Below are 57,231 nucleotides of genomic sequence, written 5' to 3' on the forward strand. Positions count from 1 at the left end.
AACAACTAATAAAGTCGGGCAGAGTGACATAATTGGTAAATATATAACCATATGATGTCACCTCCCCTATTTACAACCCTGCCATGCCTCTCTCAAGCATTTGGCATGGAGGGATGGCTCTAGGAAAGAACATTGAATTGATTCAATTTTTAGCATTCCCTGCAGATTAATGCTGATTCACACAAAGGGAACTAGGAGTAGGCAGCGGATTCAATAAGAAGTAGTTGGATGCTCATAGGGTGCCATCATAAAGATAAATGTGAAAGTTACAAGGTGTCAATGTTTATCCCAGAAAACAAATAAAAATATAATACTAAAAATGTACTGCTTTAGCATGAATTTCTTGACTATCTAGAATACATTAGATTTAAATCTGTCCATTCAGGAACCAAAGACCTTTGGCCTCATGCAGCTGATATCTGCCTAGAAAACAAATACCTATAAGTTTGAAGAAAGGATATTACTTATTAGTGCACTGCAAAGTGAAGAGCACGATAAATATATAAAAAAAAAAAAAGAAAGTCAAAGGCTAAGAAAGGTGAAATTGTTTGCCCACAGTTCACAGACAGACTATCTTAGCCATGCATGAATAAACAAGCCAGCAGAGGGGGGGAAAAAGAAAGAAAGAAAAAGGAATCACAGAGCAAGAGCCAGGCAGAGACATGGGAAAAGAGAATTGGAGAGAGCAAAGGTGCATTTTTCCCTAAGGTAATCAGGTTTAGATGGCATTCCTACTACTTTCACTAAAGTGATATATAAGCAAGTCAAAAGCACAGTTAACTGAGTCCAAAAGTGCTTTCTAGAAAGGAAGGAAGGAGAAGGCAAAGTCCCTAAGCCAGAAGGGTATCTGGAGTGTTGGAGGGAGAGGTGGAGCTGCTACAATGCAGTGGGCGACAGAACTGCAGGGGAGCAGGCGGGGAGCACGGAGGGGAGAAGCCACTTCTGGAAGATTCTCTTTGCCCCCCTGGAGCCTTTTGTTCCTCCAGAGAAAAAGCAGCCAGTGTTGGGGCACAGAGGAGGCAGGACCCCTTTGAAGACTGCCAGGTCAGTGACCCGATTTCCTGCAGGATGTGAAAAGTAGGGGAGCCTCGGATGACTCTAAGGAATTTGGACCTGAGCTAGAAAAGAGAGGAGGCCCCAGCCACCCAGCCGGAGCGAGCGGCATGCATGGGCCAGGGGTTTAGGAGGAAATAAATTCTAGGTTTTGGACATGCTGTGAGGATTTATTTTTAGGCCTGAGACACTGCTGATAGCACTGAAGATGGACTAAAAGTCACACTTGGTAGCCACTGGTTTTTAAAATATTCAAATACAGGTGGTGCACACCTGTAATCCTGGCAAAGATCCAGGGCTACATAGTGAGTCTCTGCATCATTACTCACCTTCCACCAATTAGAAGTATCTCAAGGGCTGGGAAGGTGGCTCAGTGGTAGTGTTTGCCTAGCATGCATGAAGCCCTGGGTTCGATTCCTTAGTACCACATATACAGAAAAAGCCAGAGGTGGTGCTATGACTCAAGTGGTAGAATGCTAGCCTTGAACAAAAGCTAAGGAACAGTGCCCAGACCCCGAAGTCAAGCCTCAGAACCAGCCAACACACACACACACACACACACACACACACACACACACACACACACACACACACACACACACACACACACACACACACACACCAAACAAAGCCATGAGCCTGAACTAGATACTCAGGAAAGACGGTGGCTATGTGCTAGACCCTGCCCTCCACGCCCCACCCCCCAGGCCCACTTTACATGAAGCCAAATTTCATAAAATGAAGCAGAACTTCAGGGGTAAATGAGAGTGGTACCAGCACACAGCCAAAAGCAGCCCAAGGAGGTAAGAAGAGCCAGTGAAGCTATCATGGACCTGGAAGCCAAAGAAAGCAAATGCAAAGTTGCTGGCAGGTCCTGAGTGGTCACTGGGGCTTGTCCACAGGACTGAACAACCTAGGCAGCCTCAGTGACCTTCCGAGAGCTAATCAAAGTCTAGGGCCATGCTAGGCTGGGAAACATTGGTTACACAGTAATAGATACCTAATTCCTATCGGATTGTAAGTGTCTTCTGAGTCTTTGTCTGGTCCTTTGGTTTTGAGGACACTGTGTTATTGAAGATAATTTTGAGAGAGATAGACAGCCACCCAGATAGACAGATAAGATACTGTACCAGGGGTTCTTAACTGTCACATTTCCATATATGCAAACAATACACCTTGATCCAACTCACCTTCTCCATCTCTCTCCTTCCTCTTCCTCACCCTATTTTTAAGACAGTTTCGACAGATTTCATGCACATGTATAAAGTACTTACCACTCTCTCCATTCACCATCCTGTCTCCCAAATGAGACCTTAATCAAGCCTCAGTTATATGCTGATTAATTACACTTGCACAGCAATCTATTTTTAGCAAGAAAAGCCTTTGTTTCCTATAGTAATCATTTGTTTGTTTAATCTCAATACATAGCCTAGGCTGGCCTTGAACTCACAGCCTTCCTGCCTCTACCGCCTGAGTGCTAGATTAAAGACAGTGCCACCAGGTCTGGATTTTAGTATCTTCAGGAATAAATGTTTATGAGGAAATCAGTAGGTAGTTGGAATAGGCTTGTAAACTGAGGCTTATCGGAGAGCCAAGATTACCCTGGGCTACCTTTAGTCCCTTCAAATGGCCACTTCTTATCCAACTCGGTATCTGATGAGCACGTTCATATTTAGATAGAAATCTTAGGCTGCATCTTAAGCTTGATACACTGGCTTTGCAACAACCCCAAACCTGGGAATATGATCAAGCATCCTCTCCATCTGGATTCCTCCCACCTGATGGCCCACCTGTGTGGTTCACTAAGCCTGGGCTGGAGACTTCCTTTCTGTGAGTAGACAAGTCTATGTGACCTTCCATGGCAAAGCACGTCACTCAGGGTCATGGAACCCCAACCCCAGGGACATGGTCACTCTTACATGCCTTAGAAGAAACCATTTTCTTATTTCCATAAAACAGAACTGGAGCTTTTATGTCAATGAAAAGATGATAACAACAACAAAAAAAAAAAGAGCAACAATGGTAAGGGGCAGGTTGGAGAGCAGAGCACAGCAGAAGCGTTTTGGTTTCCTTAATGAGGAAACCAACAACAACAAGAGATCGTAGGCAAGATAGGAAAATGATTGAGTAGAGGAAGAAAAGTTTTGCTGAACAAGGGTGAGAGGGAATCAAGGATCCGACCGGAAGGTTCCATTTTAATGCACCCAGGGTTTACAACCAAGTATGTGGGAACTATAGGCAGAAATCATTAAGTTCAAAGTAAGGATGGGGAAGAAGCATGAGGGAGCTGGTAGAACTTTCGGGGCACAACCCTGAGGTAGCATCTGGGTGTCCAGGAAAGTATGGGGGTGACTCTCCAGCCCTCTCCCCAGCCACCAGCCCAGAGGGAGGAGTAGAGAAAGCCTCATTAGCAGATAGCTATTTTTTTTAATCTTCTCTAGAAATTCCTCTAATTCCACCCATTCTCCCCCCACACCCCCGCCCAAAGCGCTCAACAGCTTCTCAGGGCCTAAAAAGCAAAGTCCAACCTCAAAGGTCATCGGCCACCCACCCAACTAAACCAAACCCCCGGTGTACTCACCTTGGCCATCTCAAGTAGCTTCTAATAGAAACCTGCAGGAATCAGTAGCCAGGAGAAACGTCCCCTTTCCTGAACACAATACAAGGAGGTTTTCCCCCCCTACATACTATTACTTGACCAATAACAAGAGTCAACAGACAAATTCAATTATGCTCTCAGTGTATCTCCACATTATTATGTAATTGTATATAATCCCTACAGACTCTGGACAGAATCAATATGGTTTAATCCAAAACACAGTCTTCTACAGGTGTGTTGTTCCTTATACTCAACTTATTGAAAAAAAAAAAACTTAAATTCAGTGATATGTCTACTGCTCCATTAAAACAACTCTCTCCCAAAGAACCCAAAAAACTGATGATAATTTCCCATAAACCCTATGGGCTCAGTCATCGTTAATATAACACATAATGATTAACATTTCACATGACATGGAGAAAGTGCAGCAGCAATGTGCTTTTCCCTTTGATGTAACTTAGCAGCGCGTACTTACCAGGAGCTGGCTTCTAGCTTCTGGTGAAGATTCTTCCTTTCTTCACCTCTTCCAGTAACTGCTTCTTCCAACTGGTATTTCTAGATAAAGACAACTTTCCCTATAATCCCATTTACTTATCTCCTGGTCACACCTCCTACAGCAGAACTCTGGGAAGTATGTTTGAAAAATCCAGTCTCTCCAGTTAGCCCATCTTTTTGCTAAGATTTATCTACTTAAGATTATAGGCCATGGGCTGGGAAGTTGGCTCAGTGGTAGAGCGCTTGCCTTGCATGCCTGAGGCCCTGGGTTCGATTCCTCAGCACCACATACGCAAAAAAGAAAAAAGCCAGAAGTGGCGCTGTGGCTCAAGTGGTAGAGCGCTAGCCTTGAGCTGAAGAGCTGAGGGACAGTGCCCAGGCCCAGAGTTCAGGCCCCACAACTGGAAATAAAAAAAAAAAAAAAAAGATTATAGGCCATTGGCTGAGAAGGTGGTAGAGTGCTTGACTTGCATGCATGAGGCCCTGGGTTCGATTCCTCAGCATCACATAAGCAGGAAAAAAAAAAAAAAGCTGGAAGTGGTGCTGTGGCTCAAGTGGTAGAGCGCTAGCCTTGAGCTGAAGAGCTGAGGGACAGCGCCCAGGCCCAGAGTTCAGGCCCCACGACCGGACCCCTCCCCGCCCAAAAAAAGATTATAAGCCAATATTAGTAAGCTAAACAAGTATTTGTTTTCTGATGGGCTATTCTAAACTATCTTCATTTTGGGTCAGGCTCTAGGGCCTGGAAAACCATACAGACTTTAGAGCTAGAGGGCGCTCTTGTCAACTGCTTGGGACAACCCCCTCAATGTACAAATGAATACAAGTGCAGTCCAAAAAGTCACTGGGGGCAAAGAAGGAAGGGAAACCCAGGCTTTGCTCTCCGTAGTCCTCCTCCCACCATTGAAGGGACATTTGTTATGATTGTTATTTTTTTTTAAACACAGGCCCTCACTATGTAGCCCAGGCTGGCCTTGAACTCTCAATCTTCGTGTCAAAGCCTCCTGAATGCTAGCATTAAGCGTATGCCCCCAGCCGGGCACTGATGGCTCACACAGCTACTCAGGAGGCTGAGATCTGAGGATAACAGTTGGAAGCCAGCCAGGGCAGAAAAGTCCCTGTGAGACTCTTATTCCAATTAACCACTCAAAAGCCAGAAGTGGCCCTGTGGTTCAAAGTAGTAGAGCAGTAGCCTTGAGCGAAAGAGTTCAGGGACAGCACCCAGGCTAAAGTGTAAGTCTCACGACCTAACCCCCCCCCAAAAAAAAAAAAGGAAAACAAAAAGAGCGTGTTCCACTACACCCAGCCAACATTTAACTTTAATGAATTTTTATTGAAGAACAATTTTTATTGAATAGCTCAATATTCTAAGCAAAGAAAGCTAACTTACAGTCTCTGCCCTAAGAAGTTTAGCAAAGTATGTGTTCTATTTAATGCTTTCAAAGGAGTCTTCTCTTCAGAAGGTATAAACTTCTGCCTTTTAATCCTTCACAACCAAGTGAAGAATTATCCCAAAAAGGAAGTTATAATGTGCCATTAGTGTGTTTAAAAGCAAGAAGAAGTGGGGGATACAGAAAGGGGGGTAGAAGGGAAGGGGGGGGAGAGAGAGAGAGAGAGAGAGAGAGAGAGAGAGAGAGAGAGACTTACTAATGTGGAGCTGTGCTGTCTGATAAAGCAGCCCCCAACATCATGTAACTATCTAGTCAATGTTGAAGCATGTTGTGAATGCAAAATATGCACTGAATCCTATGACTTTCCTTGAGCAAATAGAATATAAACTCTCTAATGATTTTCGTATCTATTGCATGTTGAAATAACAATATTTTAGATAAATTGCATAAACTAAAACATATTCTTGAACAAGTCACCTGTTTCTTTTAAACGCCTCTTCTAAGAAACTCCATAGACCCTATGTGACTCCCACTTCATTCATAGTAGCCAATGCTGTTCTCTCTGGAAAAAGAATGTCATGTCTAAGTAGAAGTGGTTAGGCCTGAATTTATAAGAGATGCATCACAAAGGTGATAGATACCTTTGTCATGGCAGGCAGCAATATATAGGACTTAGAACCCTGAAACTAGCATGGTTGACTCATACTTCTTCCTGGACAGTCAAAACCCCAGCCCTCTCAGCCTTCAAAACCACTTACCGAATGGGCCGCTATCCACATCCTGCTGAGACAGAAAAATGACAGAAAACCTTAGAAAAGACTCTCTTGGCCGGGCGCTGGTGGCTCACGCCTATAATCCTAGCTACTCAGGAGGCTGAGATCTGAGGATCACGGTTCAAAGCCAGCCCGGGCAAGAGAGACCGTGAGACTCCTATCTCCAATAAACCACCAGAAAACCGGAAGTGGCGCTGTAGCTCAAGTGGTAGAGCGCTCGCCTTGAGCTGAAGAGCTGAGGGACAGCGCCCAGGCCCAGAGTTCAAGCCCCACGACCGACAAAAAAAAAAAAAAAAAAAAGACTCTCTTGGGCATCTCTGGATGTCAGAAGGGTCCAGATTTTCTGGGGCAAAATTATATATATATATATTTTTGGGGGGGGAGGGGTCCAGTCATGGGGCCTGAACTCTGGGCCTGGGCGCTGTCCCTAAGCTCTTCAGCTCAAGGCTAGCGCTCTACCACTTGAGCCATAGTGCCACTTCCGGCTTTTTTCTTTTTGCTTATGTGGTGCTGAGGAATCGAACCCAGGGCCTCATGCATGCAAGGCAAGCACTCTACCACTGAGCCACCTTCCCAGCCCATGTATATATTTTTTTCATGGATAGATTGCCTTAGGATGTAGGACTGAGGAGCATTTGAACTTCTAAAAGAATTTGGGGATGGTGGAAATACTTTATATCTTGGTGGTATTTACATGGATATATATTTATTTATATACATGGATGTGTATATTTGTCAAATTATATGCTTACTTGGTACATCTTATGATATTTTTCTTTGAAAAAAGGAAAAGCAATTTTTGTTCATATCAATTGACTTGGTGTTATCTGAATTAATTGAGTGCTTAGGCTGCTTATAATGTCTGCCCTGGGAATTCCAAACCTATTAAGTGATGGGCAGATAAAACCCAGACTTCACTGGGTCTATATAAAATGATCAGGAGCCTTCTTTTTCCAGAACATTTGTGGGATCTCCTACTGGTAGCTCTACAAGAAAATCCTACAGCACTTTTAAGGGAAGTCTTACCACACTGGTTTAATTCTTTAAATTACCACTAGTCATCTTCTGGTCCCTTTGTAGTAACGCGCCCCTCCCCAACATACACACACACACACACACACACATTCACTTTTTTCCTTCTCCTTCCCCTTCCTTCTCTTCCTCCTTTATCATCTTCTTCAACTCCTTTTTCTTTTTTTCTGTATCATCTTCTTCCTCCAACTACACATTGTGGTTAGTGCTGCTCTGTAAATCCAAGGTGTCAGTCCTGACTTAATGCCACCTGCTGCTGGCCTTCACATGTTAACCCATCTAAGTCTACGGAGGAGGGCAGACAAGAAACATTGTCATCATGCTTAAATTTGTTTTTTATTACAAAAGGAAAATAGAAAACATACTCGGAACTACAGTGGAAGTGCATAAGAAAATGTGAAAGCCTTTTCTACCTTTTATCTTCATGCTGTAACCATATTAATTTTGGCTTTTTTTCCTGAGCTGGTTTTTGTTCAAGACTAGCACTCTAACTCTTTTGAGCCCTAGTTCCACTTCCAATTTTTTGGTGTTTAACTGGAGATAAGAGTCTCTAGGTAGCCGGGAGTCAGTGACTCACGCCTGTAATCCTAGCTACTGAGGACGATGAGATCTGAGGATCGCAGTTCAAAGCCAGCCTGAGCATGAAAGTCCGTGAGACTCTTATCTCCAATAGACCACTCAGAAAACCGTAAGTGGTGCTATGGCTCAGGTGGTAGAGTGTTAGCCTTGAGCTGAAAAGCTGAGGGACAGCTCCCAGGCCCAGAGTTCAAGCTCCACAACAGACCAAAAAAAAAAAGTCTCTTGGATTTTCCTGCTCTAGATGGCTTTGAACCATGATCCTCAGGTCCCTCAGCCTCCTGAGTAGCTAGGATTCAGGCATGAGCCACTTAGGGCTCAACATCCACATTTTTAAGACAAAAAAAATCAATTGTATATACTCCTAGGACTGTTTTCTACTTTTAGCTACAGAATTCTCCTGACGGTTTACACCCATGAAACAGGTATTTTGTCTAATTCACTCACTGCCTTGTTTCTTGAGATGAGAATAGTGTTTGGCACCAAGTGGTTGTGAATAGATATCCAATGAATGAATGGACATAAATTTTCCTGTAAAGTCTACTAAGCATTCCATGGGGCCAAGGATGTGTCTCTTTGGTCCTCTTCTGTGGTTTGCAGCCTCAAATAAAGCTTATTTGGTGAATAAGCAAAAAGAGAGGAGAGGGGAAAATAATGAAGGAGAAGGGAGAAAAGGAGGGAGAAAAAAGGGAGGGCTGGGAATGTAGCTTAATGATACAGTGTTTGCTTAGCATGCATGAAGCCCTGGCTTCAATTCCTCAGTGCTACATCAACAGAAAAGCCAAGAAGTGATACTGTGGCTCAAGTGGTAGAGTGCTAGCTTTGAGCAAAAGAAACTCAGGGGCAGTCCCAGACTCTGAGTTCAAGCCCCATGACCAACAACGAGAGGGGAGGTGGGGGAAGAGGAGGAAAGAAAACAAAAAATGAAACTTCCTAGGTTTTTAATCATCCCATATTGATATAGTCTCTTATAATCTTTCAGTATTCCTCTTTATACACACAGCCTTGTAGAAAGGGTTTTATAGGACAAGAATCTCTGAGAGGAAACCACGGGTCAGGTCCAAAATTCTACTAAAATTTCATGGTCATACACGTGATTCAGCCTGCCCTGAGAGCTACCACCTATAATTAATTTTGCAAAATGGTTTTTCTTTATCTATCTACTGGAAAACCAGTGTCCTCCCAACCTATAGAGATGTAGCTCAAACATAGTGCATTCCCCTGCCAGAGGCCCCAGTAGGCTGCCTGCAACCCCCGGCCATCGGTCAGTACTGCACAGAAACAACTCAGTCCTCGCCTGGGGAGGAGCAATCCTAATTAGAAATCCCTTCCTTATGTGCTAAAGAGGGCTGGCAGATCCCAAGGGCTTGAAATAGGAGATGACACTGGAAAAACAAAGGCAGACACGTTAAGACCACAGGCACGGCAGTTTCTGAGTATTCCTGAGTTCTCTGAGAACTGAAGTTACACTCGGGCATTTTCTGAGCACACTAATGGAAAAAGTCAACCCAGCCAACTATGTTTCTGCTTAATTTTTTCATCAGACCCAGGCCAGCTGCTGGCTCTGGGGAGGCAGCAATGAGCAAGGTAAGTGTGGTCTCCACTCTCTTAGTATTGAAGCTTAGGGACTTCCAGTCCTTCCATCAGAGATCTGTGGCAGGCAACAGAGGCTGCTGGAGGACTCTGTCTTTGCACCACCAGAATTTGTATCCCTGTCACTGGTTCTTCTCCTGAGAAATGCACAGGTCAAGCTTTCTCCATGAATGGAGAAGCTGGCGAAAGAGATTTCACTCTGAGTGTTCAAGGGTGTTCAAACACATGCTGAGTGTGTTGTTGCAACACACGGCACACATACTTCCTTTCTCACAAAGGTGTCATCTTTTGGAAATCCTGGAACCTGCTAAGCTGGTGCTCCACTGCTTGAGCCCCCCCCCCCCCGCCCCCCCCCCCCCCACAGCCCTGTTTTTTGATGGTTACTTTCAAATTAAGGTCTTGCAAACTTTTTGCCCAGGCTGGTCTCAAACCATGATGTTCCAGATCTCAGCCTCACAAGTAGCAAGGATTACAGATGTGAGCCACTAGGTACAGCACTCCGGTACAGAGTCTTTTTGGTGGTGGTGGTGGTGGTAGTGGTGGGGCTTGCTGGGCCTGGGTGCTGTCTCTCAGCTCTTCAGCTCAAGGCGAGCGCTCAACTACTTGAGCCATAGTGCCACTTCCAGTTTTCTGGTGGTTCATTGAAGGTAAGAGCCTCACAGACTTTCCTGCCCAGGCTGGCTTTGACCCACAATCCTCAGATCTCAGCCTCCTGAGTAGCTAGGATTATAGGCATGAGTCACTGGCACCCAGCACAGCAGTCTTTTTAACTATAGCTAACAGTGTATGGTGGTGCCTACTGTTGGAGAGCCAACACTCAGAGAAGCATGAACATAGAGATGCAGAGGAAACCTTCATGATCACATGGTCCTGTTCCAGTCATTTCTTAACCTTTCAAGGATCAAAGATCTTTAAAATCAGGGTCCCTTTAGACTTCCTGTACCAAAACAAAACAAAACAAAAAAAGCAAAACAAAAGACATTCACCTATCTCTGCCAACAATATTCCCTCCATTTTCAGGAGCTGCACAGACATATCATGAAATCCAGAGTCCTCACAGCAAGAAATACTAACCTCTACTAAAGCTTATTTGAAGAAGTGGTGTGGTTCAAGTAGTAGAGCAGCCCTAAGCAAGAGTAAGAGGCCTTGAGTTCAAGCCCCAGTAGTAGCACAAAAAAAAAAACCTCCAAAAGCTTACTTGAACTCTCCTGTACATAACTGACTACCTAAATGGGGTAGCCCAGTTGGTGGAATTACACCTAAGTTCAGTAAGCATCACTGTTGAAGCCCCATGAAAGCTGATGTCCTTCAGAAAACAGAAGCATCCTTTTGGATGGCTGTGGATAGAAACTCGTCAGCTGATACATCCCCTAGTTTTATTCCCACTAGACATTCGAGGTCAAAATGAAGGGGTGCAACCAGTGGCGTTAAAGGGACGCAACCCGGCGGCCATCAGGATTGCCGCCTGTTACTGACATAGCAGTAATAGGGATCCTCGACTTCATACGCATTCTCCTCGATGGTGTAGACGTTTTCCTCTGAGCGCATCCTCTCTGCGGCTGCGTTTGCCAGCCCTGACGGAGGGAGGCTGGCCAGGGTGATCAGGCTGTGAAAACACCAAGTTACAACTGACTTAAGCATTTCCCCATTAACAGAGTTCAAGGTACAGTAAAAAAAAAGTCCTAGAAAGGCAGATAAAATATTCAGTGATTAGTGCTGGAAGGACAGCACCCAAATGAAGTTTTAGAAAAAGAAAAAGGAAAAGAAATGAGTAGAACATACTCATATTCCCACCAAGATTTGAGTTTGAACTCTGTTACTTACCTGCCTTATGACTTGGGGAAATTGCTTTTTAATTTTCTTTTCTTTTCTTTTCTTTTCTTTTTTTTTTGCTGTTCATGGGGCCTGAACTCTAGGCCTGGGCACTATCCCTCAGCTCTCCAGTTCAAGGCTAGCGCTCTACCACTGGAGCCACCGCGCCACTTCAGCTTTTTCTGCTTATGTGGTGCTGAGGAATCGAACCCAGGGCCTCATGCATGCAAGGCAAGCACTCTACCACTGAGCCACCTTCCCAGCCTGCTTTTTAATTTTCATTCAAGAAATATTTACTATGGTGCACACTGCTTCGTGCAACTGGAGATGTAGCAGTAAACCAAATGCAAAAGTCATACAGGTTGTATATTAATCAACTTTGCGCTTAGTCTCTCTCTCTTTTTTTTTTTTTTTTTGTCCGTCGTGGGGCTTGAACTCTGGGCCTGGGCACTGTCCCTCAGCTCTTCAGCTCAAGGCTAGCGCTCTACCACTTGAGTCACAGTACAACTTCCAGTTTTCTGAGTGGTTTATTAGAGATAAGAGTCTCAGGCTGAGAAAGTGGCTCAGTGGTAGAGCACTTGCCTTGCATGCTTGAGGCCTTGGGTTCGATTCCTCAGCACCACATAAGCAAAAAGAAAAAAGCCGGAAGTGGCACTGTGGCTCAAGTGGTAGAGCGCTAGCCTTGAGCTAAAGAGCTGAGGGACAGCACCAGGCCCAGAGTTCAGGCCCATGACTAGACCCCCCCAAAAAAAAAAGAGAGAGAGAGATAAGAGTCTCACGTTTCGTGCCTGGGCTGGCTTTGAACCTTGATCCTCAGCTCTCAGCCTCTTGGGTAGCTAGGATTACAGGCGTGAGTCATTGGCGCCCGGCCTGGGCTTAGACTTTATAAAACAGAAATTTATAACAGCCCAACCTTACAAGGCCACAGTAAGGAGTTCTTTAGTCACAGATGCTTGATGTATCATTGATGGTCCCAGGCACTGAGCCGGGCATTCAGCTGTCCATGTGAAGGACAAGTTCCCAGTTTTTTACGGAGTTGGCCATTGAGAGTAGAGATTAATTTCTACCCATAACATTAGTCACATAATTTCGCAAATAATGATTGGTGTCTGTCCACGTGACCACTGAATATTATATTTCCAAGTGCCAGCTCTCAGGAGGAAGAGTAGCACTAATCACTGAATATTTTATCTGCCTTTATAGGCCTTTTTTTACTCCACATTGTTTATCTTTATAATATATCATGTTTTACTTAATCTAAAATGCTTAGTGGTTCACATAGTATTCAATGATGGTCCTTTGTTTTTGAAATACATTGTATTCTCTCCATGTAGTAAAATGTCACTGACAGTGCAATATCTAATCACAGGATTATACAATCTATGCTTATTGGGAATGATATGTCTGCATATACATAGTAGGAGGGCTGTGCAAAACTCTTAATTCTCAACCCTGATTATATCTTTTAATCACCTGGAGAAATTTTAGAATAATGCTTGCTGAGGCCTGATCCCCCTAATTCCATCCCTGATTCAATTGCGCTGATACTGATCTTCATCAAGTGACAAGGTGATCCTGATATGAAAAATGCCCTGCTGAGCAAGAAAAGCTTTGCGAGTGGGCTCGGGTTCTCGTGTTCCCCTTGGTCACCCCAGAGTCCAGCTCAAACCTCGGAGAAGTAGGTGCTCAGTCCAGTGCAAGTTCATTATTCATTGAGAAACGTCCATTAATAGAGAGATAAGTATTTCTTAATATTCAGAAAACAAATTCTGTATCTTAACTTTGGAACTCAACTATCAGAGAATGAAAAACGCAGCTTGTAGAATCTTCTCATCAACTAGCCCTAGAGTATAGATGAAGTTGAGGCTCAGATCTGAAAGCTCCAGGTCAGCGCTTCTCAGAGCAAAGATAAAGGGACACTTTAGCGGGACCTCCAAACCCCCCTCCTCCTCTCCTTCTATTATGCTTACCTTAAATTTTGCAAGTTCCTTTTCCTATGAGAATACCCTAGGAAGAAGGGAAGATAAGTTAATATGAGCGGTCCCTCCACCCCCCTGTGTCCTGGGGCTTGAACTCTGCGGCTTGGATGCTGTCCCTGAGCTCTTTAGCTCGAGGCCAGCGCTCTACCCCTTGAGCCACAGGGCCACTTCCCAGTTTTCTGATGGTTAATTGGAGATAAGAGGCTCAGAGACTTTCCTGCCAAGGCTGGCTTTGAACCATGATCCTTAGATCTCAGCTTCCTTAGTAGCTAGGATTACAGGCATGACAATATGTGCTTTTATAAATGAGAGAAAAGGGGCTGGGAAGGTAGCTCAGAGGTAGAGCACTTGCCTTGCATGCATGAGGCCCTGGGTTCGATTCCTCAGCACCACATAAGCAAAAAGAAAAAAGCCGGAAGTGGCGCTGTGGCCCAAGTGGTAGACTGCTAGCCTTGAGCTGAAGAGCTGAAGGACAGCGCCCAGGCCCAGAGTTCAGGCCCCACGACCAGACCCAAAAAATAAATAAAATAAATAAATAGAGAAAAGACACGCGTGCATGTGCACACACACACAAACACATACCCCAAATGAGACAAGAATTGTGTAGGTAACTCTGGTGCCACCTTAAAATGAACTAAATTGAACTTTCAGTATGTATCTTAGTACTATGCTAGAAAACATTTAAGATGTTTTGTTCTTATCTAGCAAATAGTAGACATCTTCTATATGTCTGACATATCATTAGGAACCAGACACAAGGAAATTGTGAACCCTCACTTCGCAAAGCTTGCATTCTAGAGAAAGAAACAATAAAGTAGAGATAAATGAAATAATTTTACATTGTTTTTGCCTGTCCTAGGGCTTAAGCTCAGGGCCTGGGGCACTGTCCATGAGCTTGCTTTGCTCAAGGCTACCACTCTACCACTAGAGTCACAGTGCCACTTCTGGATTTTTCTGTGTAGGTGGTACTGAGGAATTGAACTCAGAGCTTCATGCATGCTAGGCAAGCACTCTACCACAAAGCCACATTCCCAGCCTCATTTTACATTTTGATGCAAATGAAAGAAAACAATCCCACACTAACGCAGAGAAGGTCATCTGGGAAACTCTGAGACTTTTAAGCTGAGTTCTCAAAGAAAAGAATGCATCAGCTGTCCGGAGCCCGAGGAAGAGAAAGAACCCCTGGTAAAGATCTTAGTAAGTGCTAGAGTGAGAAAGACCCCAGAGTCTGAGAGCAAGCTGAGAGCTGGGTCCTCTAGGAGCTTTGCAGTCATAATCCAGAGTGTGGATTTTAGTCTAAGATCTGTAGGAAATCACTGAAGAGAAGAGATACAATCAGACTTCTGTTAGGCTAGAAACCTTGCTCAAGTTGTAGAGCACTGCCCATTAACAAGAGGAACTTGAGGCCCTGAGTTCAAGCTCTGGTACTGGTACTTGTGTGCACACGCACACGTGCACACACACACACACTAAAAGACAATCTGACTTACGTTTTAATACCACTCTGGATAGAAAGACTAGACGGAGAATTAAAGAAATTAGAGAAATAGGGACATTGGTGCCTTGAACTAAAGTAATATTCAGAGTAATATAGAACTATGCAGGGAATGTGGCTTACTCTTCTAAGCTTACTTTCCTCCATTGTTAAGTGGAGATAATACAGCCCATCTTTTCCAATGGTGATGAGAAGGTATAAGTAAAACTTCTAGCACAGTGCCTGCCTGACATAGGAAGCATTGAATAGATTAGCTATTTTTTTACTGTTAGGGTTTAGAAGAATGAATGAGTGTTTAGTCTCATCACCTTTAAGAATGATTATAAAGTTACATCTTATCTAGGCTCATTTGGTCCCTACATGAATGTTTCTTATCAGAAGGAGAGAGAGAAGGCAGTGTTCAAGGACTCACATGTGAGAAGTAAAGCAACAAACATCAGTGCAAGAACCAGCCCAGCAGAGACTCCTGCTCCAACGTAGATGCCAGTTCTGGTGGTTGCTTCAGAATCTTGGAAATTTCTGGCCAGGGTGTGTATTTGCTAGGAAAACACAAACAGAAAATCAAGCTGCAAAAGTCTGGACATGCACTGTGTACTCAGCCAGTCACAGTACTGGTAAATCAGACCAGCCTGTCAACTGCCTCCCGGGACTCCCAGGACTATAGGAACCAAGAAACCACCCTCCAACTGCCTCCTTCCAGACTAGTCACAGACCACCAAATCCAACAAACAGAACAATCTCTTCTATGCTGTAGGTACAGGAGGGGCTCTTTGTCCCCACCCTACCCTCAAGGGTTTTGGGGTGAAGCCCTAGTTGTTCAGGACCCCCTGTGTTCCTCAGGGTTTGGAGAGTGTTCTGCATTTGGTGGTCTGCAGTGAAACCCCAACTTGCACAGAAACACAGTGATTTAAGAGCCTGGATCCCAATGCAAACTTTGCTGTCCAGAGCTCAGCGACCTTGTAGAATTATGGGTAAATTAAGGAGAAAAAAAAAGAAGAAAAAATGAAATGCTTAGCACAGGGCCTGGTATGTGAAAAATGTTCAGTCCATTGTAGTGAGCATTGCTAGTTCTCCAATTTCTTTTGTTGTTGTTGTTGTTGGTTTGTTTTGTTTTTTTGGGTCCAGTCATGGGGCCTAAACTCTGGGCCTGGGCGCTGTCCCTCAGCTCTTCAGTTCAAGGCTAGCACTCTACCACTTGAGCCATAGTGCCACTTCTGGCTTTTTTCTTTTTGCTTATGTGGTGCTGAGGAATCGAACCCAGGGCCTCATGCATGCAAGGCAAGTGCTCTACCACTGAGCCACCTTCCCAGCCCCTAGTTCTCCAATTTCTAATAACTGGGAGTTGCAAACACAAATCTGTTTATAAAATTTCAGTCTACAGGGAAGAGCTGAGGGACAGTGCCCAGGCCTAGAGTTCAGACACCATGACTGGCAAAACAAAAACAAAAACAAAAAACAAAACAAAAAAAATTTCAGTCTACATTCTGCCTTTAAGAACAATATCCAAGCCGGGTGCCTATGTCTCACGCCTGTAATCCTAGCTACTCAGGACACTGAGATCTGAGGCTCATGGTTCAAAGCCAGTCTGGTCAGGAAAAATCCGTGAGACTCAATATATATTATCTCCAGTTAACCACCAGAAAACTGGAAGTGGCGCTGTGGCTCAGGTGGTAGAGGGCTAGCCTTGAGCTGAAGAGCTGAGGGACAGTGCCCAGGCCCAGAGTTCAAGCCTCATGACCGACCCAAAAAAAAAAAAGAACACCCACTTTGAGACAGAAAAGTCAAGGAAATTAAATCTTGTGTTGATTCAACACACATTACTCTCCTGGTGAGGCTGGAGTCCTATCTGCCAGGCACTACCTATGAAGAACTGTGGGATGCCAGGCACTGGTGACTCACACCTGTAATCCAAGCTACTCAGGAGTCTGAGATCTAAGGGGCATAGTTCAAAGCCAGCTGGGGCAGAAAAGTCCCATGAGACTCTAAACTCTAATAAACTACTTTAAAAAGCTGGAAATGGTACTGTACCCAGGCCTTGAGTTCAAGCCCCAGGACTAGCAAAAAAAAAAAAAAGAGCTGTGTGCATACTTAATTGCAAAGAGCTCAGGGACAAACTCAAGTGGGAGACAGAGTCAAATTAATGCAGAATCCTGGAGGTCCTCAAAGAATCTGTTTGCTTCCATCTTTCTAGTAGTTTGTCTTTGCTCTGAGAACATTAAGATTTTGATTTAAAAAGTGTATTGCTTAATAGGTAAATACATAAATTCTTGGCTTTGAATATTCTTTTTTTTTTTTCGGTCAGTCACGGGGCTTGAACTCTGGGCCTGGGCGCTGTCCCTCAGCTCTTCAGCTGGAGGCGAGCACTCTACCACTTGAGCCACAGCTCCATTTCTGATTTTCTGGTGATTCATTGGAGTTAAGAGTCTCATGGATTTTGTAGAATGGGAACTTCTTTGTACAACTACTTAAGGATAATTTTAAAAAAAGAGTCTCATGGGCTTTCTTGGTTGGGCTGGCTTTGAACCGTGATCCTCAGATCTCAGCCTCCTGAGTATCAACTGGCTGAATATTCTTTGTTTTTGTTTTTTTTTTTTTTAGGTCCGGTCATCGGGCCTGAACTCTGGGCCTGGGCGCTGTCCCTCAGCTCTTCAGCTCAAGGCTAGTGCTCTACCACTTGAGCCACAGTGCCACTTCCGGCTTTTTTCTTATGTGGTGCTGAGGAATCGAACCCAGGGCCTCAGGCATGCAAGGCAAGCGCTCTACCACTGAGCCATCTTCCCAGCCCCTGGCTGAATATTCTTAATTGATGTCTTTTTATATAAATAAATTTAAGCCATTAAGTAATGTTTGCAAACTATCACATACGGCCAGCATATTAAATAATCAGGTTAAACATATTCTACGAGGAAGAGTCTCTGAACCTTCCACTGTGGTCAGATATGAAATTTGAGAAGAGGGACACAATACTGGTATACTTTCTTTACCATGGGCCAGGCCCTTCCTTCTTCCCATAGGCCCAATTGCTCAGACTTGTTATCATCTTTGTTTCAGCTGAGGAAGCTGCAGCAAAGGGAGGGTTTTCCCCAAAGACAGGATGGCACAAAGCACTCTGAAGACACACCCATACGCGTAGAGATCATTACTTACGGTCGTATTTTCATCACGGAGAGTGGGCAGAGTCTGCGTCTCTGCTACGCATGCACAAACAAAACACACAAAAGAAAGGCAAACAGCCAAGAGTTATTGTTTCTTTCTTCAGCGGTCAAGATGTCTATAACCCTATGTAAAATTCATTCTCAGCAGAGCAGCTCCCTCACTGTGATTACTGAAAGTTAGCCCCTTGGTACAAGGGTTTAGAAGAAGAAGAAAAAAACACAAGAAAATAACTTTAGATAGAACTCATTCTCCTCCATATTTTTCACAATAATTCATGGGGAACCCGACAAAGTTTAGTAAAAGCTCCCAAATCCATTTCAGGATGACTACATTTTTTTAACCTGGATGGTAATTCCTCTGCTGATGTCTTATAACGTGGAGATTTCTGCCAGAAGACCTGTGTTGAATGTGTAGTTTGTTTCTGGCCACCTATCCTTATTGTGTTCTACCACCATCCAGCAACATTGATAATATTCAATTATTCTATCCTCATTAGCCTTCAAAAAATCATTTTCTTGACAGTGTTTCACATTTACTCATCAGGAGAGTAATTTTAATTGGTTGCCTTCAAATGAAAATAGTAACTCCAGGTACAATCTATTAGGAACCAGGCATTGTCCAAACTCTTTTTTTTAGGACTTGAGCTCAGTCCCTGCTCTTCCAACTAAGCCACGCCTCCAACGCCCAGACATTTTTAATGAAGTAAAGTCAATTAAAGTAACTATCCTAGTGGAAGAATTTGTCCTTTCAGCAGAGAAAGAAACTGAGAGTGAGGGAAATGACTTACCCTAGGCCACTCAGCTTAGTGAGTAATAGACATGGCTTTCCTGTCTAGATGCACATGGCTCTAAACAAGCTGGCCTAACCCCACTGCCTTCACGTCAGCACTGGCACCACGGAGAAGGTCACATCGCTCAGCTGCACCAGCTGTCTCCCCTTTGGCTCATTTGTTCATCCAGTCAATGAATGTGTACAACACCAGACACGGGGGACAAATGGGATTGGTACAAGTGCTGGTCTTGGGGCCACTCTATTTGCACCTCAAAAGCAAATAAAGCTACATCTGCAATCTTAGGCTGAGATGTGAGGTTCATGTTTGGAAGCCAGCTCAGGCAGAAAAGACTGCGAAATTCCATCTCCAAGCCGGGTGCTGGTGGCTCATTATCTGTAATCTGGAGGCTGAGATCTGAAGATTGTGACTCAAAGCCAACCCTAGCAAGAAAGTCTATGAGACTCCTATCTCCAGTTAACCACCAAAAAAAAAACAGAAGTGGAGCTGTGGCTCAAAGTGGTAGAGCACTAGCCTTGAGCTAAGAACAGCTCAGGGACCCAGGACCTTAGTTCAAGCTCCACAACTGACAAAAAATAACAACAAGAAGGTGGCTCAGTGGTAGAGCGCTTGCCTTGCTTGCCTGAGGCCCTGGATTCGATTCCTCAGCACCACATAAGCAAAAGGAAAAAGGCCAGAAGTGGTACTGTGGCTCAAGTGGTAGAGCGCTAACCTTTAGCTGAAGAGCTGAGGGACAGCACCCAGGCCCAGAGTTCAGGCCCCACGACCGGACCCTCCCCCCCAAAAAAGAAAAACAACAACAACAACAAAAATAAAAACACCAAAACCCTCCACCTTCAATTAAGCAGTAAAAGGCTGGGCTGGAGACGTGGCTCAAGAAGTAGAGTACCAGCCATAAACAAGCAAGCTGAGTGAGATACTGAGTTCAAGCCCAGTACTAACAAAACAAAATGATAAATAATAAAAAAAATTGACTAAGATGCATTGTGTTTATGAGCTGATGTATTGAATTGAAACACCTCTGTACAACTACTTAAACAGATTTGGAGAAACTAAGGCTGCCTATTCATTTGGCACAGTTACTTTCTGAAACCTTCAAAGTCTAAATTCTTCAAGATGCATCAGGAGCTTAATTAAGTAGTAGTTTATCTATCTAAGGATTATGATATTATAAACACATGCTCTCAGGCTAAAATTATCTTTGGAAAAACAGTACAAAAGACATTGTTCCTTTGCTCTTACTACCTGAAAGCCATTTGAAGTACAAAAACCACAATGGAGGAACTGCTAGGTAAACATGTAATACTTTCAAGTGGAAGTCTAGCTTCTGCTTCCCTGTAATTTTCTTGTTCTCAATGGTAAGATTTTGTTGTTGTTGTTGTTGTTTGCCATGTTTGAACTCAGGCCCTCATGTTTGGTCAGCTTGTTTCTTAGATATCTACCAAATCTGAGCCATGCCTCTAGTACAGCTTTTGGCTGGTTATATTGGAGATGTTGCTAAGGACTTTTATCCCCAGGCTTTGAATCATAACCCTCTAGATCTCAGCTTCCTGAGTAGCTAGGATTACAGGTGTGAATCTCTAGTGCCTAGCTAAGACTGACTCCTGGTTTGTTTTGTTCTTTTGTTGTTGCTGTTGGTTATGAGGTTTGAACTCTGGGCCTGGGCGCTGTCCTTCAGCTTTTCATCTCAAGGCTAGCACTCTATCGCTTGAGCCACAGCACCACTTCCAATTTTCTGCTGTTTTTTTTTTTAATTGGAGATAAGAGTTTCATGTACCTTCCTGCCTGGGCTGGCTTTGAACCTCCATCCTCAGATCTCAGTTTCCTTAGTAACTAGGATTACAGGCGTGAGCCACCAACATCCAGATGTTCTTTTCTTTCTTTTTTTTTTTTGGGGGGGGGGGGGTCTGGTAGTGGGGCCTAACTCTGGGCCTGGGCGCTGTCCCTCAGCTCTTTAGCTCAAGGCTACAGTGCCACTTCCAGCTTTTTTCTTTTTTTCTTATGTGGTGCTGAGGAATCGAACCCAAGGCCTCAAGCATGCAAGGCAAGTGCTCTATCACTGAGCCACCTTAATTTCAACGTGCTATGAAAACATCAGTAGCACAGAGCACTGTCCTTGTCACAGCTCACTGTCAGCCAATGTGGGTGGGGGAGGGGGAAGAAGCTAGAGAATTCAAGTTCTGCCTGGGATGTGGGGAGCAGCAGGAATGGGATAAGGAGCCACGAGGAGGCCATAAAAGTTTATGAATGTAGTTGTCACATTGTAAAGTGCACTGAAACATAGGATGGGGAAAATGGAGCTAAAGGACCCCTGGAGGCCCATTTAGGTCTATGCAAAGAACCTATCTTTAGGTTCTTTGAAATAAAACAATGGCACACAACAGGTATCTGGTAAGACCTGGTTAGCCTATAGGGTGGCTGATTGATTCCTGCCTTCCATCCCTCACTGGTCCCACAAGGGACACTGGTTGCTAAGCACTAGAGAGCACCCAAGCATTGAGCCTTTAGACAAGTGAGGTTAATAGCTGCAATCATAGTTAAACTGTTTGGAGTGATTTCTACTGGCCAGATACTAAGCTTTGGCCTTTACATACTCTATCTTGTAGAATCTTTACAACAACCTTGTGACACTGGCATAGAACTGCCCTCCCTGTAGAGATGGAAAGTGGAGATTCAGAGTTGGAGCAACTTGCTAAGATCACAGAGCTAGTAAGAAGAGCTGATCTTACAACTCAATCTACTTGTCACTCAGGTACTTCACCATAATGTCTTCCTACCTTCTGATCTTACTGACATATTCTTTATTGCAACTAACCTGAACTGAGAATACACTACAATTAGACATCCTTTATTTAAATCTCAAAAGGTGTGATTGAAGCGATTGATGATATTATGAGATAGGACTTACCTGGTTTTTCTTGGGTTTTGGGTTTTGTGGTTACTGGGTTTTGAATCTGAGTCCTCACACTAGCTAGGTAATCACTCTACCTCTTGAGCCACACCCCTACTGTTTTCGGGGGGGGGGGGGTTGTTTGTGTTTTTGTCTTTAGTGTTTTGTTTGTTTGATGGTCGTGTGGCTTGAACTCAGAGCCTGGGCACAGTCTCTGAGCTTTTACAGTCAAGTCTAGCACTCTACTACTTTGAGTGACAAGGCCACTTCCAGTTTTCTGGTGGTAGTTGGAGACAAGAGTCTCATGGACTTTCCTGCCCACGTTGGCTTTGAACTTTGAGCCTCAGATCTCAGCTTCCTGAGTAGCTAGGATTACAGTCGCAAGCCACCAGTACCCAGCTTGTCTTTAGATTTTGTTGTTATTCTTCAGTTTTTGTTGTTATTTTGTTGTACGGGGTTTTGGAAATAGGCTCATACTACTCTGCCTGAGCTGGCTTCAATTCAAGATCTTCCTAACTCTGTCACCTGATTAGATGGATTTATAGGCAAGTACCACCATCTTCAATCTGGGTTGTCCTCAAACCATGATTCTCTTGTCTACAACCCAAAATGCTACATTACAATCATACACCCATAGGTTCAATGGACTTGCCTATGTTTAATCTCACTTTACAAAAAAACAAACAAAAACACAGAGCTCCAAAGACTTGGAAAGAGACCAGGACTCTGCCAACAAATAACATGAAATTAGCCTGTTTGGCCAGTATGAGCCAAGGTCTGCGTTTGCATGTGTGTGCACGTGCTCACCAGTACCAGGTCTTGAACTCAGGGCCTCATGCTCCCTCAGCCTGCTTGCTCACAGCTGGTACTCTACCACTTCCAGGCTAGCTTTTTCCTGGTTAGTGATTAAAGATGGAGTGGCACTGGCTTTGAACTTCAGTCCTCTAGGTATAAGCCAGAAATACAGGCATGGGTACTACTCAGGAAGCTGAGATCAGAGGATCACAGCTCAAAGCCAGCTTGGGCAGGAAAGTCTATGAGACTCTTATCTCCAACTACCACCAGAAAACCGGAAGTGGCCTTGTCACTCAAAGTAGTAGAGTGCTAGACTTGACTGAAAAAGCTCAGAGGCAGTGCCCAGGCTCTGAGTTCAAGCCACACAACCATCAAACAAACAAACAAAACACTAAAGACAAAAAAACAAAAACACTAGAGGTATGGCTCAAGAGGTAGAGTGATTACCTAGCAAGTGTGAGGCCTCAGCTGAGATCTGCTTTTTGGGTCCTTTTCACGAACTACATGAAAACTTTAGCTCTTCTTCTAAGGCCTAAATCTGAGGAAGCCAATGGGAAGCCATTAGAAAGGATCCCCAAATCATCTGCTCCAACCATAGCCTCCAATTTATAGGTCATATTACCAGCTGGAAAGTGAATCAGAAAATAATGAAGACCATGTCAGAAGTGTTTCACTAGATCAAATTTACTTCATATTCAGGTAAAGTAGAAGCCTAATTTCTTATGAAAGTCTTTTACAGGTAAAATCTTAGAAAAAGATTAAAGGACTGTATCTTTAAATAAATCATGGCAACAGTAGGTACTTTTCTTTCCTTATCTGGAAAAACACACGAATCCTCAAGTTTTGAGGGAAAGGGGGAGGCTTACTCAGTCAGGAACACACTCCCTGAAGGGGAAGCTGAGATTTAGGGAAGTGAAAGGTCTGGGCTTGGGCCATGGAACTGATGTGGGACTAACCCACGGTGCCGTTTCCCTGCTCAGGTGTGTCTCTATCACCTCCCTCACCTCCCACACTCCTGCAGGTGCAGGAGGCGATTCATGCCTCTGTATTTTAAACCATGCCTTCAGCTTTTACTCTTAATCACAATCCCCTGAGCGCAGATGCCAGCTACAGGTGTCTCCGAAACCCCAGTCTTACCTGAGCTGTGTCCCCCGGTGGTAAGCATCTGTGGAAGGGCTTCAGTATGTTCAGTGGGAGCAGAGGTGACCTTGGCTAATGTCAGAAACCAGTATTAGGCATGAGGCATTTCTGAGAGCAAGACAGCTTGTTTCAGGGAATCAAAGGGGCAGCAGAGATCGTGAAAGACAACAAATGGAGAGAAACATACCCTACGCTTCCAAACCCGTGTGGGCTCTGTCATCATGTGCCGGTGTCTCACACACTGCACATGTTGGACAGAGGTAGGAGTGCTGTAACCTGGCTAATGGCAGAAGTTGCATGTGGTCCTACTAAGGGCTTTACATGAAACCTTATCTTTCCAGTGCTCTATGTGGCAGGTGTTACAGTTTATAGAAGGGATCGCAGGGTTGAAATAACTTGCCCCTGGTTAGATAGTAATAGTTTAGAGGCAGAGATGGACTGGAACTCTGTCCCACCCATCTACAAAGTATGTGTTCTATCTTTAAGTAAGAACGTGCACCCCTCCCCCAGCCCCCATACCCGCGCATGCTCCGTGGTTTATGATCCTGACTGTACCCAGGGTACACTTGTGAAACAGAGTGGCGAGCCTGCCTTCAGAGACGCCCATCTCTCTGCTTGTGGCTGGGGACTGAGCATCCATCGTGGCTAAAAATTCTTCAGGTGACCCCTGGAGTAGTCAGACTTCCTGACCACAGTTCCTGGTCCTTCTTCCCATTCTGTGCCTCCCATCCATGAGTTTCAAAACACTAGACATCATTGGGCATCACAAAGACGGCCTGTTAAGCTTTGGGTCTTTGGGGCCTAACCCTAGGTCTGTTATTAAGGAAATCAGAGACCGTAACAATCCTGTGAATCTCAGGCAAAGGGGACTCACCTGGTTGGATGACCAGCTCCAGGTTGAATTTTTCATCATTCATTGGGCCTGGGATTTGTACCCGGCAGCAGTAGATGCCACTGTCAGCTAGAGTCACATTCAGTATGGTCAGGGACACGTCTCCTCTGTGAAACGCTCCCTTTAGCTGGTATCTGCTGGATTTCCGATAGCTCACGGTCCTCTCATCAGTGTTGAGGACCCCACTGTAGCATGAAAACGCAGGGCAGGACCCCCTGCCCCAGCACACGGGCACCAGATTGCCTGGGGTGGTGGGGGTATAGTTGCAGGGTAGATGGGCATCCTGACCGACCTGGGCTGTGTATGTTCCTTCCACTGACCCTGAATCGAGAGGGAAGAAAGCCCTAAGTGATACTAGTCCATTTCAGAAAGCCAAAAATAGAGCTTTGTAGAAAAAAGAGGAAACTGCTGTTGTTGTCCTGTTTGGAGATGAGTCACTATGCCAGTGAGTCTCAAACTCCAGAGGCATCAGAATCAACAGGAAGCCTTAAAATACCAACTGGGTGCTGGGTGTTACATGCTTGTGATCTCAGCGCTCTGGGGGCTGAGGAGGGAGGACATAGAGTAACAAGCCAGCCTGTGCGATAGGACCCCGTCTTGAAAACAAAAAACTAAACTAAACTAAACAAACCACTGACCGGAGGGCTCCACAACTAGACTTCGCTCAAAGTTGAGCCTGGTAAATTGTATGTCTAACAGTGACCCTCTCTCTCAGAGGCCGCACCCTAGAGAGAGCTGCAGATGAACAGTTCTCCATTCAGGGGAGGAGAGACTAATGGAAATTGACAGTGAACATGATGGACCACCTATCTACACTAGTTATCTGTCCAATCAAGGTCAGATAGCCAATGTAAGTCTCTCTCCTTATTCTCTCTCTCTTGCCTCTTCCCTTCTCCTGCATTTGAAACCACTCACAGGTTGCTTTGAGATTCACACTTACCTCCTTGGTAATGTATACCTACGTATACAATACATATGTACCGATATATGATATATATGTAACATATATATATATGTGTAATCGATATCTAGACACATATTCTTATGTAAAGCAGTCACACAGTATCAGAGGTGTAGGTAAAGTGACTCCCTTACTCACACTTTCCCATTTCCCAGTTCCCCTTCCTACAGCAGACATCTTTAACACAATGTCCTGTTCCCCCATATCTATACACACAAACAGAACCTAGAGAAACGGGTGCTGCTGCAGCCTCTCCGCCTCCAACCACAGGCGGGTCACATTTCCTCGCTGGCTCTTCCACGGCTGGACATTTTGGTTGCTCCCAAACTTGTGCTGTTATAAAACAGCACTGCTCTAGGGCGGCGCATGCTTGCATCTCTCCTGATCTGGGGGAAATGCCCTTCTCCCACTGTGACTAATCATGCCCACACTTACTTGTAAGCAGCAGCAGCAGCAGTAGCCCACAGTCAGAGGACAGGTGTGCCAACATGGGCTCTTCAAGAGGAAGAAAGTCAGAGGGCGGCTCTGTTCCAGCGTGTTTCTAGCGCTGCGGTGGAGCTGGGACTTCCTCTGGCGCGTTCTGTGCTGCCGTCAGGAGTGGCGGCCACCCCTCTGAATGCCAGCAGTGCCCACACCAGGACGTCCTCACACTGCCAAGTCCAGAGTCACACTGAAGGAAACCCCAATTCTATCACACCCCACCACCTCACATCCTCTGAATATTCTGATATTTGCCCTGTCAGAGCAACAAAGAGGAAGTCGTATTTCAGAGGTAGAAATGTGTTAGCCAAGGAAAACAGAGAGAGAGAGAGCTCTCTAGTACCCCAGATGACGCAGGCCTGAAACCGCCTGTGTGTGAATTGGGCTGGTTAACAAGGAATTCTATGCTCTACTCAGCCCAGCAGAGCCCCTTAAGCAACATACACGGCGCAAGATACTTTGTATCTGTCTTAGGACTGGGAGCTGGAGAATAAAACAATGGATGTATGTTCCTCATCTGGACATTTCCACCTCAAGCAAGAGCCCAATTCTTATTCTCTGTGTGTGTGTGTGTGTGTGTGTGTGCATGAGTGCGCACGTGCGTGTGAGCCAATACTGGGGCTTAAACTCAGCGCCTCGTCCTCTCACTTTGGCTTTTTTGCTTAAGGCTGGTGCTCTACCACTGGAGCCACAGATCAATTTGGGCCTTTTGGTGGTTCATTGGAAATAAGAATCTCATGAATTTTGCTGCCCACGCTAGCTTCAAATCTCAGTCCTCAGATCTCAGCCTCCTGAGTGGCTAGGATTATGGAGGTGAGCCACTGATACCTGGCCTATATTAGTACCTTACGTTTAAATTTTTAGTTTGGTTGTTGATGACATATTGAAATAAAATTTATTCTTAAACATTTTTCCCTCATAAATTAGCAAATGCTTAATAAATTATCTCTAGGTTATATTACATTTTTCATGTTGACAATTATTTTTTGGAAAAAAACGATAACTTGGTTTCCTCTTTCAGGAACACTTGTATTTTTTGTACCATTCTGGTTAGGAATTCTAGCACATATTGAGTTAATAGTGAGCATCTTAATTTTACTTTTGTTTTCTATTTCTTGCATTTAAGAGCTGGGAAGGTGGCTCAGTGGTAGAGCGCTTGCCTTGCATGCATGCAGCCCTAGGGGTTCAATTCCTCAGCACCACATAAGCAAAAAGAAAAAAGCCAGAAGTGGCGCTGTGGCTCAAGTGGCAGAGGGCTAGCCTTGAGCTGAAGAGCTGAGGGACAGCGCCCAGGCCCAGAGTTCAGGCCCCAAGACCCGACTAAAAAAAAAAAAAGCTCTTTTACAAGTGCCTTCTGCACATCTGCTGAGGTAATGTTTCTTTTTCTTTGTTTGGGGATTAAACGCAGCATCAGGCTTGCTGGACACTCATTTGGGCCACACCTTCAGTTCTGACTTTTCTTCTTGTTTTGTTGCATTACACAAAATATCTACAAAAATGCTAGGTTTTATGAATTAATATTGTTTACCTTTTCTTAGGATAAATGTAGATTGGCAATAAAAAATATTACCTTTTTAAAGATTTACCTACTACTGGTATCAGTTTCTTGGTATTTGTTTCTACTGCTCTGAAAAAAGGAACTGGGAAATGTTTCCTGTTTTTCTCTTCCCTGAAAAAGTAAGTCTGTTTAAGATTAGTTTTGAGTGTGAGTGAGTGTGTGTGTGTGTGTGTGTGTGTGTGTGTGTGTGTGTGTGTGTTTTCTGGCATGGTTTGCCAATGGGGCTAAACCTGAAGTTTTCTTTATGTGATGCCTTCTGATCCGCTTTCTTTTTAATTCTTAGAGAATTATTCATGTCTTATTCTTTAAAAAAGTATTGATAGTTTGCTAAGTGTTTGCCTACTTTCTCTAAATTTTCAAATGCTTTAAGATAGCTACCCAGTAACATTTTGCTATCTTTTACAGCCTATAACATCTACAGCAACAACTCTGTTCTGTTTCTGTTAGCAATTATTTGCCTTGGTGCCCCCGGGTCATGCACACTTCAACTCGGCTGCTGTACCTCAGCTCACAGCCCTCAGATCACAGTGGCTCCAGAAGGTTCACATCATACTTGGCTCCTCCCACCCTCTCAGATCTAGTCCTGCACAGAGGATTACTGGGTCTGAGATCTGTATACGTTGCTTGGGGCAAATGAGTTTCAGAAGGAATTAGGGTGGGTCTCTCTCATTCTCAGCATTACTGGAGTTGAGTACTCCAATTACCACAGTTAGGGAGACAGTTTCCATGGCAACTAATAAGACAACCAAAGGCAGCCCAGGCTGATAAAGTGAGCTCAAACTCTGGCATTTACGGTGATATTTTCATTGTTGGTTTAGTGTTTGTTGTTTGTTTTAGAGATACCCCTACACAGAAGACTGGCCTAGATTGCCACACAGCCCAGGCTGTGCTGGGACTCCTGATCCTCCAGCCTCAGTCCCCAGAGTGCTGGGATTATAGGTAGTTCCACCACACCTAGCTGCATTCTGAGTGTTTTCCAACAGCAGCCAGCTTTGATTCAACTGGGTTTGATTATCAACTGGGTTCTGCTTTAGCACTGAAGTACCATAAGTTAGGGTGCCACTAGCAGTGTCTCTGGATGCTTCCTTTGAGGCCCTTAGTTACAGCTTCTTAAACTTGAGACAAGCATGCCACCTACTGGTAGCATCACCACGTTGTGATTTGAAAACACCTTTATTGCTAAATGTAGGTAATGTGTTGTCAGAAAAAAAATATCTCTCTGAATACTTGTATCAGAACATCATTGTACCCTATGTGTATAGTTCTCAATTAAAAATAAAACTTAAAGGTGGGTGCCGGTGGCTCATGCCTGTAATCCTAGCTACTCAGGAAGCTGAGATCTGAGGGTATACTTTGAAGCCAGCCTAGGCAGGAGAGTCTGTGAGACTCCAATTAGCCACCAAAAAGTCAGAAGTGAGCTGTGGCTCAAAAGGGTAGAGTGCTAGCTTTGAACAATAAAAGGTCAAGGACAATGTGCCGGAGCCCTGAGTTCAAGTCTCAGGACTAGTACAAAAAATAAAACTTAAAAAGAGAGTAGGGTGGACACTAGCTAATCTTTTAATAGCCTTATAAGTACTCTTCCCCAAGTTGTGATAAATGCTTTGTAGTTATTCATCTAAGAACAAGCCTAGGGCTGGGAAGGTGGCTCAGTGGTAGAGTGCTTGCCTTGCATGCATGAGGCCCTGGGGTTCAATTCCTCAGCACCACATAAGCAGAAAAAGCCAGAAGTGGTGCTGTGGCTCAAGTGGTAGAGCACTAGCCTTGAGCTGAAGAGCTGAGGGACAGCGCCCAGACCCAGATTCAGGCCCACGACCAGCAAAAAAAAAAAAAAAAATTAAGAACAAGCCTGTCACTTTTATTTGTGAGATGTATATGACTATCTTTGTGGTAACATGGGGTTTAGAAGCCATCTACCTAGATCACAACCTACCAACCAAATTGTCCTTTGTTGATTTTATGTTCCCACAGATAAGAATGATTTTTTAAATGATGAAAGAAAAGCAAAGAATGTTTCCCAAAGACTGGAAATTACTGAAATTCAAAGTTTGGTGTCCATATAGTCAGCTGTAGTGTGGCAGTGTTCATATTTATCTATTTCTGTGATTAATCCTGAGCCATAAGGGCTGAGTGGCTGCAACAGACACTACACCAATTTCAATGCCTAAAATATTTACCACTAACTGGATTTACAAAGAGCTCCAACCCACAATGGGGAAGATGGAGAATCCCATTAAAAAAAAAAAAAAAATCCCTGCTTCCTGATCTACAGTCCACCCCAAGCAAACCATGGATTTGAAGATTTCCTTGTAAGAAGGGCTTTAAATCTGGGGGCTGGTGACTCACATCTGTAATCCTAGCTATTCAGGAGGCTGAAAACAGAATTGCAGTTTGAAGCCAGCCCAGGTATGGAAGTTCCTGATACTCTTATTTCCAATTAGCCACCAGAAAACAAGAAGTGGAGCTGTGGCTCAAAGTGGTACAGTCCTAGTCTTGAGCAGAAGAGCTCAGTGACAGCACCCAGGCCCTGAGTTGAAGTCCCACAACAACAACAACAAAAGAAGAGTTTTAGGCATATTACAGCTACAAGTACAAGATCCCCCAAAGATAAGGAAGTGTAAGCCAACATAGAGAACCTGAATGACTTTAAAGGGAACCCATACTTTCCACGTGCAAATCTATTTCTCCTTTGGCCAGTAGCACATAGTGAAAACGTGGGTGTTTATGGCTAAATCGTGGAGTTTGCTGTTGGACTTCACTATTCACTTACCCGCATGACTTAGTAACAACATGAACAAGAAACCCATTCTTTGTTAAGAATGGAACTTGAGAGAGCTCAGGCTTTGAAAAGAAAGGTGTACTTTTGTTCTGATTCATCCACTGACCAGTTGCATGACCTTGGCTAAGTCACAGAACTTTCTGGCTTTCCAAATCTCAGATAAATCCTTCTATCTGCTTCTCTAGTTATGCCTCTTCCCTCGAGATTGTAGCCACACAGCCTTTCTCATCCAAATGATGTCATCTTCTTATTTCCTTAGGAGACATTTGCACTTGATGCTAACAGGGACCCCTGGGACTAGAACAATGCTTTTCTCAGCTGGTTAATTAGCCTCTTTTTTTTTTTTTTTTTAAAGTTTGTGTTTGAGAGGTAACCTCCAGCCAGTGGTAGGCACAGATATACACAGCTCACTACCTAAAATGAATGGTTCAACCTACAACCTGTCAACCTGAATGAAGATGGAAATGAAAGTGGTAAGCATTCAGTAGAAACGAATGGTACTTCCAATTTTGATCTTTTCTCAGACAGTCAAGAAGCCATGATCCATCCCCTTTCAATGCCTCACTGAAGGCTACTGTACACATTCTAAGGTAGGACAGCTAAGCTATGATGCTGGACAGGTTAGGTGAAGCAAATGCATTTTCAATTTGACCTATTTTCAACACTTAGGAACAGCAGTCATCAACTCTCTACATTGCTTAAAATTGTGAAGACAGGAAAGCTAAAAGGATCTCAGGGGTCCACTAACAAGGCACATAGTCTTTCTGGCCTCACAGTTTTGTTGACCAACTTAACTCTCCAATCCTATAACATATGCATATCCTTTTCAACAAATTCATCTTTCAGCTTCAATGAGTTCAAGTAAGGCTTTTTGTCATCTATCAAGCAGTAATTCAGTATTTGGAACTCAGGTCAGAACTCCAGTCCCCAAGATGGAATCTGAGCTCTTCAGAGTTTACCCAATGTCATTTCAAAAATGACTCTCTGGTGATTCTTCCAGATGTTTTTCTCTGGGGCATTTTGGAAAATATTCATTACAAGCAGGTGTTGGAGAGGTGTATTTTAATCCTTACAAAACTGAAAGGCCTTTGTCTTCTATTAGTGTATTTGAAGTGTACAAAATGGTAGGTTTCTTTGTGACACTTTCAAATGAAAGATCAGATGTAAGCCTTTAAACTTGTGACAACTGTCAAGACCATGAATGCTTTTTCATTCCACGGGAGGACTGCGTTCACATCAGAATGCTCTAAGAGACGTCAGCTTTCACTCACTGCAAGATCAGATCCTCCGGAATTCAAAAGGAAAGATGCCCCTGGCATTTTACCTGCAACCCATCCCCGCCACTTATCCACTTAAAATAACTGCTGTGATTCTATGATGCTCACTGACTTCATTTCTTACATGCAAAGGTTTTAAGCCCACACTGGTTTCATATCTCAGCCCAACACCTTTCCCACAAGGTTATGAGTAAAGGAGGAAATACACAATTTTCTTTGGCGAGCTGCTCAAAAACACTTGCTCAATGGCAGGAAGGGGTACTCCTCAGTTCAATTTAAGATTAAAGGACCCTGGACTGTGTCCTCTGGACTCCAAAGGTCCAAACCAAACACATTACAGAAAAAGACCTGGCCACAAGCAGCCTATCTGCTGAGAACCTGCTTGCACAAAGACTGCAACTGCAAGATTTGTGGGGGCAAAGGTTATGCTTTTCTCAAAGAACTGGCCTGTAGTCATTTTAAACTGAACTTTCTCAGCTCCTTGACCAATGAAACCTAGTAAAGCAAATCCTTTGCTAGAAACCAGGGACTGAAGGAAGAGTCTAAAGTGGACATCTAGGAAATACCATTTCCTCTATTAGTGATTCTTAATTTCGAGCTTGTAAAGACAGATTCCTGGATGATACCTCTAAAGATTCTAGTCAAAAAGTCCAGGGAAGAGCCAGAGATTTTTTTTGGGTGGGGGAGTGGGTTGGGAGGGGGGCCTTGAACTCAGGGCCTGGACACTACCTCTGAACTTTTTCACCAAAGGCTAGCACTCTACCACTTGAAACCACAGCACTACTTCCAGGTTTCTGGTGGTCAATTGGAGATAAAGAGTTTCATGGACTTTCCTGCCTGGGCTGGCACTGAACCACAATCCTCAGATCTCACCCACCCAAGCTAGGATGACAGGCATGAGCCACCAGTGCCTGGCAGAAACTTTCTAACAAGTGCTAACGCTGCAGGTCCAGGACCACATTTTGAGAACCACTGGCCTACGTTAAGAAAATGAAGGGCAGGTAGGGATCCTCCGATACAAGGCTATCTCTTTAAGACTCTGGTGTGGGGTGGAAGATATGAAAATGGAAAAACAAAATCACAGTACTCAATTTTGTTTCTTGCTCATATAAACTCAAATGCACTGGGAGAGAAACGGTTGGAAAGGAAAAGCTAATCTAAGACCCCAAATAACTGAACCTTTTCCATCTTCAAGTGGCTTTTAAGCTATCCTGGGAACATATATACATCTAAGCAGAAAAGAGAGAGAAAAATGGGACTACCATGCCAGAAATTTTAATGGAGTAGATCTAGAGTCCCTTAGCCATCTTCCAATGTCTACAACTTTAGTCACATGACCTGGCACAGATGCATGGCCCTGAGTGGGGAAATGTGGTCCCTGGCTTACCAGCCATGTCTCAGCTACACATCTCAGAAGGAAGCAACACTCTTTTCTAAATATCTAAATGTCTCTGCCACCACCGCAGGTTTTTAGCCTCAAGCATGAGTGACAATGTAGTTTAAGAACATAAAACTCTTAGTTCCTAAAACAAATGGACAATGTAGTTGAAGAACATAAAACTCTTAGTTCCTAAAACAAATGGATAGAACTAAAGTGGGCAAAGAATTATTACAAGAGTCTGAAAGGAAAAAAAAAACCCACAAAAACAACATCTTATAAGATCCACCCCCCACACACATCCCAAGACTACACGGGATATGAAGAGGCTGAAACATGAGTTGTAAGGAACGCTCAGATAAAAAAGTCCTACTGGGTTCCTCTCTCAACACTTCACACACTACTTTAGATATTAAGCAAAAATGTTAACAAGCTGAAAGATTTCATAACTCCCCATGTATTCAGCTTGGTATCCTTTATCATTCCTAAAGCCAACAGCAAATTTACTTTCAAGGATGACAGTTGTTATTACTGCTTTAAACTTTTATTGCAACTCCAAAAATAGGACTCTCCCACACAACATAAACAATTTGCTTTTTAAAGTGGTTACTTGTAATAGAGGTATGCTCACTCATCTATGTGCATTTTATAGTACAATATAACCTATAGTATCTCTTAATTAAAAAGTTAAAAAAATCCCTTTATACTTTTAGTTATATCTCTCTTAAGACTTTCAAAAGGAAAATAAGCTATTATCCAATGCCATGGAGCACCTTCATGGTCTTTCGTTCATCTCATCGATCAGGACGCACAAGGCAGCATCTTTCTCTATGATCTGGTCCCTCCTCTGTCCTGAGCTCTCTCTGTGTTGCTCACTCTGTCCAGTGCAGTTGTTGCTGTCATCAGCATCCATTGGTTCTGTCTTTACTCTCATTCCTGCTTCCGAATGGGGCAGATCATCAGGCAAAGAAGCCAAGCAATTCTGAATCATCTCAATAACTCGCTCCAAGTGCTTCTGAAACCGTTCAGCTGTTTCAAGCCGCTGCCGTTTCTGGACCTCCATCATGACCCTCAAGGTCTCTCGTGCCTGGTGGGGTCGGTACTCGTTTATAAGGTGATGCACGTGTACAAAAAGCAGCTTAAGATCCTCTAGTTTCTCTTCTCGTTTTATACTTCCAGGGCTCCTTATCAAGATGTCTAGAAGGTCCAAGAAATTAATAAGGATGGACATATTGAGTTTTCTCAGTTCCTTTTTGTGATCAAACTGCATAGGATGAAGCCGTTCAATGCCCTGACTTTCCAAAGGGCGGATGATGAGATCGTCACATTGGAACTGGTTGCCAAACATCATATAGCTGTCTTTAATTGGGGGTGGAGGCTTGGGAGCTAAGCCTTCCTGAATATTTTCATCCGTGTATTCCTTGATGTACTGCATTGGGGGAGGCGGAAGCGCACTCACTTGCTGGGGTTCACCCATTGTGGAAAATCAAAACCTACAAAAACAGACCAAGATTCAGAGCAGAGCTGCAAAACAAGCCCACCACAATGAGTGACTACAGACAGAGTATTTCTATCTCCTGACAGTGTGAACCTTAGTTTCCAAAAGTAACATTTACAACAGGGAAATGTTTCATAAAATGTCAACCATCCACCTACTTTCCCTTGTCTTAATATGGCACTAAAACACGTTGTTGCCATCTTTTCACCTGTAAAGAAAACCCAGATTTCGTACCCCTCACCAGTTCTGCTTGTTTCTCTACAACCAAACAATATATGTGGTCTCATAATGTTTTTATCACAATCCTGGTTTGTTTGCTTTGGGTTTTGGGTGGGTTTTTTTGCTTTCTATTACAGATTTTCAGAAAATGTTTAAGCATTTTGATAAAATGAACATTGCTAAATTTTAGATTCTTGGGATTATCCACCATTTCCTTCAGAAATAATGATCTAATTCAGAATCATGGATACATTAACTTTTTTACATCCTTTCTACAGAAATGTCAAACCCCAGTTCAAGCCCAATAACTTCAATGGCCCCAATAACCTATACTTACTACATTTCAATGTAGGTGTATCATGCAATGAAAAGGCTGCTGAGTGCTTTTAGGCTAATCTGCTCAGAGATGCAGACAGGGCAAGTAACATACTGGCAGCAGGACTGTACTTGGAATTTGTGGCACTGAGCTTTACAGACCTGTCCTGTGTCCCCAAGCCTCAGGGGGACCTCGGACGCAGCTGACAGTCAAGGGAGCATAGTCATGAACATTATTTAAGTTCTTGTGACCATGCCACCTCAAATTTATTTTTGTCTTCCTCCAACCTAGCTTCCATACCTCCCACTCCATTAAAACTACTCATCAGAAACTCACCAAATCCAAAGGATCTTTTTCTATATTCACCTTAGTTTTTCTGTAGCTTTTTCTTTTGTTAGTCACGGGGCTTGAACTCAGAGCCTGGGTGCTGTCCTAGCTCTTTTGCTCAAGGCTAGTACTCTAGCCTTTTCTGGTAGTTAACTGAAGATCATCTCACAGACTCTTCTGACCAGGCTGGCTCTGAACTGCAATCCTCAGATTAGGATTACAGGCATGAGCCACCAGCACCTGGCTGTCTGTAGCTTTTTCTTCCTTCTCAACATACTCCCCTTTTGTTTCCCTGACTCCAACGCTCATGCATTTTCACTATGTCAACTAGTCTAGCCTCAGTTTCTACTACTGCCTCTCATTCTCTATCCAAATTTTCACATGCTGGTGTGTCCAGTGCGTTTCATCTAACCTTCTCTGGAGGGCACATCCTGCTGTTTATTCAGTGTGCATCCCATTTCAGGAGCAGACTTCTCTGAGCCATCTACACAAGAGAAAGGCCATCTAAAGTAGAGAGCTCCTACAGTCCAAGCCAATTTTCTTAGGTGCTAGGCCAATAAAACCCAAGATAATAGAAAATCTCATGTACAACTAATGGAAAAGGCAGTATTTATGTATGGAATTTAATCTGGCAGAATCAAATTTTTAAAAGCTGCTGAACTTTTAAAAGCTGCTGTACTTTTAATTACAATTATACTTCTAGAAACCACATAAAAAGACTGGTATAATTACACTAAGATGTAAACAAACATATTTAATGAAACACTGCTTGAAAAGAGAAAGTGGGAAATAATTCCTTCATTATGAAAGCAGGATACAGTATGATAGCTAAAATATGACAAGCCAAGCATGGTGGCTCAAGCTTGTAATCAGGGGATCAAGGTTCAAGACCACTTTGGGCTTAAATGTCCCAGAGATTCCATCTCAACCAATGGCTGAGTAGGTAGCCTGTTATTCCAAAACAATGGAAGCCAACACAAATATAAACCAAGACCCTATCTTCAAGATAACCAACCCAACACACAACTGGTGGAGAAGTTCAAGAAGACATGGGTAGGGGCTAGGGGCACAGCACCAGGGGTACAACATTTGCCTAACACAATGGATGTCCTGGGTTCAATTTAGTAACTCTCCCTCTGTCTCCGCTCCATCTCTCTCTCACACACACACAGAAATGGGTGGGAAACTGTTCCTAAAATATTACTTCAATTGTTTCTAACATACTTATTTTATCTGCAAACAGTTACAGCTTTTTCAAATTCAACCCAGAAAAAGCTACAGGAATATACAAAAAAAGCATATTTTAAACATTCTTCCCTCATTTTGCTTTACTGGTATCTCAGCCTTTTGCCCCTAAATAATTCTGTGTGTATTTGTAAAACAAGAATATATCCCAGAAAGCAGAGGGAGTGGGCAAACAGAAGCAAAGCACATTAAATATGATAATGGAACCATGAAACCCACCACGAAAAACTGTTTAAAAGAGCAAAAGGAGGGAAAGTGATTACGAAAGAGTAAGAGAAGGTAAATTGAATTAAAGCACTTTATATGTATTAACAGAAACATCACAATGTAACCCCACTGTACAATTAATTGATGATGATGATAATAGAAGACACTAGGCATAATAATAATAGAAGACACTAGAAATAGGGATTGTGAGTTCAATAGTTGCAAGGAACAATGAATTGTGCCTACTACACAATCTTGGAAGAGAGCCTGAAGCCCTAGAGTCTTCAGTCCTGGCCAGTAGTTTTATTTCAGTTTAATGAGAAGACTAAACCATAAAAGACTACTAAGCCATAAAAATAACTGGATATTTTGGGTTAAGTTTCTACATGTTTTCTATGCAGCAGAAAACTAATGTGCCCTCCAATTTTCTCCAACATTTGTCCCTGATAAATGGACTGACACCCATGTAAAGCAAGCAAACACAGAGAGAGGAGACAGACAGGAACAACGAGGCTTTGGTTAAAGTAACTTGGTGAGGCCTAATTTGAATTGGTGACACTTTTCTAACCAAATAAAGTACGGATCTCTCAGAACAACAACAACCAAGACTATTTTCTTACAACCACAACACCATTACTAAAACATGACCATTAATACTGACCTGGTACCCTGAAATAACATGAGACAGCCCAGGTTTTAAGTGGGGAGTTTTCTGGTCTTTCTTACAAGATGGGTGTCACCGAGATTGCCATTTTCTGAAGGCCAATGACAGGAACATCAGTTTTCGACTTCACCTTAATTCTAGGGTTAAAATGAAATTAGGAAATTGTGCTTTAGAGATGAGGACCCCCAAGTACTGCAAGGTAGGATTTTTCTTTTTTTTAATTTTTGGTCAGTCATGGGCCTTGAACTCTGGCGCTGTCCCTCAGCTCTTCAGCTGAAGGCAAGTGCTCTACCACTTGAGCCACAGCGTCCCTTCGGGATTTTTTTTTCTTATTACTTATAAAGGTGATGTACAGAGGGGTTACAGACACACACGTCAGGTAATGAGTACACTTCTTTTGGGACGATGTCACCGTTTCCCTGGCTCTCTCCCAGTCCTCTTGGGATTAGACTTCCTAAAAGCCTGCTGCACCGTTCTTATTTCAGTTAAACCAGCCTGTTCTCAGGCCCACACCAACTAACACTTGCTTGATGGTGGGGTTTGGGGGCCGTGCCCCCCCCCCAAAGAAACGTACCCCAGGGTCCCCACTTCCCAGAGACTGCACGGATTTTGCCTGGGGTGAACTCGAGACCCGCTCCAAATGTCCTCGGGTGGCCGGGTGGCTCACACCTGTCATCTTAAGTCACTCAGGAGGCTGAGAGCTGAGGACCACAGTTCAAAGCCAGCCCCGGGCGGGAAAAGCCTGTGAGACTCTCCTCTCCCAATTCACCAGCAAAGAAGAGCGGGGAGGGCCAGAAGTGGAGCTGTGCCTCAAGTGACCAGGTAGGTGCCAGCTTGGAGCATAAAGGCCAGGGGCTGCGCCCAGGCCCCGAGTTCGAGCCCCCGGCCCCGCACACACCTCGCACCACTAACTCCGGGCAGGGACGGTGCAGCTCCGTTTTACTGATGGCCGGGGAGGGCACGTGACTTGACCAGGGAAGCAGCGGCGTGGGGCCTCGAACTCTCAACTCGAGCCTCCCGGCCTCCCACCGGGCCCGACGGCCCCGACCGGGCCGCGCCCAGCAGGGCCTCCCGACGCCGGGAGCCCCGAGGGAGGCGGGCGGGCCGGCCCCGGAGGGCGCGCCTCTCCCAGCACGCAGGGAGCCGCGGGGCCCGGGACGGAAAGCCCGGGGAAAGCGCAGCCTCGCACCGCCGGCCGCCGCTCGCGACTCACCTCAGCCCCGCGTTCCCACAGCAGCGTCTTTAACCGCCGCAGCCCAAAGGCAACTTCCGGCCTCTCTCACAGGAAGAAGCTGAGGATGCTGTCTTTCGATTGGCCGACAAGGCTGTCGTTTCCCCCGAGGCTCTAGTCCCGCCTTTTACCCACTGCGCTTGCGCCTCCCTTCGTCTCCCTCCCTGTGGGTGGAGCGGGTTAGAAGCCTTCCAGCCTTGACGGGTGTGATTGGTTCTTTGTGCTGTCAGTCTGAGGAGCAGCAGGTGGTTCTGTCCCGCCCTCTTTTTACATATTTAGGCCTCCGCTTGCCTTCTGTAAAAGATTAGGAAACACGGATAAGCAGGTGTTTTTTTTAAAATTCTATGAACGTCAGCCCCGCCGTCAAAAATTATGTTTAAAAATGAGATTAGACTCTATATGCTATCTGTATCGATTTATATAATGTACCTATAATAATACATCATTATTATGTAACATGTAATTGTTTTATACAATGTAGAGCTAATGCATTACTGCTTGGGCTGCAGCTCCACTTCCAGCTTTTTGGTGGTTTATTGGAGATCAAGGTCTGGCGGACTTTCCTGCCCCTGCTGGCTTTGAACTGTGATCCTCAGATCTCAGCCTCCTGAGTAACTTGAATTACAGACAAAGAGACACTGGTGGCTGGCCTTTATATTATTAAAAATAAATGTAATTATATATGTGAAATAATTATGAACATGATCGGGAGTCATTAGTATATTCTGAATTTCTATTTTCTTCATTTTCCATTTATTTTTATGTTCATTTAGGAACTCAGAGATACCTATTATTAATACAGTGAAGCCACAAATTACCAAATAGACATAAAATCAGATAACAAATCAACTTTCTCTCTCTCTTTCTCCCCACTTTTGTGGTGCTGGGAACAAATAAATGTTTCTTTTGGAGCTTATCATCACCGGAAGTACAACAAACTTCTAAATTCCTGGGAGTTTTCTAGAAGCATAATGTACTCAAAAAAAAAAAGTTTGCCAGGTGCAGGTGGCTCACACCTGTAATCCTAGTTACTCAGGACATTGAGATATGAGTATCACAGTTCAAAGCCAGTCCCGGCATAAAGTCCATAACTCTTATCTCCAATTAACCACTAGAAAACTGGAAGTGGAATTGTGACTCAAAGTGGTAGAATGCTAGCCTTGAGTAAAGGAGCTCAGGGACAATGCCCAGGCCCTGAGTTCAAGCCCCCAAACCGGAAAACAACAATATCAAAAACTTGTTATTCCACGGGACCACAGCTCCACTTCTGGCTTTGGGGTAATTAATTAGAAATAAGAGTCTCATGGTCTTTTTTTTTTTGTCTGGGCTGGGATTGAACCACAATTCTCAGATCTCAACCTCCCAAGTAGCTAAAATTACAGGAGTAAGCCACCAGTGCCTGGCTTCTTTATTTTTAAATTAGCTTATATAGAGACCACAAACACACTCAGAATGTAAGTTCTTTATTAGCTATATGTTACACAAATACTTTCTCCCAGCTTGTAGCTGATGTTTTTGTTAACCTAGCAGTGTCTTTTAAACAGCAGATGTTTTTAATTTTAGTAAAGTCAGTCTGGGGCTTGAACTCAGGCTCTCAAACTCTTGCTTAACATTTTTACTCAGGGCCAGTGCTATACCACATAAGCCACACCTCCACTTCTGCCTTTTTGTTACTTAATTGGAAATAAGAACCTCTTAGGTTTGTCTGCCTGGGCTGACTTTGAACCTGGATCCTTATATCTCAGTCTCCTGCCTGAGAAGCTAGGATTACACAAGTGACTACTAACAGCCAGACTTATCCCCTGTTCTCTTTCATGGTTCAAGCTTTTGGGTCCTTTCAACAATATTTCCCTACTTCTCTAGAAGTTCTGCATTTCAGTTTGTGAGACTTTTGGAATTTGGTAAAGGTTGAAGTTCCTGGGTTTTCTTTTTGTTGTTGTTTATGTGTATGTTTGGTATAGAAGCTTAATCCTTCCAGTATTCTGGTGATTTTTTGTGGGTCTTTCTGACATTATAGGCAGATTGCAATAATAATCTCTAAACTCTTATAATTGTCTACATTGTATCTCTAGCTTGTGGATCACTCCCAGACGAAATAGAAGCTGACAACTTAAACTGCACACCTCCAGCCCCTGCTTCTTCCCCAATGTGATGTTTATCAGCTTACCTCTACTATTTAAATGATGCATTGTTGGTGGAAACCACTGCTGTTTCCCAGAGCACTGTTCAGCTTTTTCCAATCCCTTATTCTTACCAGCAGGAGGCAGCAGTAACCCTGGCATTTGGGAACCACTATATCCCCCAGTGAAGAGGCTATCTTTCCAAATAGATTTATTTCCCACATAGGGGGCCCAGTGGAGAGATATTGACAGTTATCTTATGCATGCTGAAGAACTTAAAATGCATATTGAACCCTACACTAAGGCAAGACAGTCCTTTTGAGGAGTTTGCTGTTGCTGTTAAAGATCCATCCCAAATGTAAGTTTCTATTGTTTCTTGAAGTTTGCCTAAATAAGAGTTGCTGTGGGGGCTGGGAAGGTGGCTCAGTGGTAGAGCGCTTGCCTTGCATGCCTGAGGCTTGGGTTCGATTCCTCAGCACCACATAAGCAAAAAGAAAAAAGCTGGAAGTGGCGTTGTGGCTCAAGTGGTAGAGTGCTAGCCTTGAGCTGAAGAGCTGAGGGACAGTGCCCAGGCCCAGAGTTCAGGCCCCACGACCGGACCCCTCCCCCAAAAAAAAAGAGTTGCTGTGTGTGTGTGAAAGAGAGAGAGGGAGGGAGAGAGAGAGAGAGACAGAGTTCTTGGGCTTGAACTCAGGGTCTAGACACTGTTCCTGAACGTCTTTGCTGAAGGCTAGCGCTCTACCACTTGACCTAGTGCTCCACTTCTAATTTTCTGGTGGTTAATTGGAGATAAGGGCCTCAAAGATTTTGCTGCCCGGGCTGGCTTTGAACCATGATCCTCAGATTTCAGTCTCCAGAGTAGCTAGGATAAGAGATGAAGAGTTACCTTTATACCTATTCAGAAGTTTTTTTCTTTCCTTATTTAAAAAAAAATATGGGCTGGGAAGGTGGCTCAGTGGTAGAGCGCTTGCCTTGCATGCATGAGGCCCTGAGTTCGATTCCTCAGCACCACATAGACAAAAAGAAAAAAAAAGCTGGAAGTGGCGCTGTGGCCCAACTGGTAGAGCGCTAGTCTTGAGCTGAAGAGCTGAGGGACAGCGCCCAGGCCCATTGTTCAGGCCACACAACCGGACCCAAAAAAAAAATGTGTAATTTTAGGCATTAGCATATATGAATTGGACAACATAGATTTTGTTACATATAACTTCAGTATCGATCATATTTAACCCTGTTACTATCTCTCTCCCTTCTTCTTCTAGTGCAACCCCCCCTCCAAATCATAATAGTCCAGGCCTCACTCTACCTTTGTCTTTTTCTTTCTAGAATCCATGTTAGAGGAAACAGATAGTTGTCTTGTTGAGCCTGCTTGATTCTGCTTAACACGATGATCTTGACATAATTTTGACCTTCATAGCTGACTAACACTTCCGTATGTGTGTTTGAGAGAGAGAGAAAACACATTTTCTTTCTCCATCCATTGTTGGGCACTGAGGCTGATTGTACAACCAGGCTATTGTGAGTAGTGCTGTGGTAAATATACCTGTGTGTTATGCTGACTGGCGCTGGCTGACACAGTGGCCATTTTACATTCCTCAACACCTTCCACACTTGACATACCAACAGTATGTGAGGGTACCCTCTTCCTCTGACAGCCATGGTGGCCTGCCTACCTTCAACACTGTGGATGTACAGTATGATTAACACAGGTTTCTCTCTGCTTTTATGACTCTAACTTGAAACCATCTAGTGGCCTGGTTACACCAACAGCCACAGAATGCTCACCATGGTGATGAGGGCTGATGCTAAGGATACAGAGCCTTTATCTGATCGGGGTGTTGACTTAATGCCCCAGTTATTTCTCTCCAGAGGAAGAGGACTGTTGCTTTGACACACATAGGCATCTCCACACCTGTGTCTTTTGATGAAGTCTGAAGATAGAGGAATTGCTGCAGAGCGAATTCTGGGCAAGGGCACACTATGGTGGGCAAGTCCCCACCCCCATGTTGTCTGACTGACATCTGTGGCTCTGCCCAGCCTGCTTGCTGAGGCATAAACGGAGAAGGACTTCCTTAACAAGACTGGGGTGGGGGAGAGGGCGGGGAGGAGGGAGGAGATGAAAGACAAAGCCGTGGTTTGCCCAATCGTGAGGTTGGGGTGCTCAGTGCGAAGATGAATCCGCCATTGGCATAGCTATGGGGTGGGTACTGTGGCCCAAAGACTTGGAAAAGTCTTCGTCCTTTTCCTCCCTTGGTCTCCGCTGTATAGGCTCCCTAGAGCCTGCTCAGGTCTTTCCATATGTCTCCGCCGTCTGCTGTTCCCACTGCTAAAGGTCTTTCCTCCTCCCTCATCTAGATTTACAGGACCCATGCATCTTGGTTTGTTGAAACTCACATGGTAGACTTTCCCACCCACCCACCACCCCTAATTCGTCCAGCCACCTCTCCTCTCCAATGCCTGCTCTTTTCCTTCCCTTCTATCCACACGTTGGCTCAGAAAACCCACACTCTGTCCCAGTAAGACACTACTGTCCTAGAAAATAAGCCAAGAATTGTAAGGCTAGACAGGGCTCTACCCTCCAGGCTCAAGTGAAAATGGGTGTTTCCTACGATTATTGTCTCAAATCCAACTCTGTGTGTGTGTGTGTGTGTGTGTTTATGAATCTAGGTTTAAGGATTTCCATTGTCTTGTGAAGTTAACGTGGTTTTGTTTTTTTTAACCACAACACAATTGTTTACAAAAGGACTTTAAGAATTTACAATCCCTTGCTGGGTGCTAGTCACTCACTCAGGAGGCTGAGATCTGAGGATCACAGGTGAAAGCCAGCCCAGGGAAAGAAAGTCCATGAGACTCTTATCTCCAATTAAGCACCAACAATGCCAGAGAGTGAAGCTGTGGCTCACGTGGTAGAGCACTAGCTTTAAGCAACAAATCTCAGGGGCAGCTCCCAGGCCCTGAGTTCAAGCCCCAGGACCAGTGCCAAAAAAAAAAAAAATAGAATTCATAATCTCATTTATTTATTTATTTACTTATTTTCTCCTCCTCCTTCTTGTCTTCATCCTCTTCCTCTTCTTCTTTTCTTCCAGTGCTGGGCATCAAACTCAGGGCTTCATGCCAGCTATGTGAATAGTCTGTCTCTGAGCTATGTACTCATCCCACTGTACCTATTACTTTTTACTTTTTTTTGGGGGGGGGGTCTGGTCGTGGGGCCTGAATGGGCCTGGGCGCTGTCCCTCAGATCTTCAGCTCAAGGCTAGTGCTCTACCACTTGAGCCACAGCACCACTTCCGGCTTTTTTCTTTTTGCTTATGTGGTGCTGAGGAATCAAACCCAGGGCCTCATGCATGCAAGGCAAGTGCTCTAGCACTGAGCCACCTTCCCAGCCCCTACCTATTACATTTTTTAAATCAGTTGTGGGGCTTGAACTCAGGGTCTGGGCCCTGTCCCTGAGCCTTTGTGCTCAAGGTAAGCACTCTACTACTTTGAGCCACTGTGTCACTTCCGGGTTTTTGGTGGTTATTTGGAGATAAAAGTGGTTTATGAAGCCAGGCGCCAGTGGCTCATGCCTGTAATCCTAGCTACTCAGGAGGCTGAAATCTGAGGATCATGGTTCAAAGCCAGCCCAGGCAGCAAAGTCCTTGAGATTCTTATCTCCAATTAACCACCAGGAAAAAACAAAACAAAACAAAAAAACACGGAAGTTGTACTGTGGCTCAAAGTGGTAGAACACTGGCCTTGAGCTGAAGAGCTGAGAGACAGTGTCCAGGCCCTGAATTCAAGCCCCACAATTGACCAAAAAAAAAAAAAAACAAGTATCACAGAGACTTTTCTGCCAGGCTGGCTTTGAACTGCAATCCTCAGATCTCAGCCTCCTGAGTAGATAGGTTACAAGTGTGAGCCACCAGTGCCTGGTTTCATACCTATTATTTCTTTTTTTTTTTTTTGTCAGTCGTGGGGCTTGAACTCTGGGCCTAGGCACTGTCCCTGCTCTCTTCAGCTCAAGGCAAGTGCTCTACCACTTGAGCCACAGCACTACCTCCACTTTTCTAATGGTTTATTAGAGATAAGAGTCTCATGGACATTCCTGCCCAGGCTGGCTTTGAACCGTGATCCTCAGATCTCAGCCTCCTGAGTAGCTAGGATTACAGGCATGAGCCACCAGCGCCTGGCTCATACCTGTTATTTCTTAACAATATACTTACTTTTTCATGTCACTTAAAAATTTCATCTTATACTTACCGAATGATATCTTCCAGAGTTTGGCATTTTGTAAAAATTTTTCATGTGCTGGTATAAAAAGGAACATGTAAGGGAAATAAATTGGTTGAGATAGTGTGTGTGTGTGTGTAGTGTATGTGCATGCCAGTCCCAGGGTTTGAACTCAAGGTCTTATGCTTTTGCTCAGCTTTCTTGCTCATAGCTGGCCCTCTACCATTTGAGCCACACCTCCCACCTGGCTTTTTACTGATTAATTGGAGATGGAGTCTTGCAGACTATTCTGCCTGGGCTGGATTCAAACCTTTGTTCTTAGAGACCTCTTAAGTATCTAGGATCACAGTGTGAGCCTACAGCAGACAGTCACAATGACATACAGGGGCTACTTGACTTATGGGTGACGTAAAAACCAAGCTGACTTCATAGCTATTACGATTAAGGTACATTAACAAATCCTATGACGCACTCTCTAGACTAGAACACTTCCCACTGTTAAATCGCCCACACCTGAGGATGGAAGGGGAAAACTGGAAAAGAGTGAGGGAAGGTGAGACATTGTCCACAAAGAAATGTACTCTTTCCTGGACTTATGTAACTGTAACCCTTCTGTAAATCACCTTTATAATAATAATAATAGACTTTAAACCCTCCCATACTGTACCACCTTCCCATCCTTTCAGCCTACATCGGACCACAATCCTGAGAATTTATGTTCCATCCTTCCTTGGTTTTACTCTGTGTAAACTTCCAAAATTGTTTGGCTTTGCACTGCCCTGCAAATGGAACTCTCCATTGCATACTTTTCTGACTTTGTTCTATTATTCAATATTAGGTAAGATTCACCTGTGCTAACCCGAAGAACTGCTATTTCCCTTCCATTGTTGCAAATAACAGCCCCGGCAGGCATATACTGCACATCACTGGGTTTTCCTCTTTGATGAACACCTGGACTGCTGCTAGAGTTTTGCTATTACAAACAGTTTTGCTCTGAACAGCCTCCTAGCTGTCTCTTGCTAAACATTTGGAGAGTTTCTCTATGGTACATATTTGCAGAGAAAGAAGAATCGTTCACATTAGGTCAGAGATCAGCAAACTCTTTCCTTAAAGGGTCTGGACCCATGTGGTCTTTATGCCAGGGTAGTGTGAAAACAGCCATAGGTAATGCATCAATGAATGGCCGTGGTTATGTTCCAATAAAACTTTATTGACAAACCCAGACAAGATTTGGCCCTCTGAACATGATCTGCAGCTTCCTGATCTAGAGAAGAAGTTATTTCTTTTCTTTGTGTGTGTGTGTGTGTGTGTGTGTTTGTTTGCTTGTTTGCTTGTGTGTGTGTGTGTGTGTGTGTGTGTGTGTGTGTGTGTGTGTGTGTGTGTGTGATGCTAGGGCCTAAACTCAGGGCCTTGCACATGCTAGCACTGAACTGCAATCCATATCCTAATTGCATATGGATGCTACTGTACTCTTCTCTCCATCTCCCCAAGCGGGTATGAGAACTGCTTGCCTCATGTATGCCCACAGATTTGGAGGAGGAGAAAGGACATGGGCAGGGTGGTAAAGATGCACCTGCCCCGTGGCTTGTGTCTGCCAAGGTCCTAGGGAACTGGGGACCAGAAAGGGTTGGGGGCTCCTGCCTCATCGTTGTTGGCTCTGGTGGGAGGGCTGTTCATGGAAACCAGTGTTATATGCCACCCTGTGGGACAAAGCGATTCAAACAGACAGCTTTCTTTATGGAGGAGTGGGACCTTTATTCTTTTCACCTGCTGTTCAGAAAGCTGGCATTGGTTTCCTGAGGCTGCTTCCCTGAACCCCAGGAGTGTGATTGTGTGTGTGTGTATGTGTGTGTGTGAGTGTGTGTGTATGTCACAGCTTCCTGTGCCGGTTCTTTACTTAACTGGTTTTGCTTCAAAGATAATCATCTCCGTTGTCTCCGACGTGACCGTGCCACTGATCCCCAATTTCTGGCCCTCTTGTCCTTTCTCCACCTTAGTCTCGATGTTGCATTTCTCTACCTTCTTGGCCATGATGTCCACCTCTCGGTTGTGCGAGCTGACCATGGTTTTTGAACTCGGCATGGCTATGAGATTCCTCAGGAAAGAGCTGATTTTGCTTGGTTTCTTGCTGGAAGCGCCCGTAGCACCCCCAGATCGAGTCTTCCTCGGCTTGTGAGCCGGTTTGCTCTCCTTGACGCTAGAGCTGCGGCTGGTGCTTTTGTGAGGAGACCCACGTCGTTTGCCCCTGACGGTGCTCTGCCCTTTGGGCGGCTTCTTGTGATCCTCCTTTTTGTGACCGTGGCTGGATACAGACTTATGGGAAGACGATTTTCGAGGCTTGTCCTTGCTCGCCCTGTGGTGGCTCTCACTGGTCCTGTGATGATGGGAGCTTTTCCGGCTAGTGGTTTTCTCCTTCTTTTCTCTCTTCTCCCTTTTCTCCTTGTGGATTTCGGGCCCCTGCTTCTGACTGCCATCGCGCTCACACATGTAGCCTTCGCTCTTCAAAGTTGACACCAGGGGTGCCGCAGCACTGGGTTCCACTTTGCCCTTCTTCTCCTCAGGTGCATTGGTGAGCATGGTACCTGCAAAGACCACGCTCAGACTGCTGTCGGCGGACATGCTTGTGACCCCTGCCGTGGACACGTCCACCGAAGAGGTGCTGGCTGTGCCCGCCACGGCCACGTTGACACCCTCTGAGGATCCCACGTTGGTGGCAGCCGCCAGGGTCTTACCAACCCCACCTCCCTTGAGTTCCTTGCTGGCACTTCCTGCCACAGCTGCTGTTAGGTTGCCAGAACCCTGGTGCTTGGTGGTGGAAAGGCTCCCCGCACACGAGGCGGTGCTGGTGCTGGATCCTACCATGGCCAGACTGGCTGTGGAGCCTGCTCTCGACCCTGCAGCTGCCATGCTATAGGTTGGTCCTGCTGTGCCCGCACTGACCGGCCTGGTAGAGCTGGGGGCTACTAACGTCGAAGATCCCGGTGGTATTCTTTCTCCCCCAGCATACGCAGAAGAGGAGGCTCCAGATAGCTCACCACACTTCCGAGGCCCAGAATCTTGATCCCCTTCCCCATGGAGCTCTGAGGACTGCATCAATGAGAGGAGAAATAGGTCAGACAGGCGGCAGAGAGAGAAGGGTGGGAAGGGAGAGGAGAGGCGAGAACTGAGCATGAGAACAGTTTGGAATCACCTGTTAAAAGTTTATGTGTGTGTGTGTATCTGTGTGTGTGTGTCTGGTGTGTCTGTCTGTCTGTCTGTGGTGTGTGCGCGTGTGGCACTGATGCTGGGGCTTGAACTCAGGGCCTGATGCTCTTGCTTGACTTTTTCACTCAGGGCTGGTGTTCTACCACTTGAGCCACACCTCCCTACCATGGTATGATTTCTTGAGCTTCTGTATTTGGCAGAACACATTTCCAGAAGCAGGATTGTTGAGTCAAAGGATAGATTTCACATTTTGGTGGTCAGTGAAACAAATTATAAATGTCCATGTACATCTAAGGGCTATGCCAACTTACACAAATATCAGCACATTGTTGTGTCAGGAAGAAAAAAATCCAGTTCAAGGGAAACAAGGACTTCCTCCATGTCAAAGTGTTGTGGGCTGCCAGGCACTTATGGCTCAAAAACTTGTAAACCTAGCTCCCCAGGAGGCTGAGATCTGAGGACTGAGGTTCAAAGCCAGCCTCGGCAGGAAAGTCTGTCACTCTTATCTCCAATGAATCACAAAAAAAAAAAAAAGAAATCTGAAAGTGGAGCTGTGACTCAGGTGGTAGAGCACCAACCTCGAGTGAAAAAGCTAAAGGACAGAGCACAGGCCCTGAGTCCAAGCCCCAGTGTGGGAATGCATGCACACAAAAATGTTCTGTGTTGCCGGGCGCAAGTGACTTGTGACTGTCATCCTACCTACTCAGGAGGCCGAGACCTGAGGATCACGGTTCAAAGCCAGCCTGGGCAGGAAAGTCCAGTGAGACTCTTATCTCCAATTAACCACCAGAAAACCAGAAGTGGCGCCGTGGCTCAAGTGGTAGAGCATACACCTTGAGCTGAAGAGCTCAGCACCAAGGCCCAGAGTTCAAGGCCCATGACTGACAAAAAAAAAATGTTCTCTGTGAAAAGAAGTTGGTCTTGCAGGAGCACTGCACAGAACTAGAACATGACAGGGCATTGGGAAGGAAGCATGTAGCAAGGATGGTTAGCTCAATAGAAGGAGCCACTTCCAATGTTGTGTGTCACAGCAGGCTAACTATGGTTGGCAACAATTAGTTGCATGCACATAAATATGTACCTTATGCATCAATTAGGAATGAAAACATATAGCTGGGCACCAGTGACTCACACTAGCTACTTAAGAATGGGAGAATTATGGTTTGAGGCCAAACCTGAGCAGAAAAGTTCTCTGGACCTCCTTTCTCAACCCAAAGCTGTGTGCAGTGGCATGTGCCTGTAATTCCAGCTTAGTAGGAGGCTGAGGTCAGAAGGATTGAGGTTGCATTGAAGCTTCATCTCAACAAAAGAAGCTGTCCCTGGTAGTACATGTCCTGCTAAGGGAGGAAGTGAAAAATAGGAGGATCACAGTCCAGCCATGTGGCTAGGTAGGAAAAAAGACCCTATCTCAAAAATAACCAGCACAAGAAAGGGCTGGAGATGTGGTTCAATGGTAGAGAGCCCGCTGAGCAAACATAAGGCCATGAATTCAACCCCAGTACTGGCAAAATGAAGGAGGAGAAGGAGGAAAAGGAAAAGGAGGAGCCAGGTACTGATGGGTTTGAGAATCTTATTTCTGATTAATTAATAAAAGCCTGGAAGTGACGGTGTGGATCAAGTGATAAAGCTCTAGTTGTGAGACAAAAAGCTAAGGGACAATGCCCAGGCCCTGAGTTCAAGCCCCAGCACTGACACAAAGGGAAAAAAGACAAAGAAGTTTTAGACAGGCATCGTAGCATACATCTTTAAGTTCTCTAGAGACCGAGGCAGGGGCACTGCCAGTCTGAGGCCAGCTTGAACTAACCTGCGAGACTATCTGAATAGTATGTGTGTATGTGTGTGTGAGAGGATGCATTTTTAATATTCTATAATAATTAAGACTACTTGGATTCAAGTGTAAGGTGTTCAAGGAGAAATTAACCAACCACAATGGTTCAGAAGGGCTTATAATTCTGAATGAGATCCAGAATAGATATAGATAGAGAGAGAGAGATAAAAAGGTGATAGATTGATAATGATGATGGTGATAGATAGATAGATGATAGATGGATGGTGATGATGATAGACAGATAGATGAATGATGTTAGATAGATAGATGAATGATGATAGATAGATGATAGATGGATGATGATGATGATGATAGATAGATGATAGATGGATGATGATGATAGATAAATGGATGATGATAGATAGATAGATGATAGATGGATGATGATAGAAAGATGATAGATAGATGATGATGATAGAAAGATGATAGATAGATGATGATGATAGAAAGATGATAGATGGATGATGATGATGATAGATAGATAGATGGATGATGATAGATGATAGATGGATGATGTTGATGACAGACAGACAGACAGACAGACAGATAGATAGATAGATGCAGCATCTTGCTCTGTAACATAGAATGGTCTAGAACTCATCCTACCTGAACAACCCAAGTGCTGAGATTATAGGTGCCACAGTACCCAGCCAGACTTGTGCGTCTGTGTGTGTGTGTGTGTGTGTGTGTGTGCGTGCGTGCGTGCGCACGCTCGTGCGCGCATGCTTGCGTGCATGTGCAAGCCAGTACTGGGTTTGAACTCAGGTCTTTTTCATTCAATGCTGGGATTGTACCACTAGTGCCATGCCACGCCTCCACTCTGGCCTTTTGTTAGTAGAGATAGGAGTCTCGTGGATGTTTCTGTCTGACTGGTTTTGAACTTCAGCCCTCAGATCTCAGCTTCCTGAGTAGGTAGGGCTTGCAGGAGTGAGCCACCAGCACACTGCTCAAGCCAGACATTTTTATTTTCTTTTCCTTTCTTTTTTTGGGGGGAGTAGGGGTGGGTTATAGGGCTTGAACTCAGGGCCTGGGCGCTGTCCTTGAACTCTTTTCACTCAAGGCTAGTACCCTACCACTTTGAGCCACAGCTCTACTTCTGGTTTTCTGGTGGTTCACTGGAGATAAGAGTCTCACAGACTTTCCTGCCCAGGCTGGCTTTGAACCATGACCCTCAGATCTCAGCCTCCTGAGTCTAGCTAAATCCTAGCCGGCTCCCGCTGGACCGTTTTTTCTTTTTGAGGACCGCCTGAACCTCCCAGTAAGGTTAGTCCCTCTAGTGCTGACTCATTTGTCCCTGCACCCTTTCCAATTCAGGACATTGCCTATGTGAGCAGCAGAGAATCCCCATAGCTCTGCAGAACCCCAACTTGAGGATGTGCTTCAAACTCCCCGCCTCCTGCCCCCCCACCTTCCCTGACCCGCTAAGTCTCTAGATGCTTTTTACCGTCTGGCTCTTGATGTCGTCCACAATGGGTATATCGCCTGTCTGAATGGTCGGGGCGCTGCTACAGCTCTCTAGCGGTGGCCGCAGGAGGTAGACAAGCTTTTCCCAGTAGCTAAAGAGATCTTCCCTCGCGTCCGAAGAAGGACAGAGCTGCAGATAAAACGTGCGGCCCGTGGCCAGCTTGAGGCGGAGCTGCTGTTTATCCCGATCGTGGATGGAGATCTTCACAAATTTCAAGGGCAGCAGCCTGGTGAGCTCCAGGGTCTTCGAGGGCTTGCGTCTCCCCGTGATCCGGTTCCGTCGGACATGCTCCTCACACACCTTGGCTGGCCGGGCCAGCAACATGACATCGGGGAGCGGGAGGATGGGGCTGGTGGAGGCGATGCACACGGTGACCATCCGGACCCGGTTGTGCACGTCGATCACTTCCCCTTTCTTGCTAATCTGGATGAAGTCGCTCTCGAACATGGGTGCGTACTTGAAAATGTCATACTCCCCTCCCTTGTACAGTTGACGCTGCAGCTCCCCCATGGAGGTGTTGAGCACCCCCATGGAGCGGTAGCTGTGGGCTGTGTAATAAGGCAGCAGGCACTCACTGCTCATGGTCTTCTTGATCCGGGACATCTCTGCCAGCCACAAATGGAGTCCCCAAAGGAGGGAGGGAGTCGAAACAACTGCCCATCTCCCTGTGAGACTTCTGCCTGTGTCTCCCCCCCTCACCTCCCTTAACCTCTGCTGCCCTCTGCCCTTTGTGACCTGTCACCATTACACCCCGCCTTTGGCCTGCCTGCCCCCTCCCTGTCAGGCTGGATCAACAGCCTTCTCCTACCCTCCCCCCCCTCCGTCCCCCAAAGCTAAGAAGCACCTCTACCCGGGAGGAGGGGCGGAACAGGCTGAGCCCCCTGCCAGGAGCTAAGGATGGAGGGATAGACTTAATTCACACCCTTGGAGTGTTTTCTGTAGGGAGCCATTCTGTCTTTGTGAACGTCTAGGTTGCAGATATCCAGGGTCTCCCTGGGTAGTTACTGACACTTTTTGAAGAACCCCTGTCCGGCCACGTATCTCTGTGCCTTGGAGGAATATCTTCCCGAGGATAAGATTCTGCAAGTGTTAGCAGGCTCCCAGGGCTCCCTCCTGTAATCAGATCTCAGGGAGGCTGAGATCTAAGGATAAGTGTTCAAAGCCAGCCCAGGCAGGAAAGTCCTATGAGTTTCCTATCTCCAGTTAACCACCAAAATAATAAATAAATAAAAGTGATAGAACCTAGACCCCAAGTTCAAGCCCCAATACTGGCACAATAAAAGGAGGGGGCGGGGGGGGGGAAGCTTCCGGAAGTGGATTGTGCTAGGCGAGGGCAGGGACCCTGTTTGGACTCTGGCTGCTCAGTGTGTAGGTAACAGGTTGCTGGCAGTCACTTCACAGTCATTGAGTAGTTACAGAGTTTTCCTGTCAGAGCTAGAGGTCGTATTGATACAATGGTGGAGTATTGGTACAGGAAATCAATCATCTTTACAGCCTGGCTAGGTTTTGTCCTCTCTGAAGAGAATGTTTCAAAGGCAAAAGTTTTAGGTGAAGAGACCAGTCCTGTTGCTCAGGACAGAGTTGATCCCCTGCCTCATAGACTTGCCCCACCCCCACCAGATAGGGCATTCTGGTGATTGGCAGTTGGGGTGGGGGAGGGACTTCCTAGGCACTACAGGAATTCTCAGAGGTCTTGAGTCACCACCCTAGTATTTCCCATGGCGGTGGGAAATACTACTCCTGATAGCTCCTTGATAAACCACTGACCGCTCAAGTTCTTTGAAAAGCTCTTCACAGAAATCGTGGCAAAGATAGCATTCTGGAGTTGTTGGGGTTATTTTTTTCCTTTCATCTTTGAATCCAAACTCCCCCCACCCCCACCCCGCCCCCAGTAAGAAAAGCACTTCTGAAATCAACACATTCACACCAATACTCAGTGATTAGCCTATCCGGGCCTTGAAGTGAACTGGCAGCCTGTCATGTGCAGACTTGCTTGTATCCACCAAGATTCATTCTCCCTTTCATAAATTCAGTAGAATTTCATGACCAGGTATTTGGTATGGGATCTGCTAGATGAGGGAAAGGCAAAAACAAAAGTAAAAGATTTTTAGCCAGGCACCGGTGGCTCACGCCTGTCATCCTAGCTTCTCAGGAGGCTGAGATCTGAGGATCATGGTTCAAAGCCAGCCTGGGCAGGAAAGTCTATGAGACTCTTATCTCCAATGAACCACCAGAAAACTTGAAGAGGCGCTGTGGCTCAAGTGGTAGAGCGCTAGCCTTGAGCTGAAGAGCTGAGGGACAGTGCCCAGGCCCAGAGTTCAGACCCCACAACCAACCAAAACAAAACAAAACAAAAAACCCAGATGTTGGTTTACTTTTAAAAAAAAAAAAAACAAAGGGACAAAATGGCTTACATTATGCTGAAAGATGATCATTACTAAAGGTTAGCCTTATTAGGTTTAATAACTGGAAATGGAGCAGGGCCCAGCAGCTTAAGCCTGTAATCCTAGCTACTTTGGAGAGATGAAGCATACAGATTGGAGGTTAGCTTAGGCTCCATGTTGACTCATGGCTGGGCACAGTACCACATGCCTGTCATCTCTGTATTGTATGGGGGTGGGGAAGAAAGGGAATAGAATGTATAATGTAGCATACAAAGGAAAAGCAGAATGGAGCCCATCTTCGGGGTGCTCCATTGTATAATATTCCCGTTTTGAAATGCCACCCTAAGTTTACAGATTTGCAAGAATATTATGTCAGTGAAATTATATCCTTAGAACTATTCCTTGCTTCAAGCCTTGATGTGGCAGTCAATCAATAGCTTCTCCCAAATGAAACTCTTGACACCCAATTTCAGAACTGGAGAATGAAGGGGGGAAAAAAAATAACATTCGAATTCATTTTCTGACTTTGGAAATAGGAAGGTAATTTCCTCCCTTCTTCTAGAGTTTAACATCTGACAGGGCTCCAATCAATTGTGAAATATGTATCCCTTGCCTAACATGTACCATCATTATGCTAAGCATATTCACGTTGTCAAAATATGTTTCAGGAATTCTAAAGCATGGCTTCACACACAAACCGAACAGGAACATGTGTCAAAGATCTCATTGGTTTATTCACGGGGAACCCGCAAGGTGGTAAAGGTTGTTTAAAACAGAGCTGGAAGCCGGGCTTTGGTGGCTCACGCCTGTAATCCTAGCTACTCAGGAGGCTGAGATCTGAGGATCGAGGTTCAAAGCCAGCCCAGGCAGGGAAGTCTATGAAACTCTTATCTCCAATAAACCACCCCAAAACTGGAAGTCGAGCTGTGGTTCAAAGTGGTCCCATCAAAGACAGCATCTAAGCCCTGCGTTCAAGCCCCAGTACCGACAATAAGATGAAGAACTGGAGGGAATAGACCTTGCTATTGAAGGAACACACACCAGAGACACAGACAGCAAAACAGCATGGCAGAAAAAACACATGGTAGAGCCACAGAGAATAGTGAGGCTACTGTCTCTCAATGTATTTAAAGCCAGCAGTAGTTGCTTTTGTAAGAAGGAAGGTTGTCAAAAGACTCTTCTGAGCAGCCAGGCAGAGAGACAGCTGTTGATAGCCTTTGCTGTCAGGGTGCAGTTTGGGGAAGGGGCTGTAAGCCAGGCAGGATGCGGGGGTGGGGAGATTTCTATCCCCCACCCAGCCCCTACCTGCTGGGTAAATACCCAGTCGGAAAGGCAATCGGAGGTGCTTTGATGTCACTTGCTGCCAGCCAAGGATACACATTGTGGTTTTTCTCTGCTCCCCTAGGACCCCAGAGAGACAGCTTGATCTGCTCACCTTCTTGTCCGTCAGAAAAGATTACAGGCACTTAGATCACCCCCCCCACACACACACACCTACCAATGATATGCAAAGCAACTTGCTCCTTCTACCTCTGGTGTCAAAGGAAAATTCAGCTTGGGTATAGATTTTAAAAAGAAGCAGCAGCCAGGCAAGTGATCAGAATAATTTTATTTCTCAACATTGTGGTCTACCTGGTGTCCCCTCCTCTCCCCTCCCCCTTCCTCCCTCCTCTTCCTCCTCCTCCTAGTTCTTTCTGTCTTCCGCCCTGCCCAACTGCCTTTAGCCATTTTCGGAACCAAGATTCTCCTCTGCTCACCAGTCTCCGAACTATGTCTCCTTATTTCCTACTTGATTCTGTTCAGAAGCCACCGGAAGCCACCTTCCCAGGCTAGCTTTGAACTTCCATCCTCAAATCTCACTGTCTCAATGCCTCCTGAGTAGCTGGAATTATAGGCATGAGCCACCAGACTCTGGCTTCTCTTCCAACATATTCTGCAGATCGGGAGATCCTTTGAATGCTCTGCCTTTAACCAACGCCACCCCTTCCTGCCGCAGGCCCTGCTCCTTTACCTCGGCTTCTTCCTGCAAACGCACGTTTAGATCTAGGTGTTTGATTAGATTGCTTTCTTATTTTTTCTAATTTTTATTTGTTGCGCCAGTCCTGGTGCTGGAACTCAGGGCTTGGGCACAATCCTCTTGAGCCACACAGCACTACTAGTTGGCTTTTTGGTGATTAATTAGAGACTTCCCTGCCCCAGGCTGGCTTTGAACTGCGATCCTCAGATAGTTAGCTCCATGAAGGAGCACTTGCCTGGCAAGTACCAGGCCCTGAATTCAGTCCTCAGCTCGGCAACAACAGCAACAGAAAGACCACCAGCTTCCTGAGTAGCTAGGAGTACCTGCCTGAGCCCAGCATAGCTTCATGGTTGTTTATTCTTTCCTTAGCAAGACATCTGCATGGGTGGTAGCTTGGGGCTGGGCGCTTCCTATTGGTTCATTGCCACTGGAGACAGGTGCCACCTGCCTGTCCTTCAGTGCCGCAAAGGCGGGTTCTGGGTCATAGTGGCTCACTCAGCTCTACCACCGACATCAAGCATATTCTAATTGACTTCCAAACGTATTCTAATTGGTGCACATTCGCTAGTGCATTTCCATATGTTTGCTAATATACGCTGATCATGTTCACCCTCTCCCTTTGCATCTCCAATTCCTGCCGGAGCTCCTTTCCTTTGGACATCTATGTCATTATTTCTTTAGGTCTAGATTCTGCATACCAGAGCGCGCCTTCTTACCTTTCTGAGTTGTGATGGATTTTACTTTACAAGATGATCTCAGGTGCTGTAGGTGTTTCGCAGAGTGAGGCTTGAGGGTTGACAAGGACATGGTGGAGATCACGCAGTCTGCGAGCATTCTTCATTTCCTGAGCTTCTAGGAGGCCACTTAAGATGTGATCACTGAACTGAGATATTCGTTCACCAAGAGAAGGAGGAAAATACAGTGTTTCCAGAATAATCAGTTGGTTTGACACTGTCCTCTAAAGCAGATCAATGGGTCAGAATATGATTTTCCCCAAATATCTTAGGAACTGTGGACTGGAAAAAATTTTTTAGTCTTCATTGTGATTCTTGGTCCTTTGGTGGTTGTTGTTGGGTTGTGGGTTTTGAACTCAGAGCCTGAGTGCTGTCCCTGGGCTCTTTTGCTCAAGGCCAGCACTCTATCACTTTGAGCCACAGCATCACTTCTGGTTTGGGGATGGTTCATTGGAGATAAGAGTCTCACAGACTTTCCTATCCAGGCTGGCTTTGAACCACAATCCTCAGATCTCAGCCTCCTGAGTCAGCTAGGATGACAGGCCTTGAGCCACAGGCGCCCAGCTATTGTTCCTTTTGATGTCCAGATCATTCTACGCTGGGCCCATAGAAGCTCTTAATCTGTCTCCTGTGAACTAAACAGCCTCTCCACTATACCTACCCGCGATCACCACCAGC

General features: G+C 45.0%; 3 protein-coding genes across 5 annotated transcripts; all 3 read right to left on the minus strand.

The window, feature by feature from the left end:
• Positions 1-10,868: 10,868 nt before the first annotated feature.
• Havcr2 (hepatitis A virus cellular receptor 2) lies at positions 10,869-26,110 on the minus strand. The gene is made up of 7 exons (XM_042671412.1): positions 25,855-26,110; positions 24,441-24,779; positions 23,564-23,638; positions 17,943-17,986; positions 15,208-15,334; positions 13,292-13,328; positions 10,869-11,115 (listed from the first exon to the last, which is right to left on the minus strand). The coding sequence occupies exons 1-7, from the start codon at positions 25,907-25,909 to the stop codon at positions 10,962-10,964; spliced, it is 831 nt and encodes a 276-aa protein (XP_042527346.1). The 5' UTR covers positions 25,910-26,110; the 3' UTR covers positions 10,869-10,961.
• A 7,306-nt stretch (positions 26,111-33,416) lies between these two features.
• On the minus strand, positions 33,417-38,645 carry Med7 (mediator complex subunit 7). Of its 3 annotated transcripts, none has more exons than XM_042671404.1 (3): positions 38,578-38,645; positions 37,362-37,501; positions 33,417-34,381 (listed from the first exon to the last, which is right to left on the minus strand). In XM_042671404.1, the coding sequence occupies exon 3, from the start codon at positions 34,363-34,365 to the stop codon at positions 33,664-33,666; it is 702 nt and encodes a 233-aa protein (XP_042527338.1). In that variant the 5' UTR covers positions 34,366-34,381; positions 37,362-37,501; positions 38,578-38,645; the 3' UTR covers positions 33,417-33,663. The 3 variants fall into 3 exon arrangements, with proteins under 3 accessions (XP_042527338.1, XP_042527337.1, XP_042527339.1); XM_042671403.1 differs by having other exon boundaries at positions 33,417-34,412; XM_042671405.1 differs by lacking the exon at positions 37,362-37,501 and having other exon boundaries at positions 38,578-38,637.
• Positions 38,646-46,814: 8,169 nt separating this feature from the next.
• Fam71b (family with sequence similarity 71 member B) lies at positions 46,815-52,021 on the minus strand. The gene is made up of 2 exons (XM_042671402.1): positions 51,398-52,021; positions 46,815-48,008 (listed from the first exon to the last, which is right to left on the minus strand). Exons 1-2 carry the CDS (start codon positions 52,019-52,021, stop codon positions 46,815-46,817), a joined length of 1,818 nt encoding a protein of 605 aa, XP_042527336.1.
• Between the last annotated feature and the right edge of the window lie 5,210 nt (positions 52,022-57,231).

Source organism: Dipodomys spectabilis, unplaced genomic scaffold, assembly GCF_019054845.1.
Source record: "Dipodomys spectabilis isolate Male_0828 unplaced genomic scaffold, ASM1905484v1 ptg000621l, whole genome shotgun sequence".
Classification (NCBI taxonomy): Eukaryota; Metazoa; Chordata; class Mammalia; order Rodentia; family Heteromyidae; genus Dipodomys; species Dipodomys spectabilis.

Excerpts from the sequence above, each read along its gene's own strand:
- Med7 (XM_042671404.1), bottom strand. The coding sequence starts at position 34,365 with ATGGGTGAACCCCAGCAAGTGAGTGCGCTTCCGCCTCCCCCAATGCAG.
- Havcr2 (XM_042671412.1), bottom strand. The coding sequence starts at position 25,909 with ATGTTGGCACACCTGTCCTCTGACTGTGGGCTACTGCTGCTGCTGCTG. Across the intron at positions 15,335-17,942 it reads TCCGTGATGAAAATACGACC|CAAATACACACCCTGGCCAG; the intron begins GTAAGTAATGAT and ends GTGTTTTCCTAG. Across the intron at positions 13,329-15,207 it reads TGTTGCTTTACTTCTCACAT|GGTATTCTCATAGGAAAAGG; the intron begins GTGAGTCCTTGA and ends CCTTCTTCCTAG.
- Fam71b (XM_042671402.1), bottom strand. The coding sequence starts at position 52,021 with ATGTCCCGGATCAAGAAGACCATGAGCAGTGAGTGCCTGCTGCCTTAT. Across the intron at positions 48,009-51,397 it reads ACGACATCAAGAGCCAGACG|TCCTCAGAGCTCCATGGGGA; the intron begins GTAAAAAGCATC and ends TCATTGATGCAG.